General features: G+C 41.3%; 2 protein-coding genes and 1 pseudogene across 4 annotated transcripts; 1 reads left to right on the forward strand and 2 right to left on the reverse strand.

Annotated features, from left to right (window-relative positions):
- The first annotated feature begins 23,188 nt into the window (after window positions 1-23,188).
- Window positions 23,189-29,329, forward strand: ccnd1 (cyclin D1). Its single transcript, XM_020934782.2, has 5 exons — window positions 23,189-23,572; window positions 24,863-25,078; window positions 26,423-26,582; window positions 26,735-26,883; window positions 27,292-29,329. Exons 1-5 carry the CDS (start codon window positions 23,375-23,377, stop codon window positions 27,451-27,453), a joined length of 885 nt encoding a protein of 294 aa, XP_020790441.1. The 5' UTR covers window positions 23,189-23,374; the 3' UTR covers window positions 27,454-29,329.
- Window positions 29,330-50,237: 20,908 nt separating this feature from the next.
- On the reverse strand, window positions 50,238-50,355 carry LOC129409298 (5S ribosomal RNA; annotated as a pseudogene).
- Window positions 50,356-52,914: 2,559 nt separating this feature from the next.
- On the reverse strand, window positions 52,915-58,803 carry lto1 (LTO1 maturation factor of ABCE1). Of its 3 annotated transcripts, XM_055154853.1 has the most exons (6): window positions 58,589-58,803; window positions 57,653-57,758; window positions 56,513-56,583; window positions 56,313-56,430; window positions 53,078-53,164; window positions 52,915-52,965 (listed from the first exon to the last, which is right to left on the reverse strand). In XM_055154853.1, the coding sequence occupies exons 1-5, from the start codon at window positions 58,645-58,647 to the stop codon at window positions 53,093-53,095; spliced, it is 426 nt and encodes a 141-aa protein (XP_055010828.1). In that variant the 5' UTR covers window positions 58,648-58,803; the 3' UTR covers window positions 52,915-52,965; window positions 53,078-53,092. The 3 variants fall into 3 exon arrangements, with proteins under 3 accessions (XP_055010828.1, XP_020790442.1, XP_020790443.1); XM_020934783.2 differs by lacking the exons at window positions 52,915-52,965; window positions 53,078-53,164 and adding an exon at window positions 54,027-55,528; XM_020934784.2 differs by lacking the exons at window positions 52,915-52,965; window positions 53,078-53,164; window positions 58,589-58,803 and adding exons at window positions 54,027-55,528; window positions 58,480-58,520.
- Between the last annotated feature and the right edge of the window lie 5,283 nt (window positions 58,804-64,086).

Genomic DNA, 64,086 nt, shown 5'->3' on the forward strand with positions numbered 1-64,086 from the left:
GTTTACATGCATGTGCTCCAGAGCTATTCATATTGAAGTTCTGGATGATCTCAGTACAGATTGTTTCCTCAATGCACTTCCTTATTTTATCTCCATACGTGGCAACGTCTATCACTTGCATTGTGATCAAAGCACTAATTCCATCGGTTCTAAGAATGAGTTCCTGAAACTGACTCAAACTGCTAAAGAGAAAGTAAAAAAGCTGGGTATAAATTTCATCTTTAACCCACCAGCTTCCAGTCACATGGGAGGTGTCTGGGAAAGACAGATTTGGACAATAAGAAATGTTTTGAGATCCATACTTGATGACTCAGGCTCAAGATTGGACACTTCGTCATTAAGAACTTTCCGGTATGAAACTATGGCTATAGTGAATAGTTGACCACTGTCTGTGGAGTGTATCAACGACCCTGTAGGACCAGAGCCGCTGACACCCAACCACATTCTGACAATGAAATTTGCAGTGATCTCACCACCACCTGGAGACTTTGTCAAAGAAGATTTCTATCTGCAGAAAAGATGGAAAAGAGTGCAATATCTATCAAATGTATTCTGGACTAGATGGAGAAAGGAATATCTGTTAAACGTGCAACAAAGAAGTAAGTGGAACAAGATAAGGTAAATGACATCGTTCTGCTGCAAGATGATTGTGTTCCGAGAAACCAGTGGAAACTCGCCAGAGTTGTAGAAGTCACACCAGGAGCAGACGGCAAGGTCAAAAAGGTCAAGCTTCTTCTTAGTGACTCTACTCAAGACAAGAAGGGGACACATCCAGTTAAGACTGTTTTGGAAAGACCAATTTATAAGACCATTCTTTTACTTGAAGCTGAGTGATGTGTTATGCCAATGTTAAATTCATGCTGTGTTAACTTCTGTTTAGGATCACACATACTGCTAGTAGTGTGAGGGTGGGAGTGTAGCAGTTGACAATATGCAAAAAGCAGTTCATTTGTTGTGCCCACAGTGTATTTAGATTTGTTATTAGAGAGTTTTCTAATATTCGTTTCTAATATTTTGTATTTGGTTTGTCGATCATTTAGAAGGCCATTTATGAGCGTTAATATTATTTTATTTTGTGCAATATTAGGAATTTTTGTTTAATTTAGTTAAAGATCTTTTTTTTATTTTTTTTACATTAACGCTAATTCGGACCCAACAACACCAACTGATGCAAATTGCAGAAGTTATAATAAAGTTTTGTACACCGGTTTGTTTACTTGCAGGCCAAAGTGGTATGCATATTTATGTATTAATTTGCTTTGTGTTTATATGTGAGCTAGTTCTGATGTTTTATTGTATGTTTTTAGTTCTACTGTGATACCATCAAGACTGCAGTAAAGTCAGTCAAAAAGAACAATCTCTCATGTTTGTGATCAAGCCGGCATAATAGTAGTGCAAATAAGTAGTGTGGTACACTGGATAAATATAAAAATTCAAAGCATTCCAAATAAACTTAGGAAGTCACAAAATGACAAATGTAGTGCATAACCACTGAATCGCTGACCAAACGTCCGTTTTTTCCCGGACATGTCCATATTTTGCGTCTTGTCCTGGGCGTCTGGGTTTTTTTTTTTTAAGTGATAGAAATGTCTGGGTTTTCATTACAGTTCATTAGGGGCATTAAACTGAGCGTCTGTCGTAGCTCTCTGTAACTCAGAAGAAGCGAGCAGACACAAACAGTCAGTCAGTCTGCAACATATCGAAGCGTAAATGTGCATTCTCAGTTCTCAAGTTCTCAAGAAATTCTCAGTTTTCCATCCCGGTTCTCAAGAAATTCTCAGTTTTCCATCCCGGTCGGGACAAGTGAGAGGCCATGTGCACAGGTTGTGAGGTGAGAATACAGTGGTCCCTCGTTTATCGCGGGGGTTACATTCTAAAAATAACCCGCGATAGGTGAAATCCGCGAAGTAGTCAACTTTATATTTTACAATTATTCTATCTGTTTTAAGGCTATAAAACCCCTCACCACACACTTTATACACTTTTCTCATACAGGACAATTTGCATCCTTCTTAAAACTTATTGCTGCTGCCGTCCTTTTGTTATTTTCCTCCTTCTTTATGTAACGAACCCAAGATTCATTTATTCCGTAATAGAGCCCTACAGCGCAGAGTCCTGCACGGGTCCATTTTTAGAGACCTGCAGTACAATACTGCACCCGCCTGTTAACTTGTGATCATATCAAGCTTTTGCTCTGCCTACGCCACGGACTGAACTAAGACTAAACCAGGACTGAACCAGGACTAAAACAGGAGTAAACCAGGACTAAACCAGGACTAAACCAGAACTGAAACAGGACTTACTGTCGGGACGGGCTCAGAGGTGACCGCAGGAGAAAGGACTGATGGGGAGCTCTGCACCTCACGGAGGGTAATTGCCCGATCGCGCTTTGCAGACAAACTGCTTGGGGTTCTCTCTCTTAAGTCCAGGATTAGTCCTGGTTTAGACCTGGTTTCGTCCTGACCCACCCACGTGTAAAAAAAAAAATAAATAAATAAAAAATCTGCGAAACAGTGAAAGGTGAACTGTGATATAAGGAGAGACGACTGTAGCTCAATGTCGAGGCCCCACCTCCCACCCCTGGTAAGGTGTCCGGGTTTTCACAAATGTAAATACGGTCACCCTAGTACATCTCATCTGCTGCTCAACTTGAACTAGGACAAACTTTAAGTCTGTTGGTCAGTGTGGGTTTGGTGTGATTGGAGCTTCTGAAAAGCTTGGCTCTGCGGTTTTCAGAGTGGCTGAAGAACACGTCTGTCAGGAACTCCGCAAAACTTCTCCTACTATCAACAGTAGGCTCATTTAAGTACTTCTACTGGAAAAAGCAGGCCTGCCGTCAATTACAATAAGTAATCTTTTGCTTATTTAATCTTTTTATTTTTAATGGGCATTTATGGTAATGCTTGTTTAATTAGTGCGCTAATCATGCTAGCGCTTGCTCAGAGGCAGATTTCTTCATTTCATTTAGTGGCTATGGACAAACTACATCATTTTGAATCACCTCAGGAATACACTAGCAATCGCACTCTGTTCATTTCTCTTTGAGACTCGCAGCTAGTTAGGTTGAAGCAAACAATGCTAACAACAACGCTAGCGTTAGCAGCGCTAGCTGCTAGTATTGTTATTAGCACTGTTAGCTTCAAACTAACTGTAGACCCGCACTTGATTTAACTGGGACTCTCGAACAGAAAATGCACTGGCGTGTGCTTCAATTTCAGTTTGTTGAATTAGAGACTGTACATACTAGTGTACGTGGAAATTCTGAAATAGAAATATCACCGAACAGTTTATGTTTCAGTTAGCTTACACGAGCAGGCTATACAACCGAATTCCCTGCTTTTTGTGGATTTTTTTTGAGCTTTCTTTAAATTTTTTACCTTTTTGTGTGTTCCTTTGCAGTCTTCAAGCAGACAGCATAAAACATTAATATTATTTGATATAGTCTAGTAGTAGCTAAATAATGTATTTATGTGAAGAGTATTTTTATAGGAAATTTAAAGTATATTGTTTAATATAAAATAATTATGATCATAATTATTTTGGCTTTATTAAGTGAACTCATTTCCCTCATGTATATAAGTCTATAAGTTCAATTTTTTTTCCCCTCTGGTTTCTCTAAACCAATGTGATGACTTCAAAACAAGTGATAAAAGCTACACACAAAGAACTGTACCCAAAATGTGAACCAGTCACCATCTTCCACGGACAAGCTGTCTCTTGAAAATATCACAATGTCACATAAAGCCAGGATCCACCTTTCCCCATTCCGTACCATTCTGCTTATTGTTTTGAGTACATTTTTGATGATAAAATGACCACAGAGGGGCATATTTTTACTGTGTTTCTGGAATTATTGAACATTAAATGACATTATTTTTTTTGTTTTGTTTTTTTTTGCCATTTGAGATGCTACAGGCTTTTACACCATATGTGGCAGCAAATGTGGTAGAGGATTTTCCAGAAGAAACACTTTGAAGGAATGGACCATTCCGTCACCAACTGGAACACCAGAGTGGAGTAAGAATGAGGCCTTTCCTGTTGTGATCACCTGGTTCCCCCTGGACACTGCTGTGATGCTGCAGAACACAGAGGAGGGACTCTTTTGGCTCTTCCACAGGATCTGACCAGTCCTCCTGCACTGAGACACAAAGGACACCAAGATGTGTAGTAGAAATGTTGCAGCAAAACATGAATTTCCCTCTGGATCAATAAAGTATCTCTCTCTCTCTACACTACAGAGCTTATAATATGAATGCCTTTATATGCAGGACAAACTTCTCATAGTGTGACCACATGCACCCTGGGGCAGGCTGACAGGAGGCTGTGCCAGTCTGTGCTGTTCAGTACATTTACATGCGCAAGTAACAACAACACATCTCTCAGACTTTTGTCTTTTTCCAGAGAACTGGTCTGACCAGTCTTATCCAGCAGTCTAAGAACCAAACAGGTTCAATCAAGGGGCTAGAGATGCTCATGGAGTTTAGTAATTTAGCAATAAATGATCAATTACAAATAAACCTATATTTGGCATTTTCTTATGTACATATTTTTGACAAACAGACAAACATAGCTAAGTGACACCATTTGATTAACTGGCACGAATATCAGCACAATCGCATTGCAAAAAGCTTTTTTGCATTCATATTTAATGTAGTTGACAACACAAGCTAGTCCATGGTGGAGGGACTGATCTGTGTGATTACAAATTTTCCTGGCTGCTTCTTACACTGTGCAGTTGAATGCCTCCTCTAGCTTAATTGGTGTTACATGTAGAGCCCGACCGATATGGATTTTGTTGTGACCGATATGAAACCGATATAATGGGAGTTGGAGCTGCCGATAGCCGATATAATCACCGATATATTTAGTGATGTAAAAATTCACTGTAAATCTTGAATTGATTAAAAAACTTAGGTTTGGCTCTAGTGGATTCTAAATTGGGTTTATTTAGGCAACATTTATTGTTATTTTGACTCTTTACATCATATTTACATACAGTAGATTGGCCTAATGGCATTTTTGCATCACATTCTAGCTACTGTTACTGTCACTGCTAGTGATGGGTATTCCATTTTTTTTTTTTTTTTTTTTTTTTTGGAGAACCGGCTTGGCTCACTAAAGCAACTGGCTCTTTCGGCTCCCAAGCGACTCTTGAGATGGTTTTGTTGCAAGCAGGACTAAACCAGAACTGAACCAGGACTGAGTGTCGGGACTCGGTTTCTATCTCTCTCCTTCACTCGAGCCCAAGTTTAGTCCTGGTTTATTCATTTTATGCTGAACTGCAGCCAAATATGCACTTTTTTTATCCTATGCACACGCATATTTCTGAAAGTTTCGTTTTCAGCCGCTGCTGCTGTCAAACTACGGGTCTACATGCGGCATGAAGAGAAAAAGTGAGAAAATGAGAAAACACGGCTCCCAATAAGAAGCAGGCTCCTGTTGTTCGCTTCAAAGAGTCGGCACTAAGAGCCGCTTCGATCGCGACCGACCCATAACTCCTAGCTAGTAAACTATCACTATTAGCCTTTAGCCGTAAAAACGTGCGCACCGCGGTAATTAATTATATGCATAAATGTGGATCATTCACACGTCTATTCACAGCTCATTTACATATCAATGCAGGCCCAGTAGCAAATATACGGCCAATGTAGTCACTTTACAATAGACCAATAGAAAACAGCCTGTTTATGTGTGGGAGCTACAGCAGCTAATCGCTAATAAAACCTAAACTAGCTTCAAAGTCGATGTATTTCCAACACTCACCGCTCACATAGGCTCCTCCTCACATCACAAGTCTGCACTAATAAATGTCCTTTTAATCCAGACTCAAACCGATTGTCCAAAAAAGAATATAATCTCAGTGTTGCGCACCGCTGCGGGTGTAAACAAACACACGCGAGTGAAGTGACGTGACTCTGGAGGTGTGTTCAGGGACAGTACGGACACAGACACAGACAGATTACACCGTAGATAAACATTGATGCGGAGCCACATATTAGGACTCTAGAATTCTTGTTTCTCTTATTACTCTCTAACTTAGGGCCTATCCATACGACAGCTTTTTTTTGGTCAAAACGGTGAAGTTTGTATTTGTCCTGGCCTTATGTCCGTTGTCGTGTAGACAAGCAAAACCGCAGCTTTTGGAAAACGATGACGTCACGACCCCGTCATCACCAGGGTCCTCCATTGCAGCCCTCGAACTAGCCCCTGTGGACCGCAAGAGCATTGCCAAAATGGGACAGGTGTACGGAGCCGCTCCCGTTGCCCAGCAACCAAGACACGCTGCTGGCACTAGTACACATGCACCGCAGATTATGCACACGAATCAATAACAAAGATTACACACGGGTAATTAAACTGTTGGATTTTGAGACCAAGTTATTCTAATAATTCTCATCCAAATCTTATAGCTAAAAACAAAAACTTATGTTTAACTTTTGCAAAACAAAACGGCTATATTTCAAGGATACATCTAAATTGGGCTAAATTGACTTAACGTTTAAAAAGTGGTGATGAGATGTGCATTATTAAATATTATTATCATTGTTAACAGTGCTACATATAGGTGTGGCATATGTATTACATCATTTTCACTCAGTTCTCCGTTGTTGTCTGGATGTGAATATTTATTGATCCGACATGTGTGTGGATGCGAATTTTTTCCAAACCTTAAAAAAAACCCAAACAAAATCCAGAAAAGGAACGTTGTCGTGTGGACGTAGCCTCAGCCACACATCCGTTTATCTAATTAAGCAAAAGTGACAAATATTTGTACATTAATACACTGAATGACTTAGTGTGTGTGTCTTAGTGATATGGCTGATAAAAAAAAATAAAATAAAAAAAAAAGCTCTCCAGTGGCTCCTCACACTCCTGCTAATCTAACATTCATTTATTATGGTATGGATAATATAATGCAAGGTCATTTACACACTGGCAATTCTAATAATAATGCACAGAGATTTTTAGGCATAAATCTGTTAGTAGTATTAAAGATGTACTATGCAACTTTTCTGCTGGGAGAAGTTATATTGTTCCTCAGTATGGCATTAAATTTGTCTAAGGTAAATATATATATATATATATATATATATATATATATATATATATATATATATATATATATATATATATATATATATTGTATATAGGTTATATAAATAAGTTTAATGCTATACTGCTGAATATTTCAGGCAAAGCAATGAAATCTCCATGATAAGAAGCAGGCGTAACGTCCATTACAAGACTGAATTAAAGAAACTAAAAGGAAGACTGAAGAGCTGATTTAACCATTGAATATATGGGCTAAAGGAAGAGGAAGATAGAAAATCAAACCTACACAAAACTATGTTCATGAAGTTTTACTTTTGCCTTGAAGTGGGACTTAAACACCTAAACTCCGCCCACAAACACATTTCAAATAGATCTGATAAACTGAGTTACCTGGAGGACTAAAGAAGAGAGTGAAAGTAGAGAGGGGCGGGTTTAGGGGGTATAAGAAACAGTGTGCCTGGTCTAACAGGCATTCACACTATTCGAACGGGACGAACTACACTGCTCCTCCTGGATCCGAGGTTCGACTATCGGCCGGATTCTCCTCTCCAGTACCCTGGCATAGACCTTACCAGGAAGGCTGAGGAGTGTGATTCCCCTGTAGTTGAAACACACCCTCCGTAGCCCCTTCTTACACAGAGGGACCACAACCCCAGTTTGCCAGTCTAGAGGTACTGTCGGCGACCGCCACGCGATTTTGAAGAGGCATGTCAGCCAAGACAGCCCCACAACATCCAGAGACTTAAGATACTCAGGACAGATCTCAACCACCCCCTGAGCCTTTCCACCAAGGAGCTTGCCAACCACCACAGTGACTTCAGCCAGGGTGATGGATGAGTCCGAGTCCCCAGCCTCAACTTCCTCCTTGGAAGACGTGATGGTGGGATTGAGGAGATCCTCAAAGTATTCCTTCCACTGCCAGACAACGTGCCCAGTCCAGGTCAACAGCTCTCCCCCGCACTGTAAACTGTTGGTGAAGAACTGCTTTCCTCTCCTAAGGTGCCGAACGGTTTGCCAGAATTTCCTTGAGGCCGTCCGATAGTCCTCCTCCATGGCCTAACCAAACTCCTCCCAGCTCAGAGTTTTTGCCTGTGCGACTGCACGGGCTGCAGCATGCTTGGCCCGCTGGTACCCATCAGCTGCCTCAGGAGTCCCACAAGCCAACAAGGCCTGATAGGACTCCTTTTTCAGCCTGATGGCATCCCTTACTTCCGGTGTCCACCACCGGGTTTGGAGATTGCCACCGCGACAGGCACCACAGACCTTACGCCCACAGCTACGAGTGGCCGCATCGACAATAGAGGCCGAGAATGAAGCCCACTCGGACTCTATGTCTCCAGTCTCCCTCAGAATCTGGGAGAAGTCCTCCTGGAGGTGTGCGTTGAAAGCCCCGCTGACAGAGGGCTCCGCCAGACGTTCTCAACAGACCTTCACTACACGCTTGGGCCTGCCAGGTCTTTCCAGCTTCCTCCTCTGCCAGTGGACCCAACTCACCACCAGGTGGCGATCAGTTGACAGCTCAGCCCCTCTCTTCACCCGAGTGTCCAAGACACGTGGCCGGAGGTCAGATGACATGACTGCAAAGTCAATCATTGACTTCCAGCCTAGGGCGTCCTGGTGCCACGTGCACTGATGGACACCCTTGTGCTGGAACATGGTGTTTGTTATGGACAAACTGTGACTAGCACAGATGTCCAGTAACAGAACACCATTTGGGTTCAGATCAGGGAGGCCGTTCCTCCCAATCACCCCTCTCCAAGTGTCACTGTCATTGCCCACGTGGGCGTTGAAGTCCCCCAGTAGAACAACAGAGTCCCCATTTGGTGCACTGCCTAGTACCCCTCCCAGGGACCCCAAGAAGTACTCTGCTCCCGCTCTATGCGGCCAGTGCCAGACAAATGGAGAGTCCAGCCCCTCTCAAGGAGTTGGGTTCCAGAGCTCAAACTGTGCGTGGAGGTGAGGCCAACTATATCTAGTCAGTAACACTCAACCTCCCGCACAGGCTCAGGCTCCTTCCCCCCCAGTGAGGCGACATTCCATGTCCCCAGAGCTAGTCTCCGCGTCCGGAGATCCAGTTGCTGAGGCCCCTGCTGTCGACTACTGCCCAGGTCTCTCTGCACCGACCCCATATGGATCCTCCCACGGGTGGTGGGCCCATGCGAGGATGGCCCCACATCGCTCCTTCAGGCTGGGGGAAGGCCCGGCCCACCAGGTGCTCGCTGGTGAGCACCCACCCCAGGCCTGGCACCAGGTGGGGCCCCCGGGAACGCCGATCTGGGCGACGTCACTGGCCTCTGAATGTACATCATCATAAAGGGCTTCTGAACCGCTCTTTGTCTGACCCGCCCCAGGACCTGTTTGCCTTGGGTGACCCTACCAGGGGCATGAAGGCCCTGACAACATAGCTCCCGGGATCATTTGGGCACTCAAACCCCTCCACCACGAAAAGGTGGCAGTTTGTAATGACCGAAAGGACGAGATCTCGGATACAAGCGCTCAAAATGAGTTTCCTTCGCAGGGTGGTTGGGCGCTCCCTTAGAGATAGGGTGAGGAGCTCAGAGTAGAGCCGCTGCTCCTCCGTGTTGAGAGGAGCCAGTTATTGTAGCTTGGGCATCTGTTCCAGATGCCTCCTGGGCACCTCCCTCGGGAGGTGTTCCGGGCATGTCCCACCGGGAGGAGGCCCCAGGGAAGACCCAGGACACGCTGGAGGGACTATATCTCTCAGCTGGCCTGGGAACACCTTGGGGTCCCCCTGGAGGAGCTGGAGGACGTGTCTGGGGTGCAGGAAGTCTGGAAGTCTCTGCTGCCCCACGACCCGGCCCTGGATAAGCATAAGAAAATGGATGGATGGATGGAACTAGAAACAGTAAATAATACTATTAAAGATGCACTGTGTAACTTTTTGATTGGGGGTCTGCCACCTGCTTGTTTCTATGGAGATGTAATTTCTCTGTTCTTCATTTGGATTATGTTACAAACTACATTTTGGTGTATGTAATCTGTAATCTGTAGGGGAATACATTTTAAAAGTAACCTTCCCAACACTGTGTATATGCAGTACCCCGGTTTCAGTATCCCGGTTATGGCAGTATCCTGGTTATTAGAACCTGGGTTACTGGGTTAGCTGGTATATTCCGATAGTAACCGGGATACTGTGGCATGTATATGGAGTTACAGCAACATAAAGTTGAGTGTGCATGTGTCCAAAAGACAAACAAATTCCAGTCTTTTCACTGCAACAGTAGCGACACAAATAAAGTGACCAACATAAATAAAGAGATCATACATGAGTGAAATGTCTGTAAAATAAAGAGCTGCGCTAAACCTGCACACGTACAATCTGCACTCGTACGACCTGCACACATATGACCACTGAAAAGCTATAACATGAACTATCTCCTATATGATATACGCACAGAACACAATTACCATCATTAGCACCTCTTCTGTCACAAAAAGAACACCCATATTCCACTGAGTCGTGTCCTTTAGTCCGAAAGAAGCTGATCACATCAGTGGCACAAGGAGCGAGCTGTAGTTTGAGTATTTTAGCGAGCCCTCTTAGGTCCTATTCAAATCCTCCTTACAGTTAGCTCTAGGATTCTGTGCAATGATCAGCCCACATGCCTGTGTCACCCATGCTCCCACATGACCATAAATCTCCATAAATATACAAAAACATAATACAATACTGTACACCAGTGTTTCCCAAACTTTTTTTCTGGGGACCAATATTTTAAAAGTCGCAAACATTTGTGACCAAAACCAATAGACATTATTTGTTTGTCTGTGCTTTGTCTTCATTTTTGTGAGCACATAAAATCCCATTTCAAACATATATGTAGTAGTGAAAATAATAAGCATAGAAGAACTTTACAGACATGGACAAAATTGTTGGTACCCCTCTGGCAATGAAAGAAAAATCATTAATCATCACTGAAATAACTTGAAACTGAGAAAAGCAATAATGAATAAAAATTTACTGAACATTGTCCAGTCATCAAACATTGCTTTTCATTTGTAGTCAAATAGAATCATTAGAAAAAATAAAATAATTAACCTGGCCTTGACAAAAATGATGGTACCCTTAACTTAATAATTTGTTACATAACCTTTTGAGGCAAATTCTGCAATCAAATAATGTCTGACCTCCTCCAGGCTTCACAGTATAGTGTTCTTTTCTTGATGTGCTTAATTTTTGTGTCTGTGAACATAGAGTTTTGTCTCATCTGTCTAAAATACATTCTTCCAGAAGCTTTGTGGTTTGTCAATATGCATTGTGGCACATTCCAGTCTCACTTTTTTTTTTTTTTTTTGCTCTCAGCAGTGGTGTCCTCACATGAAGTCCACTTTGGTTCAAACAGTGATGGATGGTGTGATCTGACACTGATGTACTTTGCCCTTTAAGTTCACATTTAATTTGTTTGGAGGTTGTTCTGGGCTCTTTGGTTCCTTTCATATGATCCATCTCTTCAATTTATCATAAATTTTCCTCCTGCAACCACGTCCAGGGAGGTTGTCTTCAGTCCTATGGACCTTAAACTTCTGAAGAACATGTGTAACTGTAATCACAGAAACAACAAGCTGCTTGGAGACGGTTTTATGGCCTTTATCTTTCACCTTCTTGTCAATACATTTTCTTTCTGCATGTGTCTGCATAGACATATTTTTATCATGTCAAATGTGCTCATCACTTTATTTGAGTCATGTGTTTCGAATTTGAGTGCAGTGAGTCAGAACGACTTAATGGAGGTATATGGAAGAGCCTGAAGTTTAGATTAAATTTGACGTCGTTGCCCATTACTTTACATTAGCCCTAAAATATGTGTTGGGGGCGCAGGGTGGGGGTGCCGTGAAATCAAGTGATTGGTCTGAATAAACATGAACACACACCTTGACCTATTGTGGTTCAGCTGCTCGCTCTGTCACTCAGCTGTCTCTCAGCCCGGACTCTGCACTGATGGCATGTTACTGCTGCAGGCTAATGAATGGAGAATAACAGAGCTGTGTGCTATACAGTTATGGTGAGTTCATACAAATATGTCCGAGGAACAGTTTTAGGGAGTAAGAGCAAGAAAAGAAGCATTAAGATGGAATGAGTGGTTTTGGCTGTGGTGCGATAGTACAGCTCTTATTCTGATTCGCACAGTGGCTAATAGCGGCTAGCTACTTTATCTTAAATGTCTCCACAGTAGAGAGCGAGGAGAGACCCGCCGCCGGGACCCAGGACCCACTGGCTGCCGGAGCCGGGATATTTGCTCACTCTCTGTTCTATCCACCTCTGCTCACTTGTTTCTCGGTGTAAAAGTTTTACCTGAGCGTAGCGCAGAGGGCTTAAAGGTTGTATGGAGGATTTTTTTTGTTTCAAATTGTCAATGATAGCATTATAGAGGTGCAGTAGCCTTGTAATTATGATGACCAAAAAAAAGAGAATAAAAATTCATCAACTCTGGACGTGGTGGGGCCAGCTAAACATTTGCCAATAGATAACGACACTGCCTCGTTATCTGTTAGCTGATAGGCTGTCAATCAAACTCCCTATGTTTCTAGCGTAACTGACTTGCCTGCGCGCTGCCGTTATGTGGTTTACGTACGCCTGTCACGCAGTCCACAGATGCAAGACGCACAGACGCTGTTTACTCCACCAACGCAACAGTTCTTAGCGGCTTTTTTGACCTATATCTTCCTCGCAGTTAGCACAAAGTTTGTTGCAATGGCAGACAAGAATCCAGGAGCAGTTAGCCGCAAAAGAAAGTCCGTTTTTGAGGTCGCTGAAAGAAGAAGACAAGGGGAAAAGCAGCGAAGCCAAACTAAGGTGATTCTTGTAGATTAATTCCAGCGATGGCGCGACTGAAGCAGACGAAGGGTCTAAAGACTGACGCATTGGTCGCCAAATTACTCCTGGACAGGTAACTTCTGCTTATTATGAAAACATACTTTATTTCCAAGAGCTAGACAAACGTTTTCAGGACACGAAAGCGATATCCTATGTCTGAAAACGTAATTTTCAAGGCAAAGAAAGAGTCCGCTTGCTGCTGCGTGTTGTAGCTAGTTCATTCGCATGGAATCTCCGCGCACCCTTCTCTGCACCCCTTTCCTGCTCCTCTCCCCGCTGCCCGTTCCGCTCTTCCCCCTGCTCCTTACTTCTCCGGGCATGGAATCTCCGCTCACCGCTCCCCTCTCCTCTCTCCTCTCTCCTCTCCTCACTCCCGCTCCGCTCTTCTCCCTGCTCCTCACTTCTTGTCTGCGCACGAAATGTCCGCGCACCCCCTCTCCCCGCTCCTCACTTCTCCGCCTTGCCTAACCAACACTGTAGTTAGTTGTTTACAAGTCATGTGCAGCGCACCGGCTGTAAACAAACCTGTTTCTGGCGTAAGGAGGAGGAGGGAGGAGGCGTTTCTACGTAGGGAGCTGTAGGGGAGGGGGGGTGGTTTCACGCATGCGCAACATTTGAAAAAGGACAAACAGTCGCTGGATTTCTCGTTCCTTGGAAAATCCTCTATACAACCTTTAAGTCCACCTGGTGCCCTAGTGCTAATATGGACTGGTGTAACTTTCAGATTTAAGTGGGAAGTGGGATTAAGAGCTGGACCTCTCATCACGGACCTCACTGGACTGGGACTTGGACCAGTTTCCTCTTTTCTTATTGGACAATACACTTTTGGAGACAGAACCAATGGGACAGTGGATAGAGGATACACTCTGCTTCAGTCCTACTCAAGTTGCCACTTTCGGGTGCTAGCCCTGTCCTGCCGCTTCCCTAGTTTAGGCTCCTGGCACCACAAATTGCCACCACTCTGTTGCAGCCAATGAAATAGTGGTATGAGTAATCCTGTTGTCATATCACTAAATACATCTCAGAACGTTTAATAAACAAAATGTGAACTAAAACATGTTAAATTAATACTATTTACTTTGGCAAAATATTGGAGTAAATTAATATTTTTGTTGATTAAAATTAAATGGCAAATATAGATAGGGACTATTTTGTCTTCCCCAAATATTGGTTGCGACATGTCCCCACCATCCATGTGCAGACCTATGCCCTTGCAAGCAAGTAGGGGACTTGCACCAAAAAAGTTACAGTGTGCCTTTAACTAACTACCTTGTAACAAATTTGACCAGTGTAACTAACAGACAGCCTTATGGGTGTAAATCCATGCAAAGTTCCATAGCTTATATTTCAATATTAAGAGTTAGCACCACCTTTCTCATAGCTACTTGTCAATCCGTGTGTGTTATCGGACACATGCATTCCACCCAGCCAACCCCCTCCACCGAACCTCTCCCCCACCTCTTCCCCAGCCCCGCGGCCCATTGTAACAGGCTTTCCTCTTATCCTTGCCCTTGGCCCTACGCGGAGCCTTCCACATGCACCACCCACTGGGGCCCGAGCAGAGGTGCTGTTAGGTCAGGCCCAGTGCAGGACACACAGGCCGCCCTGACCCCCGCCGCTCTGACCCCGCCTCTCCGTCTTCGTGGATCACTTCACAGGACAATCTTGCCATCCATCTTTGAAGAGTCATTGTGGAAGTGCCCTAGCAAGAGAAAAAGGCTGCATTCACATGGAAGGAAAGCCTCTTTTCTGTGGCTATACTATCTGTCTCTCAGTTCTCTCACTCCTCTCTCTCTATGTCTCTCTTCCTCAACCCCTTCCCCCCTTACCTCTGTTTTACCTCTCTCTCTCACGCATCTCTTCCATGTCTCTCTGTTATGTTTCTAACTCTCCTCTCTACTGGAGAGAGAGCAACTACTACAACCAATATACCAGAGCGACTACTGCAACTATTACACCAGTGCTACTATTTCCATAAGTTGTATTACTACTACCTTTACTACATCTGCAACTAAACTGCAATAACTTCCCCTGTCCCTCTCTTACATCTCCCCGTCTTCCCTCTTTCCCTCCCCATTCCTCTCTGTTATTCCTTCCTTTCTTTGACCTCTGACCCCTCTCTTTACCCTACCTTTCTTCCTCTTCCCCATTTCCCCATCTCCATCTCTGTTACCTCTCTCTCCCTCACTCCAACTCAGTCTCTCTGTTACTCTCTCCGTTTCTATCTGACCCCTTCCTCCCACAGCCTCTCTCTCTCTCTGACCTCTACTTCCTCTCTCCACCCCCTCTCACTCTCTCTCTCTCTCTCTCACACACACACACACACACACACACACACACACACACACACACACACACACACACACACACATCTCTCTCTCATACACACACACATCTCTCTCTCTCATACACACACCCACACGCGCACACACACACACACACACACATCTCTCTCTCATATACACACACACGCACACACACATATCTCTCTCTCTCATACACACGCACACACACACACACACACACACACATCTCTCTCATATACACACACACAAGCACACACACCCCCACACACACGTGCACACACACACACACACACACACGTATACACACTCACCTCTCTCTTTCTGTGCACAGTGACAGAACGATGGGTCCAGTGCTACTACTGCAACTACTTCTACTACTACAAAGATACCAGTACTACTACTGAAACTTCTACAATTAACATACCAGTGCTACTACTGCAAGTACTATTAAAATATACCAATGCTACTATAGGAGACACTTGGGCACAGTGTGCTTGTGCGTGTGTGTGTGTCTGTTCCCTGAGAGGAGGTGGGGTCACGTGAGCATGGGGTGTGTGTGTGTGGGTGTGGAAAAGCATAAATGGTGCACACTCACCTGGGCCAAGGAGGAGGAGAGAGGTTGGTTGGGTAGCTGTACTTTTTGTTGACCGCTATTGCTTTTGTTTCTGGTTTTACATTTTCAAACAGTATTCATTTTTTTACGATATCCTTGCTCTTGGTCCATATACTTAACGCTTGTCGCTGTGAACCCAGCTCTGTATTAAACCTAGGGGTGTCAAATTATCGCGTTAATTGCGATTAATTAATTACAGTCATATTTAGCGCGTTATGTTTTTTTAATCGCGTTAATCTAATTTTTAATCTCTAACTTTAGTGTTTCTGTATGTGAGTTGCTTTATTATGAAACCTGTTTTTATGTGTTGGTGGGACAACAACACACACACACGCACAAACAAAAAACACATTTATACATTTTTTAATTTCGGCAATTCCACTCATTGTCGGAAACCCGCACAAAGCACGCGCAGTAAGAGCGACCTTTACGGCGTCAGTCGCACAATGGACGAGGTCGAAGAGCCAGTAGAACAGAGGCAGCAGTGCACAGGTAAAAACACATTCGTGTCTTGGAAATTATTCTCCCGACGTGAAATATAAAAGAAAATAACAAATATAATATCGCCTACAACTTAAATGTCACTGGTGAAAACAACCTGCATAGGCTCATGATGTCTGCACTACTGTCCTTTAGTGACCTGCCACATGAGGGGACACGCACACAAACACACACAAACACACACCTTCATCATCGTCATTAACCTGAGAACGCGCGGACCACGTTTCCTTCCGTAGTTACTGCGCGGACACCGACGTGCTCCCGTGAGCCGCGTGTGGATCGTGTTTTCTCGCGTACGCTGCGTAAACCGCGCTTCCTCCTGTGCGCCTCTAAACCAGAACTAACACCAAGACTAAAACCAGGACTAATCCAGTCCAGGACTAAACCAGGTCTAAACCAGGTCTAAACCAGGACTAAACCAGGACTAAACCAGAACTAAAACCAGAACTAAAACCAGGACTAAACCAGGACTAAACCAGAACTAACACCAGGACTAAAACTAGGATTAATCCATTCCAGGACTAAACTAGGACTAAAGTAGGACTAAAGCAGGTCTAAACCAGGACTAAAACAAGGACTAAAACCAGTGATCTCATATATAAAGCATTTCTCTATCAATAATATTTTTAATATGGTTAAGGAAAGACTGGACTTTTTATTGTCTTTAAGTAGACAAAAGTTATTATGTTCAGATTTCCTCGTCTTTGCTACTTTACAGCAAACAGTTTCTTATTCATGGAGACTTGGGCTCAACAGCCAATTTGGACTTTATAAAGTCACTTTTTTTGTTCTTTATCAGTCTTTTGATCTGCCACAATAATGTAATAATGAATTTAAATGAAAATACCTCAAATTGAAGGCTTTTCTCAGCAATTTTTAGGTGAGATTAAAATGAGATTAATTAGATTAATTAATTACAGATCATAATTAATTAATCTCTAAATTTTTTTAATCGCATGACAGCACTAATTAAACCACCGTAAACGCACACTGGATCCAGCCTCATCTGTTTTACATCGCATTCAGCGTGTCATAACTTTTACAGAACCCAATTTTACCTCTCCGCGGCTACCAGGAAACACAGTATCGTATAGCCGCTACAGCTACTACTACAACTAAGTTAATAGTATTAATACTGCAACTAATATACCAGTACTACTACTGCTACTACTACTACATCTACTATTACAATACACCAGTGCTACTGCTGCAACTACTATACCTGTACTACCACTGCAAATACTACAGCTAATGTAACAGTGTTAATACTGCAACAAATATACCATTGCTACTGCAGCAACGAATACACTAGTACTACTACTGCAAATACTACAACTAATATACTAGTGCTACTACTGCAACTACTGCAGCTATTATACAAGTGCTAGTATATGCGTGGGTGGCTGGAGGATGGGTGCAGAGCTCACATGCTGCTCTGAGCTGAGGTCAGTGTTTGAATAAGAACAGGACATCAAAGCAGAGCAGGGTGTCTAAAAGAGCATGGCCCTCCTCATACTCATTCATAAAGTTAATACTACAGATTGGTACAAAAGGCCAAATACAAGACCATAAAATGATATAAAAAGTTGTAAATCTTGGATGGAGTGGTAACATTTGAGATGTTAAAGAGTTTGCAAAGAGAAGGGGGAGGAGCTGAGGAGCACAGAGCAGTTTGAATGAATGAAAGCTCCACATGAATGACTGAGAAAGAGTGAATGGACCAGATATACTGCTACATACTGCTACTACAACCACTACTACAACTCATATACCAGTGCTACTACTACAACTACTACAACTCATATACAAGTGTTTCAGTTTTTAGAATTACACAGTCATGATATTTTGTATTCAAGGTTCAACAAACAAGTGATTCAGGCACTCTATTAAGTAGTCCCTTATAAATACTTTTTTATACAGTGTTGTTCAGTGGTGGAAGGTAGTGAAGTACAAAAGTACAATACTTATTTTTAGGTATCTGTGCATTTCACAGTAGATACTTTTACTTCATTACCGAGAGCATGTATCTGTACTTTCTACTTCACTACATTTTAGATCTGGACTGAAAAGTACTGTATAGTAGTAAGTATAAGGCTGAGACTTATTTTTACTACATTTAATTTGAGTTGAGCAAACCAAACACACAAAAACACAAAACGGCTGGAAAAATTACCAAATCAATAGAATTACTTAAAATCTGCTGAACTCATTATCAAAACCACTAAATTTTCACTACATAGTCACTTCACTTTTAATTGTTCTCTTTGCAACTCTCTGCAAAATACTTCTACTTTTTACTCTTTAAGTAAGGGGTACTTTAACTGTTACTTACGTAGATTTTTCATGTGATACTTTTACTTGAATAATCTTTTACTTTAGTATCAAAATAGAGTACTTCATCCAACACTGCCGATGGATTTAAAACCATGGCCTGTGTATGAAACAAAGGGCTGGGTAAAAGAGTGATTTCAAAGTAGAGTCTGCATGCCATCATACCTCCATAATTTGGTACAAAAAGAAAGGCTCTTTGAACAATTTATTTTCTGTAATTCAATGGGAATTTGTTTCCATAATAAAATAGAAACAAATCTATTTTAGAAAATGACTCTCCATCTGGATTAAATAAAATAGACAGAAGTACTGCAGTGGCTACTAGCTTGTTCCACAGCAGGGACTTGCTCACCTCAACCTAACCCGACCTCTCACACTCCGTTTGGGGGAACATACCAAACAAGCAGGAAGCCTAAACAAAATAGTGTTGACACTATCAACAACCTTTGGATAGTGACCTGTGACAGAAACAACCACCACTCTGCCTTGAGCCATATCAGATCTATTCTTGTTCTTAAAGAGGGGGTGTTATGCAAAAGTGACATTTTTGCAGCTTTCTAGTAAGTAAGTAAGTTTTTATTTAAAAAGCACTTTTCACAGACATTTGTCACAAAGACACTTTACAGAGCACAGTTCATTCACTCCATACCCAGTGATGGTAAGCTACTATTGTAGCCACAGCTGCCCTAGGGCAGACTGACGGAAGTGTGGCTGCCAGTCGACACCACTGGTCCCTCCAACCACCAGCAACACTCGCGCACACACCACTTTCATACTAGGCAATGTGGTACAACACATGATACAAAACTGTACACAGAAACTTGACAAACCTGATGCCATGTAATTGTGTCATTAAAGGAGTTCACACTGATTGTGTTGTGATAGGGGGAGTGATAAAAGGGAAACTTATAAAACATGTTAACACAATGTTTCCAGTGAATATAGCATTTTCAAAACAATAAAATATAACATAACATGGTGCTCTCAATATGTTATGCGCTAGCAGTTAATTCCCCATAAGTATAATACCCTCATGTAACCATTACTTGTTTACACTGTGCTGACAACTGAGATTCAAAATGCTTTGTTTCAACTTGTCATCAAGTGGTAGTTTTAAAGTTAACTGCTATGTTCAGCCTCAATTGAACCGCTTTACTCTATTATACGCTGGAATACTCTAGAAGAATCCTGTCTACTTATGCAGGGTTTCTGTGTTAAACATGTGTGCATGTAACAAGGTCCGTATTTGGATATAACATAGATCAAACATTAGCATCATATAGGACCCCTAATCTACCTAATAATAATAATAATAATGTAGCTATATATGTTGAATCTGTACTCTCAGTATTTCCAACCTGCTCAGGGACTACAGGTGTAAATGAACATTCATGTATGACATTTGTCTTGATTAATGTACTGTGCACTGTCTCTGTACAAATAAAAAGCATGCCATACCAATTGGAATGGACACGATTTGCTAAATAATTTCACAACTAAAGTAGAAAAAACAGCTTGTCAAAGCCTGATCCCATCAGATCTCAGAAGCTAAGCAGGCTGGGCCTGGGCAGTACTTGGATGGGAGACCGCTAGGAATTCCAGGTGCCACAGTGGGATGCCAGTGGCAAAAATCTGTCGTTGTGTCCTTAGGCAAGACACTTCACCCACATTGCCCAGTCTGAAAGTGGTGTGAGCGTGAGTGATGGTGGTGGTCGGAGGGGCTGATGGCGCAGGTTGGCAGCCTTGCTTCTGTCAGTCTGCCCCAGGGCAGCTGTGGCTACAGTAGTAGCTTACCACCACTGAGTGTGGAGTGACTGAATAATGAACTGTAAAGCGCTTTGGGTATCTTGAAAGGTGCTATATAAATGCAATCAATCAAAAAGTGCTAACTCTGTGAATGTTCTGTAATGGGTCCAGTATGTTTATGGGGCTAGTTGTATTTGATGTGTCAGTACAGTACATTATTCATCCCATGAAGAAAACATTTTCAACCCTTATTTCCAGGGGAGGGTAAAAATCAGTCACATTTACTTAACAAATTTTTAAAGAAATTTAACTTTTCAGAATATTTATTCCTCCTACTCCTACTTGGTAAAATAACAGTACTGTTTCCACTGTGAATAAATCTACAAGTAACAAAAGCTTTATGTTGACAATATGAAATAATTTGAAGATTTTTGTTTCTAGCACTGCTCCTTTAGCTATGATTTAGTTTGTCTCATTTTATCCTTTGAAAATACCAGATTTTGTGCATAATTTATTTTTTCCTTCCAGTTACATTTCTGAGTGCAATTTTTGGCTACTATACCCACCTCTGCTTATTCATACACTATGCATGATCTATTGCATCAATTCAACAGGTGTGTTTACCTCAGCAGTGAAATGTTGGAGCCAAGCATGTCTTGTCTCTGTCCCTTTAAACACTTCCTGCTGCATGTACCGTAAGTTTGCTTGCAGAGGCTCCTTACAAAAGTCACATGCTCGGGCTCCTTTGTCTCCCACGGCTGCTTGTCCTCAGCTGCTCAGGCAAGCCTCAGCAAAACTTCCTGCAAGTTTGGTCTCACACAAAACAAATGGATCTCAAACCGCTCCACAATCTTTGCAACTTTTTGAGCACAATCACAGTTTAATATGCGTGTCATTATGGCATATGATCTGGCTGAATATTTACTTATGCTTATTTAGATTGAACAATTGTTATAGGCAATAAAAGGTTATGCAAAAACACAATTTGGCATGCAGTTAAAGTGGACATATTATGTTAGAGAGACTATTAAATTTACTTTGTTTACATTTGGTCATATTATTTGAATAGCTAGAATACCATCATAATACCAACATTTTTAAATGAAGGAACGTTTTCTTCATACTAGTGTTTTTATTTTTCTGTACTATAACATTTGACCTGTAGAGAGTTAAATAAATAACATAATAGATTCAAACTAACTAACAAGCTCATGTTTTTAGAATATTTTTGGGGGATAATCCTGCTTTAGGGTTATTGTGTCAGTGGCATAGTTTAGTCTAATTATTATTGTTTATTGTCTATATTTTCTTCAACAATATACCTTACTTCAAATGATATTATTGTAAAAGGCCTAGGCTATTATGAACACCACACTAATCAATTACAAAATAGGCTTAATAGCAAAAAGTACAATAATTAGACTGAAACTGGAAAGTTGAAGTTCTAATTCAAAACTGCAGATGAATATCAAAGTTTGTTACACATGTTTTCCACACATGTGTAAGTTGTCTTTAAAAGAGTGTAAATGAATGCTGATTCTCTGTCAGATTCTTTAGTCACTAACTCCATTTACACATTGTCATTCATGGTAAGACCAGCTACAGCAGGCATTACGGTAGTCTAACCAATAGCCTAAAGAGGAATTCCAGGAATGTAAAAAGATCCACTTCAGACTGAAACTAGATTGTACCTAACTTACAGTCCACATGAATCTGTAACTGTAACGAACTATGGCTGTGTGTGCAAGGCCTGTGTGTACTGACAAGAGCTGTCATCTGAGCCGCTTTGTTTCACTTTCATGATGAGCCTCTCTCTGACACAAGAACGACACACTCTGTACTGATAACATGAGATTATAAAAGTCAAAGAACTTTGATTGAGTTATAAAATACAATGCCAACTTTTCCCAGTGCACTGAACTTTTCCCCACATGAAAAGTTAGGCCGACATCTGCCTAGTAACAGCGGTTTCTCTCATTGGTGCAGCCCCAGTCTCCTCCTGCTAGTGTGTGTGCGCGTGTGTGTGTCAGACTCACTGTGTGTCACTAAACTGAGACTATACTGTGAACATCTCTTTACTTAGTGGTGTGGTTATAACTACATTAATTAAGCCTATTGTTTGATCAGTCTTTGTATTTAGTAGCCAACAAAACAGAAAAAAAAAAAAAAAAAGCAAAGCAGGAATATGGCCTATTAGTGACACAAGTTCAAAATGACCTTTTCACAAAGGGCACCGTTAAACCTACATGTTTATAAGCCCTGCATTGTGCATTTGTGCATACTGGTTACAGTTCCCTGTACTGTGCATACTGGTTTCAGTTAGGCCCTGGCTGGCACACAGAGCAGAGCCGTGGGGGTGGTGGAGCTCCATGTGCTCTCCTCATGCTCAACTCTGTGGGACAAACACAGAGGAAAAGGGAGGAAGTCTGAGTCACTATCGCCCCCTGCCGCCACAGGGGCATAGCCCTCTGCTCTGGCCCGGACCTCCCAGCTCCTCCTCAGCCGCTACTGGGCCACCAGAGGAGGGGCCCGAGCCGGGGGCCCTCTTCTTATATCTGTATAGAATAGGCTCCGTCCCTCAGACTGCTCTCTCTTTGATCCCCATTCTTAACAACAGCTGACGTAACCGCGCATGCCCCGCTCCCTGTCTTGCGCGCTCCTCAAGCACACTCTGTGTGTGTGTGTGTGTGTGTGTGTGCGTGTGTGTGTGTGCGTGCGCGCGCGCGCGATTGTGGCGTACGCGTATTGTGCGCGCGCTGAGAGGACGTGCGCGCTCCCTGACGCTGGGTTTTTGTCTGGTAGAGCTCAGCGCTGTTCCTCAGAGGCTGGCGCACACCGCAGGAGCAAGAGCAGCTACCAGCGGCACCGAGTCATTTCACACCCGCAAGAGACGCCTCGTGTGCGCTCCTGCTCGCTCCTGCGCTCCGCGGAAACACTCAGAGCGCCTTGTGTCGAAGGCAAGAGGAGCTTTGGAAGCGCACTTGTGCTATGGAGGACCAGCTGCTGTGCTGTGAGGTGGACTCCATCAGGAGAGCCTACCAGGACGGCAACCTGCTCAATGACCGCGTTCTTCACACCATGCTCAAGGCGGAGGAGAGCTACCTCCCGTCTCCAAACTACTTCAAGTGTGTTCAGAGGGAAATTGTGCCTAAAATGAGGAAAATAGTTGCCACATGGATGTTAGAGGTTGGTTTTTGTTTCAGTGCAACTTTTCTCATGTGCTTCTGAGTACCGCAAACTAACTTGTGGTTAAGCTAGTAGTGCTAGCACAAAGCGAAACAGGCAGGCTCCCGAGGATGGACTTTATATCATCGACAGACACATGAAATCATGTTCTTTTAGAGAAGCGGTTACATAAAGGCTGTAAAAGTAGGCTATGTGCTCATGGAAGCTGGGTGGTCCTTCTCTATAAGCCGAGAGTTTTCTGTCATTGTAAACAATACACTTAAGTGAACAATTAGTGCATAGCCTGGTCTCTGCGCTTCACATGTAAGTGAAATAAAATCAGGAAAATATTCTAAAATTACAACAATGTACACGTATGCAGCGTGGCCCGTGCCAGTACGCGCCATCTTGTCGTCGTATATGAGAAGGATTTTAATATCATTAAAAATGTGTATCGTGACAGTGTGCGACAACTAATGGGCTGAATCCGCCACATGTGAATCTTTATCATATCAGCGTCTTATATGAGCTGTTCCAGCCCAATCTACCACATCACAACTGCAAAAAGTCTGTTTTGTTTGAGAAGACTGGCTCTGTCTTGAAGGTCGCAGCTAAAAAATGCATTTTATAAGAAACTGAGTGCTTTTTCATAAACCCGACCCGTCGGCTTTAATAGTAGATAAGGTTTTGCACATTTACGTAAACTTTTTGTCTGCATAAATGCACTACAAACATTTTTTATTAATTTTTGAAACGGCGCTGCGCCGAGGCAGAGAGAAGAGGCGCAAGGAGCACGTGAAGAGCACTTTTACAAATTAATTCATTTTAATTTCTACAGCGCTCAGATTCGACATTTTTAGCGCTCACCCGAACAGGCTTTTAACAAGGCTCATTTTCATACTCGTTTGACTGCTGTCACTATTTTTTAAGTATTTCTGAACATTTTTTGAAAAGATGACGAAGTTGAAATTAGAGAGTGAAACTTGCCTCGACGCCACCTTTGTGTCTCCGTCAGAACTGACTGCGAACTAATGCGCCCCTGTTTTTAATTAGCCACAACTCACGTTTAGAATGTTTAAGAGATAGACATACTGCATAGCCCCAAATGTCGTTATGCTTATATGCATATTACTGTTTCTGGTTTTGCACGGACAAGTCAATATGGCAGACCAGTTAACAATTAAATGATGAAAAATACCTCAAATAAATCTCGACATTAATTCATATTGTGGCTAAATGCATGGTTTGTAATAGCAGCTGCTGTGTGAGGTGTTGTGCGTGTGTCTGAAGCATCTTCGTGGCTTTCTTCAGGTGTGCGAGGAGCAGAAATGTGAAGAGGAGGTTTTTCCACTGGCTATGAATTATTTGGACCGATTTTTATCAGTGGAGGCCACAAGGAAAACCCGACTGCAGCTACTTGGAGCTACCTGTATGTTTCTGGCCTCAAAGATGAAGGAGACTGTACCCTTAACAGCAGAGAAACTGTGCATCTACACAGACAATTCTGTGCACCCCTCCGAACTGCTGGTAATTGACTTGTGTAGACATGGATGTTGCATAACACACAGGAGCACACATGCACAAGGCGCTGGCTCATGATACAGGCCAGTGGGGCTGCTGTGGTCATGACTAGTGTTTTCACAATACTAACATTTCAAATTGAATTTCAATACTCAATACCATATTGATAATAAAGCAATAGAATGTGATGTTTAACATTCAATTGTACTGCGTTCTTTAGCATTACATCTGTGTAGCATTACATCTGTCATCCCTCAGTGGTCCATGGGTGTATACTAGTCTATGCACTCAAGAGCTGTATCAGCTAAAGCTATTCAGGAAAGCTTAATTTCTGTCCCGCGAATGTGACTTTTTTAGTATTGATACCTGCTCAAATGAGTATCTAGTTTCGGTATTAGTTTAAGTTTAGTTTTGAAACTAGATATTCATTTGAGCATGTATCAGTACTAAAAAAGTCACATTCACGGGACAGAAATTAACCTTTCCTGAATAGCTTTAGAATGATCTGCAGCTGTATCAGAACAAGTATAAGAGCACATAGACTAGTATACACACATGGACCACTATGGAACCTACTGCACCACTGAGGGATTATAAGGCCACATGGTAATATAAAAAAAAAGTACTTTGATTTAATGTTCAATCACATTTTGTTGTTTAAAGAATGAGTGTTTTTGTTATGACTGTATTTTAGTTTATAATTAGTATTGAGTATTGAGCGTATTCCGTATCAAAAGCGAATTTGAAATGTTAGTACACCAGTACTGGGAAGTGGGGCTACTGTGTGGATGTTGAACAAAGTCAGACTTGGGTTTGATGCTTTCACTCTGAATGGCTGCCTGTGATTTTCCCATGCTGACTGCGGCCTCTCATCAATGTGCTCTGAGTGCAAAGGAAAAAAGCAGGCTGCAGTGACACCTACTGGTCAAAAATTATAGATGCATTATTCTATTCTGTATTATATATAGGGAAGGGCTGATATGCATTACTAAATGTATTTATGAGCCAATATTGAAATCTTGGGGGGCTGCTGTGGCCAATAACGGAATATTTAGCTTTTAAACCCATTTTGCGACATGTTTGTATAAACATACAGCCATAAAATGCCCTTCTATACCCATTCTTACTCATGAGTCTGTTCGAAAAGGACATACAGACAATGGGGAAACGCACATAAGACATTTGTATTGAATATTATAACATTATAATAATGTATAACAATAGTACTTTAATGCATACATAAAAGATTACACATTAACGTGATATTCATACTTAACCTGTACTAAGTACTGAGGCCTGTGTCCTGACTAGTGGCTTAGGTTGAATGAATGCCTCTTGTTTGGTTCACAGCAAATGGAGCTTCTGCTTCTCAACAAACTCAAGTGGGACCTGGCCTCAGTCACACCGCACGACTTCATCGAGCATTTCCTGTCTAAGCTGAAGATCCACTTGTCCACCAAACAGGTCCTCCGCAAACATGCTCAAACCTTTGTGGCCCTCTGTGCTACAGGTATGCTTTTATTCACATACTTGTGTGTTATCAGTGATTGTTTGTTTTTCATAACTATTTTGTTTTGTTTGTCTCACTTGCCCACAAAATATTAGAGAGTAAATGTTTGTTTATAGTGAATCATTCTGACACGAAGATGTGTGTGTGTTCAGATGTGAACTTCATCGCTAGCCCTCCCTCGATGGTTGCTGCTGGCAGTGTGGCGGCTGCAGTCCAAGGCCTGTACCTAAAGAGCCAGGACGCCTCCTTATCTTCTCAGAACCTCACCAACTTCCTGTCACAAGTCATCCGTAGCGACCCGGTACGCAAATGCCCTATATAACCTAGATTCTATAACTAACCATGTTATAATCCTCATCCAAAGCATACCCGGAGTTGTGCTTTGTTGTTGAGCTCTTATATTGGATAGCCATTTGGTGGAAGTGCTGTGTTCACACTCGTACTGATCATTTGTGTGCCCAAAATGCTGTCACTAACTCAACTTTTTTTTGTAGCTATTGTTTTTAGCCTCCATTATACATATTCACTTCTGCATTTTTATAGTCAGTAACAGGAAAAAATAGTTGAGGTTATTGCTCCACAATATTGTAGGAAGTTATAAAAAAAAACCCCTCATAATCATAATGCACGGTGCATGTGATTATTGCGTGCAAGTGACAGACAGTAGTTGTCTCCCTCTGCTAATGTGCTGTTTGCTGTGTTTGTTCAGGACTGTCTGCGCTCATGTCAAGAGCAGATAGAGTCTCTATTGGAGTCCAGTTTGCGACAGGCGCAGCAGCAGCACCACCACAGCTGCACGGAGAGTAAACGTGTGGATGGAGACGTGGACCTGTCTTGCACCCCCACAGATGTACGGGATGTAAACATCTAAGGACCTTGCTCATACAAGAGACAGATGTATGGACATGTGAGGACACAGCTCACACAGAGACAGATCTATGATCTAAAGACACAGTGAGGACTGGGACAGGGCTGCGGGCCGGGACCCCCCAAGTCATTTCTGTTAATGTCCCACCCCTACAAGGGAACGCAACACTGAGGGCTGGAGCGCAAGCCACGCAAAGAGACTTTCAATACTCTTCCCTCAAATATTAAACTAGGAATCTTCAAATTACCACAGACTTGCCTACTAATCATCCCAAAGTGTAATGTAGGTCTTAGCCTGTCTTCAGGGTGTACCCTGAAATATAATTATTATTAAAGACAGAGGCTTTTTGTTTTGTCTTTTATACTACTATAATACGTTTTAGACTTGTCCATGCTCCTGTTTGTCATGTCGCAGGCATCTGTATACCCCCAGCTTGCTTACATTTAGTCACTTTATATATTCATTTAGGTCTTTTATCAATTAGTCTTATACCTCTTCTTTTCCAAGCATTTGTTTTTAAGTAGTTCTGAGTTGCGCTGTTTATGATAGCTGCTTTGGGATGCTGATGTAATGGCTAGGACAAAAGAGCTTTTTTTGTCCACTCATTTGCTTTACTGATTGCTTGACCCGTCGCACATAGCATAGCAATCCAGTGTGCATTCTTTCTCTTACTAGATCTATCTAAAACCATTCAAACTTTTATTCTTAAAAAAGCACTTTTAGTCAGCATGGCTGACTCAACAAAAAAAAATAAAAAATCACAGTAAGTTTGGAATGGGGATGAAAGAGGAGAAGTCAGAGTAATGGGTGGATGGGGACATCACATGACCAGTAAGGAGAATTATTGGGAACTTGTCATAGCTACCATCACTAAACGTATCTGGTTTGGTTCAATCAGCACAATACTGTGGTAAAAGTCAAAGGAAATATTATTCTTAGGGTAAAAGAAAAGAGAAAGTATTTATTTTTTTAGTTTACTTTTGTAGTTTGCATAATGAAATGTGCTGATATAACCAAACCTTTGCCATGAAATCCCAGTTTAAACTTCAGTGCCCTACCTGACCTCGTACTGCTCAAGGATTTTGAGAGGGGGTTTCATCCCCGTACAAGATGTAAAAGAAGAGGGGGTGGGGAGTAGACTTTAGACACGATTTTGCACAAAACTTGTAAACGTGGGCTGTGTATCTGAGGAGACTTCCCTAACAAGAACAGTAGGGCTCACTTTCAATCACTGTGGACGTGCGGGGCTGAGTGTAGGACCTTGGTGTAGGTGTAGGCTTTGTGTGTGGATGTGGGTGAGACAGTAGGAGACAAACACTCCTTTTTTCCGCTGCTATATAAACCCCAGCTACGTTTTCAGATAAAAATAGAAACATGAAATGAAAAAGACAAAACAAATGATTCCAGTGATGCTTTTTCCTGATGTTTGCTGCTAATTTTTGGGTGTTTTGATATACATATAAATGTCAATATCCTGCCATTCTAGGATTGAATTTTCTCATAGAAAATTGTGTTATTGACATCCTCATTGTTGTAATGTAGATTCTATGTCATCAGTTTGTTTTGTGTATGATGAATGATTCTCTGTACTATTCCAAAAACAAGGACAATGAGAGCGTCTTCAGTAATGCTTGATCCACGATACCTCATGTGACAGTCCAGATCTCTGATTGTGTTTGTTGAGTTGCTTGCTTGTTGGTTCGGTGCCTGTCGCTGTGTTACCAGCAGTTCCACGGCATGCTTTGAACCTGGTGCCATAACAGTAAATGGGATGTCTGTAACTCTGTTGAGTGTTAAGCTGTCTCGCTGAAAGAGACTTTATCCACCCTCTGGGCCCATAGTGGCCTTCCTTTCCCCCTTTTATATTTTTATATATATATATATATATGTGTGTGTATATATGTATATGTGTGTATATATGTATATATGTATATATATATATATATATATATATATATATATATATATATATATATATATATATATATATATATATATATATGTATATGTGTATATATACATACACACACACATATATATATATGTGTATGTATGTATATGTATGTATGTATATCTATATATACACACACACACACATACACACACACACACACACACACATATATATATATATATATATATATACATACATATATACATATATGTATGTATGTATTAAAAAATATATAATAAAAAAAAGGAAAAAATAACCTAAGAAACTACTTTTGATCCAGTTTTCAGTGAGTCCATCGAAGTTTGTAAATAAATTGTCTGCTCAGTAAGCCATAGACTTTTGTTTTACAAATTGCTTATTCCTCACAGTTGTTTGTATCTACATCATGTAGGCTGTCTGCAACTGTATTCATTTTGGTCAGCTACACAATAAAAGATGAATTAGAAGCCTATAAATGCTGTGTAGAGCTTTCATTTGAGGATGTGGGCTGAGAAGGAAGTGGGAGAGAGAGGTACTTCCGATCTGAAACAGAAAACACATTGTCACTGTCTCATTTCTGAATAGTGGAGCTGTTAAGGACCAAAAAGGTGCCCAGTTGTTCATTTTTATGGTACAAGCATGAAACTTTGCCAGATTATTAACATCCCTAGGACCAACATTTCTGGATATGGAACCAAGCCCAAGTCGACCCTGGAGCCGAGTGCCGCGCATGTCACAAAATGGCCGACAAGGAAACGAGGCTGGGATCTCAATTACTGCTTAAACCTTCTTTTTTGGAAAATAATGTTAAATTATCATATAGATTATAAAGAAGAATATGTATCAAGATACCAGCTACTTTCAATGCAGTTTTAAAGTGAAAGTAAACATTAAATAACAGCAACAACAAAAAAAGCTACTAAACTAATGGTGTTTAAAAAAGGTGCATCATGTAACTTTTCTGGTCTCCATGGAGATGTTATTGCTTTGTCTGGATTGTTTTACAATGTGGCATTAAACCTTTCTATCTTCATGGAGACTAAACAATGCCAAATTACAGGTCAGATCTGTGAAGAGGTGACCTTGCTCACAGTCAGAATGTCTGTTTTTCTAGGTATTTTTGAGCTATAAAACCACCTGTAATTGGATAAATGTAAGGTAGAGCTGTTTAATGTCATACTGTGGAACATTCCAGGCAGAGCAATGACATCTCCATAGAAACAAGCAGGTGATGGGCCCTGAATTAAAAAGTTACACAGTGCGTCTTTAATAGTGTCATTTACTGTTTCTAGTGTTTGTTTGGCAATTTTAGAGCAAACTAGGTAAATTAGCAAAAGAATCTGAGCAACAATGTGTAAAAATGAGAGTGTGTGAACTCCAGTGGCCTCTGTGATATCAAGTACTATGTGACATCACACAGGACTGCCCTGATTACAGCCAGTTGTTTCTGTTTACAAATCCCTGGCTGTAGGAGTGGAGTTTGTAGTGTGGATGCCTGTTAGACCAATTACATTGTTCCTTATACCCCCTAGCCCCGCCCCTCTCTCCTTTACTCCTCCAGGTAACTCAGTTTATCAGCGCTATTTGAAATGTGTTTGTGAGCCGAGTTTAGGTGTTTAGTCCCACTTCAAGGCAAAAGTAAAACTTCATGAAAATAGTTTTGTGTAGGTTTGATTTTCTATCTTCATTTCTCTCTCCCCCCTAATCTTTCTTTAGCCTGTATATTCATTGTGTAAATAACCTATAGTATAATTTGTCTTGTTGAAATCTCTTGTGACCTTTTATGATTGTTTTTTGTGTTACACCATTTTCTGTTGTTGACCATTGACTTGCGCGTTTGTGTTTGGCGCTTTTATTTTAAAAGGTTTATGTTTGTCTGGTTACCTTGACAACGAGAGGGGAGAAACGTTGCGGAGCAAATGTGTAGATATCATTTTTGGTATTTTTCTAAGTTTTTCATTTAGCTTTCCCTCTGAAGAGGCACAAAGGTATGTTTTTGATGTAAATATTTCTTTGAATAATTTTTGGGTCTCTAGTTTTTTATTATTGTTGTTTAATGTTGTCTAGATTAATGTAAATATTAATCAAACTTCCGTTAAGTTTTGTGAATGCCTATTTAGGCATTGTATTTGTGTTCTTTTTAGCTCTTACGGCAGATTTGAAGGATTTATTGACATTAAATCTAAAACTCGCCAGTTCAAGTGTCAAGTCTTCATTCAGAGGGATACGCTACACAATGGTTCAATCAGCTCTTCTGTGAGTACAGTTCAAGTACAGATACATAGCAAAACATTTACTCAGTTACAAGTACTACTGCAAAATTTGTGCTTGAGTAAAAGTATAAAGTACACACATAAAAACTACTAACTACACTGTAGTGACAAGTATTTTATATAAGACTTTGTAGATAAAACCTGAAGCTGACTTAAGTTTCTTTAATGCAGTCTTGTTATAGATGTTACACCTGCTTGTTACTATGGAGATTTCATTGCTTTGCCTGAAATATTAATCAGTAAGGCATTAAACCTATTTATATAACCTATATATATGTATATAACCTATATAACCACCTCTCCATAGATCTGACCTGTAAACAAGGCCTGGTTGGGCCACTTTCTTGTCTCCATGGAGATAGACAAGTTTAATGCCATACTGAGGAACAATATAACACTGCCATTTTCGCTCCCAGCAGAAAAGTTACATAGTACATCTTTAATACTACTAACAAATGTCCATCCATCCATCCATTTTCGTCCACTTATCCGGGGCCGGGTCGCGGGGGCAGCAGCCTAAGCAGGGACTCCGTCACCCCAAACACTTCCTCCAGCTCCTCCGGGGGAACCCCGAGGCGTTCCCAGGTCAGCTGAGAGACATAGTCCCTCCAGCGTGTCCTGGGTCTTCCCCGGGGCCTCCTCCCGGTGGGACATGCCCGAAACACCTCCCGAGGGAGGCGCCCAGGAGGCATCCGGAACAGATGCCCGAGACACCTCAACTGGCAAATGTATGCCCAAAAATCCCTCCCAACCCATCACAACATCATAATAACAACAATAATGACTGGAGCAGAGGTGGATGGCTCATTCCAGTAATCCCACACCAGACTGAGAACACATTTGAAACTGTGGAGATGGTGATTTGGGACTATGACCAAACATTAGACCAGGTTTTGTGACAGGTTTTGTCATATTTTCATTGCAATCTCTCGATCTGGAACGAGAAAATGGAATGATGATATGGATTGTAATAAAGATATAAACCCATTATTAAGACCACAAATTTACTATGTTTTAGTGACAAATGTTAAAATTAAAGTCGAATTAAATACATATTAGCTTGAACTGCTGAAATAATGCCCCCCCCCATAATGTGAGAGATACAGGCTATGTAAAAGGACAACAGAATTTAACATCTTTAGGTGTACAATATAACACTTCCAGTGGAAGGTAAGATACCTGCTTGTGTCCATGGAGATATTATTGCTTTGCTTTCACAGTATAACTTTAAACTTATCCATCTAACTGGTGACATGTAAGTATTTTTATTTATATAGTGCTTTTCACAGACATATGTCACAAAGACACTTTGCAGATCATTATTCAGCATTATTCATTCACTCTATACCCTGTGGTAAGCTACTACTGTAACCACAGCTGCCTTGGAGCAAACTGACAGAAGAGCGACTGCCATGCCAATTGGCGCCATGGGTCCCTGTGACCACCACCATCACTCACTCACACACCACTTTCATACTAGGCAATGTGGGTGAAGTGCCTTGCCTAAGGACACAATGACTGGCGTCCCACAAGCAATAGACCCGCTAAATGTAAGAATGTCTGCATTTTAGGTATTTGAGCAATAAACTCATTTTCAATCCTTAACTGAATAAACACAAGACTGATATGTTTAATGCCGTACAGTGAAAGATTCCAGCCAAAGCTGTAACATCATAAAAGAAGCAGGTTGTGGACCCCCAAACAGAAAAGTTATAATGCACCATTAAGAATTTTAGTATTTTAAGACACCACCCAGCCCCTGCAGATTGAGGATGAAAGCGTGATGACAGTCACTGGTTACCGCTGAGGATCACACTCCACCAGGCAAAGAACGTGCTATGAACTTATCAAGTGTGGATGCAGAAGCCTGTGCTGGGTGATGCAAGTGTGCAAAGACAAATTTGGCATGTACAGATTCATGCCAATGTGGCAGCAGCTGCACTTAAAGCACTTTGAATAAGTTTAACGATTTAAGGAAAATCTCTGATATGTTTTTAGGGTTATGCTTCACATCCATGCAGCATTTAATTACTATTGTGAAACATGATGAGGCACTTACAGGTCATTAGAGATGTTTAAATTGTTTTTGTTATCAAAAACCCAAGCTTTGAAAGATAAAATATTGTATTAACTTGGATTTCAACCACAGGGAGCCCACACAATCCTTACAACCTCAAGGAAAATGGTCACATGACCTCATAAATGCTTTGGAGCTCATGAAAAATTGTTGTTCAACATTACAAAATGGATAACTAAGCAAATTAGACTGTAAGAAAGGGATTATGCAGTGTTTTTTATGCCAGTCTCATTTTCATACAGTCCATTTTGTGTCATGCACAGTTCTCGGCTCCAGGGTCGATTTAGGCTTGGTTACATATCTAGAAATATTAGTCCTGGGGGTGTTAGTAATGTGGAAAAATTTCATGCTTGTACCATAAGCACCTACTGCCCAGAGGGAGGGGGACCTGCAGTGGGTGAATGACCTCAATTCTCACTTCCTGAGGTTTGATCAATCACCCACTCCTCCCCCGACCCATCTGCCAGCTCTCACCTCCCCAGCTGGACAATGGGGAAATCCTGCACCACCTATTCACACCTCTGCCTCTGCTCTTCAGCCCACCACTACACATGGACTCACCCCTCCTCCCAGTCTGCCACTGTCATTTTCTGCAGCCCAGGTGAGACTGGAGCTCAAGAAAATTAGACCCAGGAAGGCAGCAGGACCAGACGGCATCAGCTCCAGGCTCCTTAAGTCCTGTGCAGACGAACTGTGCGGTGTTATGGAGCATGTCTTCAACATGAGCCTTAAGCTGAGGGTGGTACCGCGACTCTGGAAGACCTCTTGCGTGGTACCAGTGCCTAAGACGCCGCACGCTAAAGACCTCAGCAGCTTCAGGCCGGTGGCTCTAACATCCCATCTGATGAAGACACTGGAGACACTGGTCCTTGGCCACCTCCACTCCACCGTGAGCTCAACGATGGACCCGCTGCAGTTTGCGTACCGGCCTGGAATCGGAGTGGAGGACGCCGTCATCTACCTGCTGCACTGCTCACTGTCTCACCTGGAGAACCCCGGCAGCACTGTGAGGATTCTTTTCTTTGATTTCTCCAGTGCTTTCAACACCATCCAGCCACTGCTCCTGAGGGACAAGCTGGAGACTGCCGGTGTGGACTGTGACCTGGCAGACTGGATTCTGGACTACCTCACAAACCGGCCCCAGTTCGTGAGATCCAAGAACTGCGTGTCTGACCTCCTGACTGGTAGTGTGGGGGGCGCCCAGGGCACTGTCCTCGCGCCCTTTCTTTTCACCCTCTACACTGCAGACTTCAGACACAACACGGACAGCTGCGTCCTGCAGAAGTTCTCTGATGACTCTGCCATCATTGGCTTCATCAAGGATGATAATGATGTGGAGTACAGAGGACTAATACAGGACTTTGTGGACTGGTGTCAGCAGAACCACCTCATCATCAATGCAGGGAAGACCAAGGAGATGGTGGTGGACTTCCGCAGATGTCACTCTACTACCCTCTCAGTGAACATCCAGGGAAGGGACATTGAGAGAGTGGACTCATATAAGTACCTGGGTGTTCATCTGAACAATAAACTGGACTGGATTCACAACACAGATGCACTGTACAGGAAGGGCCAGAGCAGGCTCTATCTCCTGAGGAGACTCAGGTCTTTTGGAGTGGGGGGGCCACTCCTGAAGACCTTTTATGACTCTGTGGTGGCATCAGCCATCCTGTACGGTGTGGTCTGCTGGAGCAGCAGCATCACAGAGAGGGAGAGGAAGAAGCTGGACAGGGTCATCAAGAAGTCCAGCTCTGTCCTGGGCTGTCCTCTGGACTCAGTGCAGGAGGTGGGGGACAGGAGGGTCCTGACTAAGGTCATCTCTATGCTGGGCCATGAGTCTCACCCCCTGCAGGACGCTCTGTCTGCTCTGGAGAGCAGCTTCAGTGACAGACTGATTCACCCTCGCTGTGTGAAGGAGAGGTTTTCGCAGGTCTTTCCTTCCTGCTGCTGTCAGATTGTACAACAAACACTGCTAACACTGAACATGTACCAGTCAATCATAACCATGTGCAATTATTTTTAAGTCTATTTTTTAATTATTTTAAGCTATTATTTATTATCTGTGTTACCTTTTCCTGCTGTTCTGAAATTGTGCGTTGCAACACTGGAATTTCCCCACTGTGGGACTAATAAAGGCATATCTTATCTTATAAAAGCAAACTATTTTGGTCCTTAACAGCTCCACTAGAAAAAGGCATTCTTTTGGTTTTGCATTAGTTCTGTTGTGACCCTTGATCCACAAACTCAGATTTAAATTAGCTCTGGAATAGTTGGCATTACATAGTCCAAGTTCACCCATGTAATTACAGTTATTATATCCTGCCTTGAATTGAATGGACCCTTCCGGTATACTCTCAGAATGCTTTACATGGGATTATTAAATCACTATCCACAGCTTCTCTGAGGGAAACTGACTGGATCTTTGGGTTGGGTAAGGTGAATCCTCTAAACATGCAATCGCTTAAACATTTACACACAGGTTAGAGTTGTTCTTGGCTCCTCCTCACTTCCTCTCCTCCTCTTTCCGCACCCGACAGAGCAGTCCTTCCTCACCTGACAGGGTGTCATGTTCACCTTGCCATGGTTGTGGTTGACTGGTCTTCTTCTCTTGTGTTAGATTTTTAACTATTTAGGAATTTTGACTAAGTAGGGAGTGCAGCTTGTGCAGTTCAAAGGACAGAAATGAAGGACTATTAGATTGTGTGATTTGAATAATTTGTTTTTCCTGTATCCATGTGGTTCCTGCTTGGACATAGCTATGTAAGCCAACTAGCTCTGAAATACTACAGACTTCTTACAACAATCTAATCTGGAGGTAATGTCTCATCTCATCATTGACCAAAACAACAGAGCGGAGAACGAGAGGGTTGAAGAGGTTGTTGTTGGTCCTGTTGTGTCTCCAGAGTTCAACTTGCTCCCCCTGGAGTCTGTTGTCATGGTACTAGACACAGAGAACACAGAGGATGGACACTAGTAACCCTCCTCACAGTGCCCTGACCTGATGACACTACTTGGTGAGTTGCACTTTAGTTTGAACATTTCTATTATTATTGTATTTTACTCCTCAATATCGTAAGTGATAATGATTTAATGTTCTGGGCAGTCTTGTGGATGAGCGTTGACAGGGAAGTAGGATTCACATCCTCCTCTCAACACAAACACCTAGCATGTTCATACAACAGGCAAGATGCATTCAAATAGCACGGGAAGAAAATCATCAGTGTGTCTCTGCCAATAAAGCTCCTGTACCTGCGTGACTAAATCTGATGGGTGACGCCATATTGGCTGTGGTGAAATAGCGGTAATGAATGTACCTGTAATGTATGAGTATGAGTATGTAATGAGTTTTTTGTCATTAAATTAAATCATAGATAATGATTTATCTTAAAATTAATCAGATTAAACATGAGTGACCCCACCTGGCACAGGTGTGATTTTAAAGAATAGTATATAGATTGGGTAGATTTCACCTTAACTCTGCAAGATCTGGACATATTTATTATAAAGCCCAGTACCTATAACATTACTGATACTGACATGATGTGAAATTGGCAAAAAATGTGAAAATATGATGTACTATCATGAAGATAACTGTAGCTGTAGCAAAAAGCATGTGGGATCATTTCTCTTCATTCTACTCATGCCTCATTAATAGACTATTTAACGCTAATTGACAATACACAAAGTTAGAGTTTTTCAATCGTTATGAGACAGTTGTTGAAACATTCAAATAAAATCAAATAAATAAATAAATAAATAAAAAAGTAAAAAAACCAACAAAAACAAATCATTCATAACTTAATTAATGTATTAATTAATTAATTAACTCATTAGCTGCTAACCCGTTTAGGTGGAGAAATTAACTTCTTGCGTCAGTCTGAGCTTTGTAAAAATGCTCATAGTTCCTATGGAATTCTCAGACAGATATTTTTTTTAGACAATCAGCAAAAAGGAGAAACGAGTGAGTGAGCTTTAAAAAGTCAGATTAGACTCATGATTCACAAATTGAATCTCTCTTTATATAAATGCATTGTTTCCTTGTATTTTTTTTTCTGCATAAATAGAAGTTTTTTCATGAACTCTTGTGCAGGTGTAGTCTTGGGAGTGCAGTTTAGGTCAGATACACACATACAGAATAGTTTTGAGATTATTTGCCACGCCTGCTTTTTCGTCAACCAATCAATCATCAGGATATGTCTTTACTCTACCAAGAATTTCTTTAGTGAGATGGCTTTGTGAAATAGCTGTAAAACAATCCCCTGACTGTCTTACATGGTATGCCATGGTATGCCAACTTGTCCACAACGCAAGAGACAGAACCGCCACATAACCGTAGAACTAGAAAACACATAGAATAGCCATAAGAGTGTGTCAAAGTCTGATCTTGTCAGATCTCAGAAGCTCAGCAGAGCCAGGTCTGGTTAGTACTTGGATGGGAGACCACTGGGAAAATCACCAGTTGTTGTTGTGTCCTTAGGCAAGGCACTTCAAGTATATTTCCAAGTAAAGAGTAAGAAAGTGGTGTGTGTGTGTGTGTGTGTGTGTGTGTGTGTGTGTGTGTGTGTGTGAGTGATGGTGGTGGTTGGAGGGGCTGATGGCACAGATTGACAGCCTCACGTCTGTCAGTCTGCCCCAGGGTAGCTGTGTCAACAGAAGTATCTTACTAGCACTAGGTATGTAAAGAATGAATAACGCACTACAAAGTGTCTTTGAGTGTCCAGAAAAGTGCATTAACTGATGCATTATTATTAGGCCCGAGCACCAGAGGCTGGCGAAGGGCCTATTAATATCGCAAAGTGATGCTCCTAGTGACCGGAAAGTGAAATGGCGCTATGTGACTCGCCCCTAGTGACCAGGGACCCTCGCCATGATGTAGCAATGTGCCAGAGGTTTCTGAAAATGTATAGATTGTTGGCCAAAAAAAAGCAGAACATTGTTCTTGTATCAGAATATTATTCTTTCTTTCTTTCTTATTATTTTTCTCCTAACCAACTCACCAATTTTTCACTCACTGAACCATGATGAAATGTCCTGGAAATTTTTCCATCTGGTAAAACTCACGCTTCTCTAAGTTTTGGCTATTTCCATTTTCCAAACATAAATAAAATGGCTCGTCAGCGCCCCCAGATGACTCAAAAATGCATTAGGGAATACGAATGAGGGCAAAAAAAATTTGCATGTACAATCATGAAATTTGACACAGAAGTTGATCATGTCAAGACAAGAAAAAAATATTATTAAAGCTGCAAGCGACGTTGAACGGCCCTCGCCTGTCACACATGGTGTGCCCCACACTAACCCTAATAACCGTAAATCCCAACCACCTAGCCAAAACCCTAACAGTAGGCCCAACCCTAACTGCTAGCCAACAGTGAAAAATTCCCCATATCCATAATATATTTTTTTGCTCGTAATCATGTATAGAATTTAATTCCCAAATTTGGTGCAGATGCGATAATGTTGACATTACTTGTCTATGGAAGGGGGCGCCATAGTGTTCACTTTTCATATGTTTTATAGTGTATTATATTCAGGCTGAGATCACGCATTAGTGATTCAAATTTCAACACGATCAGACTAAGTCTGTGCGAACAGGAGCAAATAATGTCATCTTGAAATTAAGTGAAATTTTGACAGAAATTTGCGGCTTTGCTGCATGTAAACTGTGGCAGCTATCAAAATAAATTGGAAAACTTTAGATGCCCCACTACTCTAGATGATGTACGGTGATTTTCAGCCCTGTGGGTGAAGCACCTTCAGAGGAGTTCGTTCAAAAGCAACGTCAGCGAAAATGCGGATTCAAATTTCAATCCAAGATGGTTTTCTGGTTTGTCAGGGGGTGTGGCCATAATAATCTTTTTTGTTTGTCTTCACATCACGAATGTGTGTACTGAATTTCGTGGCTCTACGACAAAGTTGACTGGGACGTCTCCCATAGGCACAAAATTTTTGAGTTTTCCAGGTGGCGCTGTGTTGCCATTTTATTATGCCTGTGCACGAAACCTATATTTTATCGAATTTTTTGCCACTTCTGAATATTGTGCCAAGTTTGGTGAGTATTTGAACGTGTTTAGGGGGTCAAATTAAAGCTCAAAGAGCATAATAGTAATAATAAATATAGCTGCAAGTGGAAATGATCGGCCCTCGCGCGCGCCTATGACTCTGCACCCTGTAAACGCTGCGCCCCGCAAACACCGCGCCCCTCAGAACGCTTTACTAACAGCTAATAACCCTAAACTTAAATCTAACCCTAGTAGTAACCCTAACCATAGACTCAACCCCTAATCTCAAAATAAACCTACTATTTTTCTCCATTTCTGTATGTGTTGATTTTTTTTTTTTTATCCAAGATGGCAGACTTCCGGTTTGGGGGGGGGCATGGTCAGAATATACTTTTTTGTTCCTATTCCCATGATGCAACTGTGCACCAAATTTTTGTTGGGAAGTCCCCTTGGCGAGGACAGATTTTTGACCTGTTGCCATGGTAACACGATGGGAGATGGAGTGTGAGCGTCACTGACTTTTTTCATCAAGACCAGGTCACGAATGTGTTTACCAAATTTTGTATGTCTATGAAAAAGTAAAATTTTATTGTTCCCTACAATCTCTCTAGGGGGCGCTATTGCATCCATTTTAGATTTTATTATATAAATCTGTTCATGGTTGGAGTGTCCACCAACGATTAAAATTTTAGTGAAATCGGCCAAAGTTTATGCAAATTATCAGGCATCGAAGTTTGATGGTGAGCCCCAAAAACGAACCCGAAATTTGCACCGTTGCCATGGCAACACGGTTTGAGCTTTTAAAAGCTTTTAACAACTTTTAATGTCCCACTTGTCTAGATGATACAGAATGATTCTGGTGAGTCTGGGTCAAACACCCTAGGACGAGTTCATTAAAGTATGAGGACAGGTCGCACGATCAATCCAATATGGCCGACTTCCTGTTGGTTGCCTAGCAACCGCATAATATATTTTTTTGTTCCTATTCCCATGATGCATCTGTGTACCAAATTTGGTTTGGCTACGCCAAAGTTTTTGTTGGGCGTCCTATTGGCAAGGGCAGATGTTTGGCCTGTCGCCATGGCAACACGATGGGAAATGGCATGGGGTTGTCATTGACTTTTTTGATCAAGACCATGTCATGAAGCTGTGTACCAAATTTTATATGTCTACAACAAAGTAAATGTTTGCAGTACCATGCAATTTCCCTAGGGTGCGCTATTGCACCCATCTGAGATTTTCTTATATAAATCTGTTCAGGGTCGAGGTGTCAATCAACGATTAAAATTTTAGTGAAATTGGCCAAAGTTTGTGCCAGAATTTGTAGATTTTACCAATGGAGAGTTTATGTCATCGCTATGGCAACACCATAAAAAATGTGACATGGGTGTCATTGACTTTTGGATCAGGATGCCAAAATGGAATTTTGTGCAAAATTTCAGAAATTTTTCAACAGCTATTCGGGAAAAAAATATTTTTTCCCATATTAAATTTAGTTTCAATCTATAGGGGGCGCTAATGCGGCAAATTAATCATTTTCACATTAAGTAGTTTCAGGGCAGAGAGTTTAACAACTGTTTCAAATTTCATTACAATCGGAGTTGGTTTGAGCAAATGGGAGCAATTTGTAAATCTCCAAAATTGTGTGCAATTTTTGTTGCTTCACTGCTCAGAGACCGTCACACGTGTGTGAAAAAATTGAATAAGTTTTGATGTTCCACGTCTTGAGACAATATGGACCAAATTTGAACTCGTTCGGGTGAACGCCCTCGGAGGAGTTCGTAAAAGCTTAGCAAACTTTAAGCCAATATTACTGCCCCGTAGTGGAGTGCACAGTGTTAATATTTTTTCCTTGTGATCGACTTCTGTGTCAAATTTCATTATTGTACGTCCAAAATTTTTTTGCCCTTATCCGTATTCCCTAATGCATTTTTGAGTCGTTTGGGGGTGCTGACAAGCCATTTTATTTATTTTTTGAAAATGGAAATAGTAAGTTGTAATAAGTTAGAGAAGCGTGAGTTTTACCAAATGGCAAAATTTCCAGGACTTTTTGTTATTGTTCAGTGGGTGAAAAATGGGTGAGTTGGTTAGGAGAAAAATAAGAAAGAAAGAAGAAAGAAAGAATAATATTCTGATGCGAGAACAATGTTCCGCTTTATTTTGGCCGACAAACTATACATTTTCAGAAACGCATTGCTACATCATGGCGAGGGTCCCTGGTCACTACGGGCGAGTCACGTCGCGCCATTCCATTTTTCGGCCACTAGGAGCATCGCTTTGTGATACTAATAGGCCCTTCACCAGCCTCTGGCGCTTGGGCGCCACAAGCGGCGTCAAATGGCCCTCGCCCAGTGCACACGCCTCCCCTCGCAAATGTCACGCCCTGCTAATGCCGCACCCCACACTAACCCTAACCCTCAAGTCTCATCTTAAATATTACCCTAACCTTAAACATAACCGTAGTCGTAACCCTAACCATAGCCCCAAACCCAACTCTAATCCTAACCCTAACAATAACTCCTCACCTAACCCTGCCATTTTTCTAACTTTGTGTGCCAAGACATCCTCCACCAGAAAAATTACATAGTGCACCTTTAAATGTATTTTTTTTGGGGCTGGGCAAAAAAAAAAAAATTAATCGAATTAATCAGGATTAATTGCGATTAATCACATGTTAAACCAATTAACAAATTAAAAAGTAGCTTATAGTGCACTTTTATTGGAAATGTAAATGAAAGAGCCAGACATTTGTTGTGCAAACAGCATTTCTTTCAGAGGGAAACCCTCAAGCCTTCAAGGTATTCAGTGAAGGCCCAAGATATTGAATTAATTTTTGTACTACTAATATATTTTTCCAATATTTTTTATTCAGCGATTAATAAACACTACTGCTAGTAATAATAGCTAGATCACTGTTATAAACTTAGACTGATATTTCTTGGAAAACAATATTAACAAAGTTAATATAATGGAATGGAAATGGACCAATCACACAATTTTTCTTCCAATGGTATCTGGGTAAATCAGTGACTCTCCCTGCAGCACTGAACCTGTGGCTGGAGCAAAGTTTGAGATTGACAGTTGTCTTAGCCAATCATATTTCATTGACTTTGGGCGGGATCATATCACGAAATCTTCCGGGCCTTCGTGAATACCGTGTAATAGTATAATGTAAGTGAGACCGCAGCGACACTCAGGGGCGTCTGGAAGAAGGAGAAGACAAAGACCCGTGAACCGGAGCACACGGCCGGGTCGGAGCTAGGAGCCTGCGGCTGGTCCGTCTGGTTCCGGCTCCGTAGCCTGGCCGTGCCCGCAGCTTGTGGAGGCTCGGACATGTTGCATCTCACGTGGTCAGAATAAAGTGAAAAAAGTGTAAAGGAAAGATGTCAAACTTAAAGAAATGCTCACGGTGGACTTTTTCCAAAATAAAAGCCAGTGAGCAACAGACGTTTACAATAAAAAAAATAAGTAAATAATAAAAACTGCGTAAACGGCGTTAAAATAATTGTCGGTGTTAATGAATTGATTAGTTAAATTAACGCGTTGACTTGCCCAGCCCTAATTTTTATTTTTTTTTAGGAATTTTTGCACCCCCTGCTGGCTAACCGTGAAAAATGCCCCATATCAGTAATATATGTTTTTGCTTCTAGTTGTTAATAGAATCGAATTCCCAAATTTGAAAATTCTTCACATTACCAATGTGTGTTCTGAATTTCGTGGCTCTACGACAAAGTTGACGTCGGGACGTCTCCCATAGGCGCAATGAATTTTGAGTTTTCCAGGTCGCCACCTGGAAAACTCAAAATACATTGCGCCTATGGGAGTGTGTCGCCATTTTTTTTATGTCCATGCATGAAACCTATGTTTTATCAAATTTTTCGCCCCTTCTGAATTTTGGGAAAAGTTTGGTGAGTTTTTTTACTTGTTTAGGGGGTCAAATTAGAGCTCAGAGAGCATAATAATAATAATATAAAATAAAATAATAATAATTAGAGCAAAAGCAATATATCCGAACATATTATACATTTTTTGAAAGTTCTCGATATTCCCCACGTCACCGTGGGGTCATTGGTGAGTGACGGGCGCATCTGCACCATCTCGTCGAGGTCACCCATCACCTTCCATTGACTTCCATTCATTTTAGCAGTAGTAAATATGGCTCAGGCCTTGGGCGTGGGTTACTGGGATACTGCTGTTTGTGCCGGGGGCGACCGAGGACAAAGCTGCATGTCGTCCTGTCGCAATCGCCCATGCGCACGTCGCTCCCCATTTGCTCCTTGTAGCGAAAGCAATAGGCCCTACGCCCTGTCGGGGCTCGGGCCTAAATATTCTGATACGTGAACAGTGTTCTGCTTTTTTTTGACTGACGTGATGGGTGGCCCACGCCCCGGTGGGCACGGCCCTCCCATGCGACCCCCAGGGTCTCTCACTTCCTGACAGCTGCCCAGACCGACAGCTCGTCCACCAGAAAAATCACATAGTGTAACTTTAAAATTGGTACCTGTGATTGAGTCTAGAGATAAACTATAGAAACTAGGTCACAGGTCACGTGACTTTATGGTCAACAGCACTGTCAGACTAAGACTGTGCATAAAAACACACCCTCCACCAGAAAAGCTACACAGTATATCTTTAACCCTTGTAAGGTCTTCGGGTCTGTGGGACCCGTTTTCAGGTTTTAACTTTAGAAAAATTATACAAAGAATAATTTTTTCAGCCCGAGATGATTTGGCCTTGGCTCATTTTGAGTGAGGAACATGAATCAGAAAAAAAATTAACTGACCCCCCCTTGATTCCACCCCCTTCACACTTATATTACATACAGGGTCTTCGGGTCCACTGGACCCGAATCTACTGAAAGTATGAAAATCATAGCTCCTCATTTCCCCTTTCTCCTCTTTGGGCCTGTGTGTGTTGTGTGTGTTGTTTGTGTTGTGTGTGTTGTTTGTGTTGTGTGTGTTGTCTGTGTTGTGTGTGTGTTGTGTATGTGTTGTGTTTGTTGTGTGTGTTTTGTATGTGGTGTGTGTGTGTGTTTTGTATGTGGTGCGTGTGTGTTTTGTATGTGGTGTGTGTGTTTTGTATGTGGTGTGTGTGTGTGTGTTGTGTATGTGTTGTGTGTGTGTGTTGTGTGTGCACCCAACACTATCTGCACCCACATCTCACCCTCTGTCTGAATGAATAAATGAATGAATCAAGGGGTCCACATAAACATCTCTGTCAGTGAGAATCCCAATCACAACTGATCATGATGGTGAAGAAATTCTCAGTTCAGACTGTGATGGAACTGATTCTAGAAGAGGGGTTTGATGGTGCAGCTGAGGAAGATGTCTCTGAGAATGAAGATCAAATTTGTGAAAATTCAAGATCAGAGAGTGAGTTTGAAGAGGAAGGGGAGAGGAGGGTGAAGATCAGCCAACAGAGCCAGGAGCAGGAGCAACCATGAACAGCCAGCAAAACTCAAGCAGACCTCAGCCATAGGACCAGTCTGCCAGCAGTTGGTCCAAGGACCAACTTATGAGAGGTGAGCTGGTGAGCAGCGAGACATAGGAGGGAACAATGTATGATTGAGAAAAGATGGAAAAATTCAATGATATTCCACTTCAAGACAAGGCCTTCACATGGCTCCCAACATGATACTGAAGGTGCCAGGGCCTACACGCTCGGCAGTCACACATGTAGATGACATCAGGTCTTCTTTTGACATTTTCATGCCACCCCAGATCAAGAACATGATCGTGGACTGCACCAATATAAAAGGAAGGAGTGAGGAAGGGAGGAAGGTTTTTGATGAAACTAATGCCTACTTTGAGATTTTTATCCTTGCCAGTGTTTTCCATGTTTTTCTGTGTTTTCGCGCACTTTTTACACTTGGTGTTTCACCAAGTGTAAAAAGTACATCTGCAATAGACACAGTGAAACTCTGCCCCTCGTGTGATATAGTCTGTCATGAAAATGTCTGAAATGTGGAACTAATGTCTTGTTCAGAGAGATGTTGTGTAAACTCACCTCTGTAAGTTAAATTTCTGCTGAAACTCAATGAATAGTTCACTATAGTGTTGTGAGAACTTTTTTCATTTGTAAATTGTTTGATTATTATCCAGTCATGACTGTTATATGATGCATTTCTTTATTTTGTTCTATTTTAATAACCCTAACCTTTACAAAAACGAGTGGTCTTTTTATTCATTAATGTAATTTAACAAAGGTAAAGGGAGCAAATTTAACAATAAGTTGTTAATACTACTTCCAAATGAGATGAATTAAGCATCTGCTGAGAATTTTTAGAAAAAAAGGTTTAAATATGATGATGTAAAAGCCCCAAAGTGCAATGGGTCCACCAGACCCAGCAGGACTCCCTGTGTAACAAAAAAACGAAGACCTTACAAGGGTTAAAATTGGATAATGTGAATGATTCTAGAGGCAAAAGTGTAAAAACTAGGGCATAGGTCTCTTTGACTTTTATGATTAGGAGCACGTCAGTGAATGTTCTGCAAAGTTTCACGAATGAACGTAAATTTTATTTCTCCTCATAGTAAAATTTGTGCATTCCTATAGGTGGCGCTGTAGCACTGATAATTGTGTTTCACATATCAATGGAATCAGGGTCATGCAGTGTATGACTGATAGAAATTTCAGCACAATTGGACTAAACGTGTGTATAATAATTTTTACAATATTTTTGGGGGATTCATTGCGCCCCTCCTGGCCAACCATGAAAAATGCCCCATGTCCATAATATATATTTTTGCTCATAATCCTCCATAGAATTTAATCCCCGAATTTGGTCCAAATCCGATAATGTTGACGTTTCATGTCTATGCTAGGGGGCGCTATAGAGTTCACTTTTATTATAGAGTTCATATTTCATTACATTCAGGCCTGGATCACACAATTGTGATTTGAATTTGACTCTCTAGGCCAATGCCTGTAGCCGTGACAGGTCACCGAAGAAACAGGAAATTAAGGTGTTTTTCACCAACATGCTACGGGCAAACCGTAAGGAGTACCCCCCCCCCCCCCCCCCAAAAATTGAAAATTTTTTGTCTCTATATGTGACATGTCAAATCTGAGCTCATTTGGACCAAACCCTGGGGACTTGAATCTTTCTGTAGACACCCAAGTCAAAACGGTGGTGAAATTTTGATCCAATATGGCTGACTTTGTCACGCCCCTGCCTGTCCTGAGTCTTCTGGGTGTGGACGTGGGCGAAGTCTGCTGGGAGCACCTGCTTTCCATCTCCAATCAAGCCTGCTACAAAGGCCCAGCTCTCCTGCCAGACTCTGCCAGATTGTTTCGTCTACCAGATGGTGATTTCCCTGTCGGCTCAGTTTTTGATTTTTCCCTCACTCGCTGTATACTTACCTGCATTTTTTGTACTCCTAGTTCCCGCCATTGAAGACTCCTGCATCCCGGCAGCTGGCTCCTCATCTCTTCTCCACCTGTCCACCCTGGTTAATAAACCCTTGTTACTTTTGCACCTTGTCCTTGTTTTGAGTCCTTTTTTTGGGTCCACTCCAGTGGCACGTAACAGACTTCCTGTTCATCATGGGGGTGCACAATGATTGACTTTTTTGCTTGTCTCCTTGAGTTCTATCACTGTTCTGAATTTCATGAACCTACGCCAAAATATGCATCTCAGCCTCCCATTCATTTTCTAAATTTTCCATTTCCAGGGGGCGCTGTTGAGTGGGGTCACTTTGGGCATTGTTGCGATGCCCATTTTATCAAATTTTTCACCGGACTTTTCATCAACGTTCAGGGGGTAAAAATCGCAATCATCTGCAAGGAAAAATTATAATGAAAGAACTTAGGAAACCGACGAAGAACAATAACCGTTGCCAATTACTACGTTACTGGCTAAGATTTTTTTTTTTTCCCCATTTGTTTTAGCAAATTTTTAATTTTTTATTTTTTGACCATTTGATTAAAACATACTGTCTTTCATAACAGTGCCACAGCTGATCAAATAATTTGGAACTTTTCTCATCAGTTCACACAGTTCTCAGGCTTTTCTCAGACCACTTGACACAGCTCTCATTCACAAACATACATGATCAGTGAATTCACCCTGTTTTCTTCCAAGAATACAGAGATGTTCTTACATGGTAAAGGACTTTGGCCCAGATTCTGTCACTTCCAATATAGAAGCTCAACCATAACGGCAAATCAATATGGAATACATGTATAGACTACATACAGATGTTCAGATGCATACCAGTTCTTGTTTGATTGACACATTATATATTACAGCACATTATAGTGTGTTACAGTGTGTGATGTATTTGTATTCAGTTTTCTTCTGCATAAATATTTTTGATCAAATACTGCAACATCTACTGGTAATGCACTTTTACATAATACAGACAGGTTTTAGACAAAAAAATACAGCTTTTACAGTACAAAATTAATCTGTGTAAAGAGTGAACCCCAGTGTCAGACTATGATTCTCTGTGGTCCCTGAGAGCAAGACTGAGGCTCTGAGCTTCTCTGTCGCAAGAAAGAAAAAGCACAGAAAAAAAAAACACATCACTGAGTGTTCTGATGGTAAAAAATTGCTTTTGGGAGATGATTGATCAGCTTTGAATGAAAAACTGCATTGTGTTGAGATCAAACTTTGTTTTGGAAAACAAAAATTCTGTTTAGGATTTTGTGTGAGCTGTTTTTGCAAATAATAGAAAACGTGCCAAAGTGCTTGAAAAAAAACAACAAAAAAAAACCAAACTATAAGCCTCTTGTTTGTGTTGTCACACACACATACACACACACACTCACAAACGCACACACGCACGCACAGTGGCGGTGTGCTGGCAGCTCGTGCATTCAGTGGTCTCTGTGTGGAGCGCACGGCTGCATTTGTCACCAGAGCTTTTCATGTCACCACTCACCACCTGCTCCCTGCATTCCTCAACATTCTGTGCTAGGCGCCCGCACTCCTCCTCCACTCTCTTCCACTCACACTGGCCTTGTCCTTTTGAGCGCCTCTCCATTTGCACGCATGCACAGCCTTCCATTCACTCTCTCACTCATTTGATAATTGTCGTCTGCAGGCTGGCCCTTAGCTGTGGGGGTGACTTTCAGAGTTGGGGAGAAGTCGAAAAAGCAGAGTGACCATGGCATAGTAAACACAACAAACAGAAGCAGACAAACAGTGCAGAATGTGGGTTTGTGCAGTGGGGTCTGTGCTGGCCTGCAACTCTAGAATCAATTACATTTTTTTTTTTTATCACACTGGCACTTTTCTCTATTGAAAATTGACATTTGCAAAACAGCTCACACAAAATCCTAAACAGGGTCATGATTTTCCTAAACAAAATTTAATCTCAGCAAAAGGAAGTTTTTCATTCAAAACTGATCGATCATCTTCTTAAAGCAAGTTTTACCATAAAAACTCTTACACTTTAATCATGTATTTTTTTGCGCTTTTTCATTCATTCACAATGCAACTCAAAACTATAAGTCCTGCTCTCAGTAACAACAGAGAATCACTGGTTTAGTGCAGTCAGCTATTGGGTTTCACACAGATGAATTTAAGACTGGAAAAGCTGTGCTTCTGTATTGTGTTATGTAAAATATAAAAGTACATTACCAACTGTTTACAGTATTTGATCAAATATATTTAAGCAGAAGAAAATTGAAAGATGTTGGAATAGCAAATACCATAACATATAATGTGCTCTTAAAAATTAAACAGAACTATATATCTCAGAAAATCTGTATGTAATCTATACATGTGCTCAGTGTCTACTTTCTCCCTGACTCATGTGTGAAATCCTTTGCTGTTAGACTTTTGTTGCTCACAAAATTTGATTTGCTGTTCTGTCTGAGGTTCTATATTGAAGGTGACAGGGTTTGGGCCAAAGTCCTTTAGCACATGAGAACAGAGCTGTAGTGCTAAAAAACAAACAAAAACATGGTGACACTGATCATATGTGTTTGTGAATAAGAGCTGTGCCAAATGTCCTGAGAAAGAGCCTGAGAACTGTGTGAGCTGATGAGAAATGTTCCAACTAATGTGAGCTTCTGTGCCCCTGACAGATACATGCTTGATCAAAAGATCAAACTAAACCAAGTTTCAAAAAGTGTGCTAAAACAACTGAGAAAAACTGTAAATTGTCCTTTTTGGGAAAAATACTTGGAGCACATAAAGACTTTTAACAATCATGTTATTAGCTGCACAGTGGTAATGCCAGGATTTCAACTGGAAAGAGAAGTAAAAATTGTACTCAAATAAGAGTAAGTAAGTAAGTAAACCTTTATTTATATAATGCTTTTCACAGACACTTTACAGGACATTATTCAGCATTATTCATTCACTCTATACCTGGTGATGGTAAGCTATTATTGTAGCCACAGCTGCCCTGGGGCAGACTGACAGAAGCGCAGCTGCAATGCCAATCAGCGCCATCTGTCCCTCCGACCACCACCATCACTCACGCACACACCAGGCAATGTGGGTGAAGTGTCTTGCCTAAGGACACAATGACAGTTATTCCCACTGGCGCCTCCTGTGGCACCTGATTTTCCCAGTGGTCTCCCATCCAAGTACTGACCAGGCCCGTCCCTGCTGAGCTTCTGAGATCTGAAGGGATCAGGCTTTTACAAGCCGGTATAGCCACAATGAGTAATATTAGTAAGAGTAATGTTACTTCAGAATAATACTGAAGTATAAGTACAAAGCAGTGGTCCAAGAAATTACTTAAAGTCTGAGTAAAAAGTATTTGGGAAAACTACAAATGAAGTAAGAGTAACTTAAAGAGTAATTGTCTGGACATAACATTTGATTTATACATTTAAGTTCATGAATGTGAAGGACTAAACATGAAATAATGCAGATAATCTGGTCAAAGGATAGACACAAAATTGAGACCAAATAAATCATATCTGAAGGAGCGGTGTAAGAAACACAAATGTTCAAACCATCCTGGTTTAGACCTGTTTTAGTCCAGGTTCAGTCCTGGTTCAGTCCAGGTCTAAACCAGGACTAATCTTTGACTTGAGAGAGGGAGGACCCCGAGCCGTGGAGCACGTTGTCCGCAAAGCGCGTTCGGGTGACGGCCGCGTTTAGCCCCGCGAGGCGCGGAGCTCTGAGTCGGTCCTTTCACTCGCGGTCACCCGACGGTCTGCGCGGGCACACCTCCGGGTCATTCAGACAGTCGGTTCTGGTTTAGTCCTGTTTTAGTCCTAGTTCAGTCCTGGTTCAGTTCTGGTTTAGTCCTTAGCTGTTGAGGTGTTTGATAAAGGTAAACATTAGCCTAAGTGACGTTAAGTTAGCAAGAGACGCTTCCATTTCGGCAGTGTCAAATGTTTCGTGTGCAGCTGCTGCCCCCTGCTGTACGTGTACGTGTCTGTATTTGTGGATCTGTCTGACTTTATGGATTTGTCTGACTTTGTGGATTTCTCTCTGGATTTCTTGTGGACATCAAAACATATGTACAAATCAGTGACTATTTGTAGATCACCATCTGTGTATTTGTGAATATTAATGAGACCAAAATAACCTCATAGAGCACTACCAGCCTCTGGTCAACACAGGACCCACTTCCTTGGGTTTATCATTGCTGAAAGGGCTGATATTACTGATATTACACTATTTTCTAACTTAATAATGTGGTCTCTTCATCACAAACATACCTGCATATTTAGGCTGAGTTCTCTCAAACAGAAAACACCCCACCTTGTGATATCATGTTGTAATACTTTCTCTAGAATTGCCAATCTCTACTGAACTAAAGGTAAAAGGAGCTGTTAACTTGAAAACTTACCAACCAGGTGGAAAAGAACATTTTGAGCTTTGGCGATGTGGACAGATTTCTGGAACGTGTGAATGAAACAAAACAAAACAAAACAAACCAAAATAAGACAAAAAAACAAACAAACAAACAACTTTCAAGAATCAAAGTGGGAAAAAACTGAGGCACTCAAAAAGTACAAAATAATGAAAAGCCTTTAATACGACATGGCAGATAAAATTAAAATCATGCCAATCACGTCAGTTTGCCCTGCTGAAGGCCGAAGGGCCAAAACGCGTTGGCGTGATTTTAATTTTATTTGCCTCAGTTTTTTCCTACTTTGTATTTGAAACTGGTCCCTACACTGAAGAGCACCAAAAGGACAATACTTTACAATATTACAATAACTGTGTAACACAGGACCCTTAAAGAAGGCATATTGTGCTTCTGTCTGCAGTAAATACCACCATATTCATGTAAAAAGATTTAATACAAGAAACAAGTCCACTGACTTCTGAGATAGAAAACTGCGGTGCCCAATGGGAGCAGACATCACAACAAAGAGGTGGCACCTCCTATGGATAGCAGCAGATCATGCTATGGAGCAGCCGATTTTTTTCTATTTGACTATGCGAAGCTGCCAAAACCTACAGGTATCACTGATTAAGAAAATAAAATTGGAAAGTAAAGTTAGTACAGAGTAGCTCCAAATACAACTTTGGGGTAAAATAGGGAAAATGAGAAGTGGAAACAATTATAACAGGGTTAAAATCTCTGAAATGCCGATTATGCATAATAGGTCTGCTTTAAAACTTCAATAGAAATAGTGTAGGACCACATATAACTGGTGGTACCTGAAGAAGAAAACATTGTGCAGGGAGACATTTGTGTGAAAGGTTTGAGAGACTCTCTGTGCTGAGGGCATTAGTTGCCTGGACTAAATTTTTCTTGGACGGCAGGCTGCTGCCAGCCGCGGCCGGCCACTGTGTGCTCAGTGCTCCTTTGGGCCCCGTGTGCATAATGAGCCTCCCCAGAAGCCCTCTCTTTCCTTTCACTGTGACCCCTCTGAAGCTGCCGACTAGAGGACAGCATTCACCTGCCACCCCAGCGCCATGCACCAACCAGCTGCTACAGTAACCCGGGTGGGGGGGGAATTGTCATCGAGCCTCTGGACATGGATTTGAAAAGAGGGCCAGGTGGACAAAGGCTGAGCTGGCCCTTCTGGAGCTTTCTGATGCTATTGTGGCCGGGTGTGAGCACTCGGGCTAACAGCATGTATACACTTAGTACATGCTGGGGGCCCCTTACACAGGGCTCAAAAGGGCAGGGGCCGCACTTAAAGGGCCACAGTAGAGCTAGTGTTAACAGAAGCATACAAAGTTGTGTTCATGTTTTCAGAGCGCAGATTGCAATTTCACACCTCACACTGGGACGTGGAGAGCAGGTGAGCAAGCTGAGTAGGGCGGGGTTGGGTGGGGGGCAGGACGGAAGCTCAGTGGAACTAAAGAAGCAAACAAAGATCCAATTATAATAATACATTTGATATAATTATGAAACACTGTCATTTAATTTTGTGCTACAGTACAATTAAATATACAGAATTACACCATTACCACAATTTTCTTAAGTTAGAGCCCCATCTGGACAAAATGAAAAGTCTGAAGTACCATGAAGTAGAGCTCTGATTTTATTGGACACCACTGTGTGAACAGCAAACAACATATCAACTGTTAAAATAGTTCAACAAGATATTGCCATTAAGTGTTTTCAACAACAGTGCCCTCTGGTGGCTCAGGAAAAGTTGTGCAATCACAAGAGGTGGGTAGTATCCAGTTACGTTTACTTGAGTAACTTTTTAAAGTAATTATACTTGTCACTTGTCTGGCAGCATACTTCAGTAATTTTTTTTTTTTTTAACTTAAGTCAACATTTGTCTATCCTTTGAAAATATTAGATTTTGTGCATTAATTAATGTTTTGCCCTTCACACTGCCTTCTCTTCAAATTAATAATCAAATTATTATTATTACGTTTATTTTATTAAGGAAAAGCCCCTTAAGGTGAGTCACCTCGTTTTCGAGGGGGATCCTTAGCATCCAAAGAATACAACAAGTCGCAAAAATACAAACAAGCAAAACAAAACAATACAATAACAAAACAACATATCTAATAAACAGAAACACAGAACGATAAGACAAAATACATAGACACAGACATTAAAGATAAACATAGAGAAACGTTAATATAACAATCAAACAGGCCCCTCACTAAAAGCAGTCACATTGTGTTTTAAGATGAATGAATAAGTCTGTCTTAAAGATATGGAATGATGATGTGGAGCACAGAGAGTTTGGCAAATTGTTCCAGTCTGATGCTGCTTTGACTCTGTTGTTACGTCCCGACAGTTACTCTTCTCTCAAATACTGTTTTACTGTCACTGGGATAATTTTTTGGATCACTACTTTGTACTTCTACTTGAGTAACATTATTTTGAAGTTTACTCTTACGAGTACAATTTTGGCTACTGTGCCGACCTCTGACAATAACAGAAGGGGAAAAAATATAAAGTGACAATGGACACAAAATTTTCTTTAATGATGAAACTGCAAAATACAGCAATAAACCATTTTAATATAATGTATGCTTTTTCAAATTATTAAATATCTAAATATGAGTAAATAAAACAGTAAATCTATGTCACTGACAACTTAAAAAGCTTACAATAACTTTGATTTATGAAGTAATATAACTGTAAACTGGATCTGAGGCAGATTTTCATATATATGTAAATGATTATTATTATTATAAACTCCTTCTTTTGCTCCCAGCATTAAGTCATTCCCCCTTCTGAGCACTATCACAACACAATCACCATGCATCCCACTAATGAAACTATCGCACGTCACATCAGGTTTGTTGCTGTGTACAGTTTTGTATCATGTATTTGTATATTTATGGAAGATTGTCGTGTGGGAACATGGGTGATGTAGGTTTGTGGGCGGAAAGATGCGATTACAACTTCTTGCGGGCTCTGTTCTACAAAAAATGAGAAAACGGCCCAGTTTTCTTCATTTAAATGTCATTGTAGCGTTCAGTTATGTTCAGCTCATCAACAATTTCATAATTTCCCCACTGACACACAACTGCAAGCACACTGCAATTAGAAGAGATGAGGCGCCAAATTCAAGATGATCCCAAACAGCACATACGTATGCAGTCTTCATTTTACTGCTGATCACATTTACTTCAACTGGTTTGATCACAGTCAGTCGAGCCTTGCTTGAGGTTGATGATTAGAAACCAACTGCTGTGGGTTTCCACGGCCAATGCAGATACTGATTTTAGATAAACTGACGGCCAAAATGAAATGACTACACACTCATACACAATGATCCACAAACCTCTTTTTATAAGTAAATATGAGGGCTGTGTGGTCACATTTTGTGCAGCATCCTCTTTGCACCTAAGTGTTCAGATAAAGAATGATGCAGATTTATGGCATCTGGTTGGCTCATACAAAATATTGGCCTGCGCAAGAGATTAAGGCCAATAGTCAATATGCCAAGTGTACAAATATTATCTCTACTGACAATATAAGGTATTTTTGTAATTTTTTTATGTTTTACAATTAAGATATGCAGCATTTTATTGCTGTGACTGGCTAATATTGAAGGTTATGTTACGTTACAACATAACATATCATAATGTAATAATAAAATGTAACCATACCATGGATCTGCGTTTGTCATCTTACAGAAACAGAGTTGTGTTTGGATTCATTTGCGCATGTTTGAGTAAATCCTGCATTTAAGTCTATGTCTCTCTCCAGAGCTGAAATCAGTGTTCCTGATGAGCTCTAGGTAGTCCACACTGCAGGTCACAGAACACACAGACTGATGCAGCTCTTACTCTGCCCTCTCAGTGTCCACCATCAGAAAGCAGCAGAGCACTGTCCAGTCTCCAGACAAACAACAGCCTTTGGTCCTGTGTTGCTTAGAAGGATGTTCCCGCTGCCAGTTTCAAAAAGTCCTTAAAGTCTGCAGGGACATTTAACGTGGAACACACCTGCACGACAACAAATACAGAAAACAACTATGGATTGAGTTGGCACAATACTACCATTTCAAACCTGATTTTAATTCTAAGGAAAAGCCTAGATTCTGATACCATGATATTCTGATACCACGATGATGATAAATAAAACACTCTTAATAGAATGTGATTTTCAACATTAAGTAGTACTTTCTTTTATATTGCCATGTGGTAATATAAAAGAATATCTGTAATCCCGCAGTGGTCCAGGTAGGTTCATCGATAGTGGTCTGTGGTCATATACCAGTCTATGTAGTCTGATACAGCTTAAAGAAAACGAAAAAAAAAAAAAAAAAAAAAAACCTGTTCTAACGTGGTACCCATAAAATCCATACGTCTGAATAATAGTGACATCCGCGCCAAAGAGGAAGGATGAAAGCAAATGTTTAGATTGTGATTAGACTCTGTTCAGAGTTCACGTTTTAAATGTGCCCAGAAGAACTGACTGAAAAATGAGACAGAATTCATAACTGATGTAGCAGTGCAAACACAAATGTTCAAATTGTTTCAGACTGTCAACATAAAGCTTTTGTCTCTTGTAGACTTACTCACAGTGGGAAGAGGAACCACAACTTTTACTGAAATAAGGGTAGTCTTACTTCAATAAAAATATTACTCAAGTAAGAGTAAAAGTTTGCTGCTAGACAACTACAATTTCTGTAAAAAAGTTACTCAAGTAAATGTAACTGAGCATATAACCAACGCCTGTACAGGAAAATCAGGTACCCATACTAAGAAATCTCAGGTTTGTGCATACCTGTCTGAATTTGGCACGGAGCTTGTCCATGTCTTCTTTCAGCTTCTCAGACTGGGGATCATCTAACAGAGACTTCTCTATCAAACTCAAGAACGCTTCTAGAGTCTTCACACGTTTCCTGACACCAAAACAAAGAGTCTTGTGTGATAAAACATACTAAATATTAGTGACAACAGTTGAAAAATAAAGCCAAACACTACCTAGTTTTGGCATCTGTATTGTTCCAGAGGAGACATTTCCATGTGACAGCAAAGCCATGGTAAAAGGACACCTGTAGAAGTCAAAGCTTACATCAACATTGGACCAAAAGCGGAGAATAGAACACTGCCTGATTTCTTTAAAGTGCACCAGCCTACATAGATTATTTCGTGCATGCTTTCATTTTACTATGGCAACACCATAAAGCAATTTTTTTTTACATTTTGCATTTGATCCATGTTAAAGTAAAGCATATTCACACAGGTAAAAGAGGAAACTCCAAGAACAGCCCATGCACAAAGTAGAATCATTTTCACACTTTTCACATGAAGGATGATCTCACAAATGTCTCTCTTCATCCCTGAGAACTGCACTTTGATAACAGAAGCTGTCTGACATAACAACAAAGAGAATGTTTCACCAAAATCAGAGCACAGAAGAGAAATTGTTGAAATACCTTTTGTATGGAGGGATTTTTATGGTGCTATGCCCACATCAGCCCCATAGAGCCTAGTTTTGAGCCCTAAACTTTTCTGGGGAAGGCTGCAGTCATTCCACACAGGAAACACAGGCTTAAGATTCATACTTTGTTTCTGCAAAGGCCTACATTTTGAGTTCATCGCAATGTCCTAAAACATTGTCGCCATTCTCTTGATTTAGTCTTGGTATTTTTAAACTCAATTATCTGTATTCCTTCCTATTTTAGTTCCTTTATCAAGGTAATGAAATCAGGGAATACCCCTTAAGACAAACATTTTCATTTGTCAATTTGACAAGCAAAAATTTATTAGACTTTCCACATGGACCCGACAGCCCTTGCAACTGACTTGTGCTCAAAATGATGACTTTGATAGATTACATTATTTGTCATTTTTTATGTTAAATAAAATCCCGCTGCCATCTTGCATTTCAGAAGTTCAGATAAGCAGAAATGCATGGCAGTGTATGAATTTCTACACTATTCCCTACAATGTTAGACACATCATCATCAACTGAAAGCTACTCATAGACAGAACAGGAAAAACAGTTTTCAAACATAATGACATAAGTTAAACTCCTCCTCCTTGTGACTTGTACTATGTGGTGCTCTGTCCCACACACATTTAACCAAAAGAAGAGCATGTGTTATCATGTTCTTTTACCTCAGCAGAGAGCTGGGCCCCATGCATGGCCCCATGTCTGCGGCCCTCCTGTAGGCCCTTGTGGGCGCCTTTCTCATAGCCCTCTTTGTAACCTTCTCCATGGAATCTGCACACACATCAGTGAAATCAGTGCTTTGGTCTTGTGTTAAATGGACCAGTGATGTAGTTTATTTAACACAAAACTGAAAAATACAACAATGCAGACTACAGTTATTTGTAGCAGAACAGTTATTAGGCCAATGGCTAGAGTATCACAGATTAATAATAGGGCTTTGTGCAGCCCTTTGTGCTTTTGGTTTTTCATGGTTTTAGACATCGCAACATTCTTCTGGCAAATATTAATAGAAATGAGGCAACTAAAATGAATATGGCTCACATGCAGATTTATGTGGCTATATAACGATTCATAGGGTCTACTCAGTGATGGTGCAACTATTTTTTTTTTTTTTTGCATTTACCTTTTGGATATTTCATGGCAAAGTACAACATAACCAATAGGGTATTCTGTCTCTGATCCCATCTGGGAATATGATTGATGATACACTGTAGACAGTGAAAACCAGGGCTTCTCCAGTTTGTTCAGTGAGCAGGTGGACAGAGCGTCACAACAGCACGCTGAAAAGACTAGAAAGATAACAGAGTATTTGCTGTCCGTAACCGAAGTGCTGTTTAAACTGTTCTGTCATGTTCGCATGTCGGTTTGTATCAATCACCTTCTGAGTCTGTTTCATAATGAGAAGAATCCGGAGGTCTGGTTCATGTTGCATATGAGACCATCTACGACATGACAGTAACAGTACCATAGAGACTGTATACATAAACAGTACCTTTCCTCCGCCATGAGGATGCTGCGGCATGTCACCGTCTTTGACATGTAAACTCTAGTAATGGTTAGTAACAGTAACAGTAAAAGTAACGGAGTACTCTTACACGCACCTTTCCTCCGCCATGAGGATGCTATCGAACAGATCGTCTGTGCTCCGCTCGGCCCACATCTTTGTTCTTTGATCACGAGCAGATCTGAACCTAACACACTAGAAACATGGACACACTAGAAACATGACCTTTAAAGTGAATAACAGACCGAAGCTAAAGACTAATAGCGAACAACGTCCATCACGCATCACGGAACTCGTATGCACTCCTCTGTCCGTGTGAGGCGCCCTCTCGCGCTGGGGAGGAAAATGTCATTGTCAGTGCCCGAGACAAAGGCATGTACTTCTAAAAAGTACTTCTAGATAGTATTTCTAGACAGTAAGGCATTTCTTTAGTTCAGTTAAGTAACGATACACCTGGTCAAATATTGCTCCAATACAAGTAAAAGTAGCAGTGTCATATTATTACTTATGTTAAAGTACTGGAATAGGCTATTTAGGGTTAGGGTTAGGCTTTAGACGTTTCTTGAGTATTGAAAGTACTTTTTTATTAATAATTTTAAATAAGCATTGCAGCTTCAGAGCAATAATAGGTTACTTCTAAAGACAAATACACATTGTATTTTGGTTTTATAATATTTATCTCAGACTAGAATTGCTGTAAGAGATTAGCAAGACATTTGGCTAGAATGGGTAAACTGCAAACAACTTTCCTTTATTTAATTTATTTTATTTAAATATATAAAAGGGAAATTCACAAATGCTGAATAGTTTCTATAATTGACTAACCCCAGAATTCACTATATTACAACAGAAACCTGCATTTTAATGATATTTTAGCCACCTCCATCTGTCTAAATAATATTGGCCTCTGGAATGCTGTGGTGTCATCTGAAACCCAGCAATACCATTTTGTCTGCTTAAAGTGCCTGACAGGATGAACGACTCATTTTACTAAAACACAAAATACTATTTTTATTTTTATTTTTTCACAAACTGCTTATTGAAACTTTCAAAACTGCAATTTATATTTATATCAGGTAGTATTCCACCAAATTAAGTCAAAATTAGAGAATGATCAAAACCTGTCATAAGCATCTGTGGTCTGGGGTCCAAGCAGCCTAACCAGCCTCCATTTGGCCCAACTCACACCTTCAGATCGAATGTTTCCTTCTTTGTAAAAGTGAGCTAGTCCATTACATCAAACCTCAGAGTGTGAAGCAGGCCAGTGGATTCTGTGACCTCTTCAGATAACACACAGTTGTTGAACTCAAGAAGATAGTAATTCAGATGAAAAGATAAATGTTGCTTTATTTTTGAATTGTTATTAATTTTGCTTTTCAAGGTTACAGTGCCCAAAGTTTTGCTGAATGTCCTGATGCAAATTGTTTGCTGTTAGTTCTTATCATTTGGATTGATTTGTTTGGAAATAGAGTCCCCTCACCAGAAAACGTGGGATTGTGCTACGCATATTTGACATTATGCATTTGATATCTTTGGTAGTGTTTTCTTCTAACATAGTATTTATTTCTAAAAGCTTGAGGAGTACCTTGAGAAACACACCCAGACACAGGGAGAAACAGCAACCTTGTTGCTGTGAGGCGCGAGTGCTAGCCACTCAGCTGCCAAATATGTTTGAAAAGCATTTTCCACAGGGTTCTCTCTGATTTGAATGTTCACTCCCTAAACCCCAGCATCTGCAGCCAGTCATGAGTCAGTGCTAGTGCAGCCTCTGCCTGTTCTCCATATATTGAGAATAAGAAAAACCTTGTCTATGTGGCCTATGTGTCCTCTATCTGAAGGTTAAGGTTCTGATGACACAGGTTCTGATTGTAACATCCGTTATACCCATTTGTTACATTAATTAAAATGATGAAATGTGGTACTTTAGAAATCAAACCAATTCTGTTGTATAAAAGATGGACATTAATGCATAATCTAAAATGTGTGGAATATGATGTTAAGTAGCCCTGAACATACGTTCTTCTGCTGGGATAAGTAAGTTTGCTGTCATGGTGTCATCACAGTTGCTCAAATTTTTTCTCCTTATAGCTCAAATCCAGGCTCTAGTAGGCTGGGTATTCTATTCAAGAAGTAAGAAGTCATTGCTTAGTGTCAAAAGTAGAATCCTTTTTTGTTTCTTCGATTATGGCACAAAAAAGGATATGATAGAGTAATACTGTCTTAAATGCCACGAGAGGAATCACAAGATATAGGATGGTTGTGCTCGTTCTTCTGCTGTTCCCCTTTGAAAACAGCAGAGGGAGCTGTTTGAACATATGTGCAGCGGTTGTTGCCCTGTATACTCTGTGTTGCTCTGTGTCCTGCAGGTATACTCCAGACCATAGTACTGACCATGCACCATGGGCCGGACAGTCCCGGGAAAAGCCATGTAGACCTACCAAACACAGCTGCGCGGTGATTCCTCAGCTGAGCACACGCAGCCGAAGCCAAAGATGTCAACAGTAAAGTCCATTTGAATACGCTGTGACTGTCCACAGGCACGTTTGGTGCGACACTATTTATTTGTTTAACATTGACTTATTCAGGTAACACACATTTAATATAACAACCTTGCTACTCTATCAGCTGACCCGGGACCAGCAAAAGGACACCTGGGCACTAGTCGCACTGGTCTGTATGTATATATATATATATATATATATATATATATATATATATATATATATATATATATATATATATATATATATATATATACACATACAGAATATATAATATACATATAAATATAATATACATACAGAATATATATATATATATATATATATATATATATATATATATATTATATATATATATATATAATTTTTTTTTTTTTTTTTTAAATCGCGATTAATCGCATGTTTATACGCAAAACCAATTAATGAATTAAAAAGTATAGTATAGCGACTTTTATTGGAAATGTAAACGAAAGAGCCAAACATTTGTTGTGCAAACAGCATTTCTTTCACAGGGGAATCCTCAGAGCCTTCAAGGTATTCAGGGAAGGCTCAAGAAAAAATACTGAATGGACGTTTGTACTACTAATATATTATGGAATGGAAATGGACCAATCACATTTTTTCTTCCAATTGTGTCTGGGTAAATCAGTTACTCCAGCACTGAACTAAAGAAATAAGATCAGCTCAAAGTACACGGCTGGTCCGGCCAGAGCCGGTGCCCGCGGCTGAACCCACGGCTGAGCCCGCGGCCGGAGCCGGAGCCCGCGGCCGAACTCTCTGCCGGAGCCGCGGCTCGGGCACGTTGCATCTCACGTGGTCAGAAAAAAAGTGAAAAAAAGTGTAAAGAAAAGACGTCAAACTTAAAGAAACGCTCGCGGTGGACTTTTTCAAAATAAAAGCCAGTGAGAAACAGACGTTTACAATAAAATAAAATAAATAAATAAAATAAATAATAAAAACTGCGTTACCAGCGTAAAAAAAAAAAATATATATATATATATATATATATATATATATATTATATATATATATATATATATATATATATATATATATATATATATATATATATATATATATATATATATATATATATATATATATATATGTGTGTGTGTGTGTTTTGAGTGCCCGAATGATCCCGGGAACTATGTTGCTCTTGGTAGGGTCACCCAAGACAAACAAGACTGGGGGGACGGGTCAGACTTTAGAAGCCGATGAGTATGTTGCAGTGGCCAGTTTCCTTGCCTGGAATGGCCCCACCCTGGAGCCAGGCCGGGGGTGGGTGGGTCTGGTGACTGGGCCTTCCTCCATGGGGCCCAGCCGGGCACAGCCAAAAGGAGTGTGGAGCCACCCTTCTGTGGGCCACTCACCCATGGGAGAATCCATATGGGGCTGGTGCATGGAGATCTGGGCAGCAGTTGAAGGCGGGGGCCTCAAGGACCGAATCTCCAGATATAGAGACTAGCTCTGGGGACATGTGCTTGTGCAGGAGGTTGAACGCTACTGCCTAGATATTAGCCGGTCTCACCTCCATGCACAGCTTGGTCTGTGGAACCCAACTCCTTGAGAGGAACTGGACTCTCTATTTCTCTGGCATTGGCCGTGGGGAGCGGTTGCAGCTGAGATGGGGATCTCAGCTCTTCCAAGTCTGAGGTGAGCGGTCAAAAATAAGTTTGCTTCACAGGGTGGCTGGGTGCTCCCTTACAGGTAGGGTGAAGAGCTCAGTCACATGGGAGGAGCTTGGAGTAGAACTGCTGCTCCTCCACATTGAGAGGAGCCACCTGAGGTGGCTCGGGCATCTGTTCCGGATGCCTCCCTCAGGAGGTGTTCCGGGCATGTCCCACCTGGACGGAGGCCCCGGGGAAGACCCAGGATATGCTGGAGGGACTATGTGTCTCAGCTGGCCTGGGAACACCTAGGGGTCCCCTCATAGGAGCTGGAGGAAGGAAGGAAGTCTGGGAGTCCCTGTTTAGACTGCTGCCCTCGTGACCATGGATAAACAGAAGAAACTGGATGGAGTAAAGCTAGCAACAACTAGCATGTTGACATGCACTTCCTGATTATCAGACAATAAAACACTTGCAATTAAATGCAGCCAGTACACGTTGGACTTATTTTGACCTCAAGAGCTGCTTATACGATATATATCTGTACTGGGGTAAGACAAATTTTGCTCAAATACGTGGAAATACATTGTGTACTGACCTTTAATATGTGTTGTCTCTTTAGAAATAAATAAGAAACATGTTTGTGACAGACACTGCTCCTGCACTTTATATAATACATATAGTATGTTCCCCGTATGGGTCATGTGAACTATAGTAACCTGACCTGGCTGGGGTCAGGTTATCCAACTGCTATCCTTGCGCTCACACAAAGCAAACGGAGCACTTCAAAGGGGGCTGCTCCAGACCACGTCCTCTGGGGGGGGTGTCTGTGCCGCAGACAGAAACATGTCTCCGCCCGCCCCCCTTTCCCGAGTCTGCGCAGGTGAAGGGCACGGCTATGATAGGCTGAGCAAACACTTCAACTGTTTATCTGCCCCAGCCACATCAAACACCACTGTTTTCAGCTTTACCTGATTGCACCTACACAGGGCTCAAGCTATGCCCACCTAACCTTGGCAATGCCAACTTGACCCGAGAGACTGAACCGACACATAGACTGTACATATGACTGGGCACAACAAACGCGCTAGTTGCCATGTTGCCATGGGCGTAAAGTTTGAGTCAGGCTCGTCATTTTGGTCTTAAAATCTATCTATCTATCTATCTATCTATCTATCTATCTATCTATCTATCTATCTATTAGCTAGCTACTGGCCTCAATGAGCCTCATTTTGTTGCAACTGAACTACACACTTCCTAAGTTCACACCTATTATATGACCTGACCCCAGTGATTCCCACCTGAGATACTCATTTGGCCACACCTAGTCACACACACCAGAGAGCACCTAACTTCGATTATGCCCTCCTGACCACTGAGATCCTCATGTATCCCTAATCATGTCAGTCAGAATCAGAAACACTTTTATTATTAGTGAATATAATTCACAGGGAACTTGCTTTGTCTGGTGTAACACAGAAAGA

The sequence above is a fragment of the Boleophthalmus pectinirostris genome, unplaced genomic scaffold (assembly GCF_026225935.1).
Source record: "Boleophthalmus pectinirostris isolate CB_2022bp ecotype Guang Dong unplaced genomic scaffold, ASM2622593v1 HiC_scaffold_19, whole genome shotgun sequence".
Taxonomy (NCBI): domain Eukaryota; kingdom Metazoa; phylum Chordata; class Actinopteri; order Gobiiformes; family Gobiidae; genus Boleophthalmus; species Boleophthalmus pectinirostris.

Coding starts and splice junctions, on each gene's coding strand:
- ccnd1 (XM_020934782.2), top strand. CDS start 23,375: ATGGAGGACCAGCTGCTGTGCTGTGAGGTGGACTCCATCAGGAGAGCC. Junction 23,573..24,862: donor TTGCCACATGGATGTTAGAG/GTTGGTTTTTGT, acceptor GGCTTTCTTCAG/GTGTGCGAGGAGCAGAAATG. Junction 25,079..26,422: donor TGCACCCCTCCGAACTGCTG/GTAATTGACTTG, acceptor TTTGGTTCACAG/CAAATGGAGCTTCTGCTTCT.
- lto1 (XM_055154853.1), bottom strand. CDS start 58,647: ATGTGGGCCGAGCGGAGCACAGACGATCTGTTCGATAGCATCCTCATG. Junction 56,584..57,652: donor GGGCCCAGCTCTCTGCTGAG/GTAAAAGAACAT, acceptor TGACTTCTACAG/GTGTCCTTTTACCATGGCTT. Junction 56,431..56,512: donor AATACAGATGCCAAAACTAG/GTAGTGTTTGGC, acceptor TTTTGGTGTCAG/GAAACGTGTGAAGACTCTAG.